The sequence below is a fragment of the Syzygium oleosum genome, unplaced genomic scaffold (assembly GCF_021117445.2).
Source record: "Syzygium oleosum isolate NSW1041296 unplaced genomic scaffold, Sole_v2.1 Sole_v2.39, whole genome shotgun sequence".
Lineage (NCBI taxonomy): Eukaryota > Viridiplantae > Streptophyta > Magnoliopsida > Myrtales > Myrtaceae > Syzygium > Syzygium oleosum.
In genome coordinates this window covers 2,456,990-2,528,531 of record NW_026607523.1, presented here as the reverse complement: position 1 = coordinate 2,528,531, position 71,542 = coordinate 2,456,990, and the positions used below count along the sequence as shown (strand labels likewise).

Genomic DNA, 71,542 nt, shown 5'->3' with positions numbered 1-71,542 from the left:
TGTCACGGGGAGGTTATAAAATAGTTTAAGAAGATGCTCAAGAAATCCTTCATCAGTGGTTGTGAATGACTGATTTTTTTTTCAATCTTTTCGACCCATGTTGCACGACCTCTTAACATTACACTACTAAATCCCCAATCCTTTGCTTGCTATGCACTGACAATACCAATATCCACTGATTGTTGTTTCCACATACAGTTGCCGATACCTAAAAAGGGGGCAATGGACGACACGGCAGCCGAACGGCGGCGACGGCGCGGCGGCGGTGGGAGGCGACCGACGGCAACGGGTGGGTGGGCTGCCGGCTAGTAGTGAGAAAGGTAAGTGAAGAGAAGAGTTTTTATTTCTTATTTCTGTTCCAAAAATAGAAAAGTAAAAAATTTTACTTCTAATTTCTGTTTCAAACCTATTTCGGGAGTAGAAATTTGTTCCAGAAATAGAAAAATGAAATTGCATTACCAAATGGATTTATGTTCCAAACCTGTTCCTGGGAACAGAAAAATAGAAAAATAGAATGGTTATCATGTACGCCTTAATTGTAGCTTCAATTTATCCATGTCAGAATGGAGCATTAGTATCTGAATATTCAAATAATAAAAAATAGAAGAAAAAATAACATTGAGACGGTTATAAATTCCATAGAATTTCCCTTATTTGCTCGAACAATCCAAAATTTAGTTATTTCAACTATATCATATTCGACCAAACAAAAAAAAAAACTACATCATATGATCTTTCAAATTAGTTAAGGCTCTCTAATTTATTAAATCCGGTCGCCTGACCACCTTTGCTGGTCGCGCTTAGGGAACGGAGGCTTTGGATTTAGATATTTCTCTTGATTCTAGTGTCTATTGCACATATTTTGATTGAATCAATTTATCAATTATCAAATCACATAATTTAAATATAAACGATGTGAATAAATTGATTATAATTCTCGACGAAATATAAAGTTTAATTGATTCCATGGTACATTGCGCCTGTTGTTGCAGGCTCTATAGTTCAATTATTATTCTTCCAATATGCCTTTTATTGTCATCTATCGACTGCACTTTGTAACATACATCATTGGCGAGGGACTTTCATTTTTTTACAAAAGAACATTGTAAATGATAACGAATGTGTAAAATTGTTATCATAATTAAAAAAAATTGAAAAATGGATCGATTACTAAAGTTCACAAATTCACTCCGACAATCCACATATTTCGGATCACCGGCAGTATACTTCACCCCTCCAGGTCTAGATCCATCCCTGGTCCAGTGACCTTGGCCCGCTGTCGGGTGGCCACCGTGACGCGGTTGGGCAACTCACAGTGGCTTGGCCGAGGTACTTCCATCGGGTTGTCTACGGATCTGAGATCCGGTACTGGACCCAACGACAGGGTCCGTACGACGATAGCATGATTGCTGCGATCTTGTAAGTAAGCTGTGAAAGAGCACTCGTTAGGGGAGAAACGCATTAAACTGAAGTCAAACATGGTTTATATTGAAGCTGGTCCTGAAGTTCAGATTCACTGTGTCTTGGCCAAACTCTAGGATCATTCGAAAAGTAGGTTTCGGTGGGTAGAGATTGATGCTGTGCGAATGGCGACGGAAAGGAAGCCACGCGGATCTCTTGAACTTCTCCCTCTTTTGTTTTCTTCTTGGGTCAAGATCGGGATTGGACTTTGACCCACCACAGAGAACTCCTTTTTGGGGAAGTGAGGGCGACTGGTAGTGGCGAAATGAACAGAACCAGTGCACGCGAACAATGCCCTTTTGCCACTTCATGGTGAGAAATGATGAGGTTCAGATGCATTTTCGAGGCTATGTTTCGAGTAAGGTTTTTCTGGCATTTTCCAGGACTCGTTTTCGGCCCCCCTTTAGATCCTTGCTCACTTTTCCCTGAAAACGTCTCGCAGCTTTTTTGTACTTTGTCAGTAACTCGTGAGTTGGAAGTAAATTATTGAGATGCCACGAGTTGGATTCATGGAATGTTGCAGTTGTTTTGGAAAGGTAAAAAGGACACTGACTATGCTATACTTTCCGTACGGAAATCATTTTGAAGTACAGCTGTTCGAGTGACCCATCAACTAAGTCGTAAATCGGGGATCTTCCTTGCCTAAAACTCCTGCATTGATTTAATTTGATAAAGTCATCCGATGTGGCTCACCGGAGAAACGATGTCATTAGAAAGCGTTGAGAATGATGAGGTTGGATTGCAATCGGAACCTGAGCACCCTATTCAGTTGCAAATACGAATTTTGCAGGTAATGGGAACTTGCTGCTGAAATTTGCAATGGAGAGTAGGAGCTAGAGAAGCAGCTCGTGATCGTCTCAACGAAGTCGGGTTCTTCCCCAAGACGAAAACATCAAAGTGATTAAGACGGAATTGAATCAGTGGAAAATCGTGAAGGGCCTTAGGACATATGAGTTGCCATTTTGAATCTCTCACCGATGGACGAATTGAGAGAGATGAAGTAAACAAAACCAAAGCACAGGTTAAGCTAGTGTTGTTCAAAGCCCGAGCTCCACAAAACTAGGTCGAAAGTCTCAATCGCGGAGCCAGTTGAAGTTAGAACAAATAGAGTTCAATCGAGGCTTTATCTCGTGGTTCAGGAGCTACCGCTAAAAGTAGGCGAAGCCAAGAAGGATTGCGGAGGTTAAAGGAAGAAGTGGATAAGGCCGCTGAGGAATTAGAAAGAGTACAACCGCTCTAGTAGAATTCATAGCTCAGGAGAAAAAAGTCTTCAAAATGGATTGAGCGAAGTAGAAGAAGGTCTGGGAGACGAGAACAGCACCAAGAGACCAATTTGGCTGGAAGAGTGCGACTTTTTTCTTCACTTTGCCACGTTAGACTTAACTATCTTTGAATAAAGTCGGGCAGGATATGTCTATTATTAAATCAATACAGCATAGGATTCTCATCTTGAATATGTTGCTGGAGTAACTTATTAAGTGATCGATTTTCTAAAGTTATGATATTTAAGTAATCGCTTGAAAGATCATGATATCAAAGTGAACGCCGTATGAAAGTTATGATATTATTAGTGTCCTTTTCTCGGCAATGATATGTTGAAATTTAATAGGATCACGAACAAGTGTCATGGGTTAGTGATGGTGAAATTGATATTGGGACCTAATCATGCCCTTTTTCTTTAATTTTGTGAAGGCCTTGGGCCCCCAGTCCATTAAAGCATACAAGGCCCTCTTGCTGGACTTCTTTCTTCCCAAAAGAGCAACAATTATGCAAGACTTAGCCCAAACTCAAGCTCTTTTACTTGGCCCATTTTACTTGCTCTCCCAATGATGATGATTTCGAACCACTGTTTGGCCGACAAGGGTCCTCGATCATGCTCGGTGTCTCCGTTGGTGTCTCAACACATCTCAATTGCTTATAAACCGTCCATGAACTTCACAACTATCCTTATTCTCACAGATTAGTCGTGGTGAAAACTATCCAAAAAGTCATAAATTCATTGTGTTTTTGCCAATTCAGTCATGAACATTTTAATTTTGCTAATTGAGTCTAAACATTTTCGCGTTTTACCAGTTGAGATCATCCGATCAATTTTGGCTGAAAATCGTTGACGTGAACGTCGGTAGTCCTGTGTGACATGGCTTGCGCTAATGTGAACAATTTTTTATATAATATTCTAATATTTTTTATTTTTTATTTATTTATTTATTTACTCCTCTGGCAGGTGAGGGCAGCGACACCCTCATTGGCCATAGGCGAGGGCAGCGACGCTTTCACTGGATCTAAGCGAGGGTGTCGCGCCCTTCGGCAACCTCACCAGGCCGAGATGTAAAATGAAAAAAATGAAAAATGAAAAATGAAAAGAAAAAATGAATAAATAATTTGAAAAAATATTTAAAATAACCCACGTCAGCGTCGGTCGTGCCACGTAAAACGGCCATTGTCCAAGTCAGCAATTTCCAACTAAATTTGGCCGGATGGACTCATTTGGCAAAACATGAAAAGGTTTAGAACTCAATTGATAAAGTTAAAAGATTTAAGATTGAATCAGCAAAAGTGCAACAAGTACAATTTTCCCATTAGTTGTTTAGATGAACGAGATAGATGGATACACGAGTTAATTATTTGGATGATGAGATATCAGATGATCGACAGAGGCAGAGGATCTCGGCCCTTTTGAACTTTTCTTTCATAAGCCTCCCCCACGTATACATAGCATGATATTCCGACAGTTACCATATGTCCTCATCCTAATGTTTTATCAAAATCATCCTCAAGTTTTGACCTAGCAATCCATATCAATATTATCTAAATAGCCCATCTAATGTGTCTTGGGTTCACTTAATGCTTTCTCCTATATATGGCCAACCGATACTATAGCTTTCGATGTTAACCCTAATTTGTAACTCGAGATCCATCCATGTAGATCGTTTCAACTAAAAGTGTCTAACCCATATCACAACATTCGAATCTTCACATATTTGCGCATTCTTTTAGGACCGCCTCCAGAATAACATATCCGCGCGTCTACGGTAACCGCCCCATACGTGCAGAACGGGGAGATTGCGTACCTTATGGGGATTAGTCGGACGTTGAAAATGCTCCGGACACGCGCCGAATTATATTGTAATCCACACGCCCGACCAGCAAATTTTTGCTCCCACATAGTACACAGTTATCTGATTTCGTCCATGCTGTTGTCATGTTGCTGTCGAAGGAGAAAGCGTTTACTTTCTAATGCGAGCCGAAGGCCCTTCTCGGCACATTCAATGACTTTTTCTTCAACCCCCGTCACTTGATAAACCTCGTCCGGCCGATTAGGTGGAGATGAAGAATATAAATTCGAAAGTTTGGAATCATGTGGGGGATATGACCAAACCATTTATCAATTTGCAAGTAAGATGATGATGATAGGAGACAAGTTGGAATGCAATTCTTGAGCTTGTTTTGCTTTGCTTAAAATCCAAAACTTATTAGGTGGTGACGAGCCTGCAGGCAATAGTATTGTTCTATTAGGTGCTCACTCGAATTCCTAGGTCATCGCATCATTTCCACTGAGGTTAGTTGAGAGTGTTGAAAAATGCATGGCATGCCTGATCAATTCAAAGATTTTTTTGCCCAACTTCATTTGATCTTCACTAGAAAAAAGAAATTCAAACGGTAAAGAATGCAAATAAGAAATCGTGCTCCGAAAGATTCAACCAACCCCGTTTTATGGTCAACGAGAGACAATCACTTTCATATAATAACTAATCATTTTTCTATTGTTATTTTTAATAGTGAATAAAGTTGGAGAAGAGAAAATGTGTGATCATGCTGAACCTAATCCCTGCATGATTCGTTAATTATTTTTCTTGTGTGTAGTAGGTGGTCAAAGATAACGTCGGCTTTCTGTCGAGGGGTTTCTAGTTTTGGTTTTACATTCTTGACGCGCAAGGACGGAGGGTTTGTCAAAGAAAGGCGTGAGTAGGTTTTGCTTAGCCCGGCGACATCGACCTTGCGTAAAGGATTCGAATTATACCTTCAATGGGGGAAGTACCTAATGATTGCTAAGAATGTTCGGGAGTCATGTTATGCGTGCTTTCAAATGCACAAAAGCTATCGATACTGGTTAGATGTAACGATTCGGTTTGACGAGAGCAAGGAATGGTCACCAGGGGCAGAAGGCCCGAAAAAGAAACAGTTCCTGACAAGTTTCTAGAATGGTGAAAAGGGCAGGAACGAACCGAATTATGCACAGATTATAGGAAAAGTGATCCTGGATATATATATGAAAACTGGAATTAACTCATTGAAACTCATTTTGACGTAAAGGTAATGCTTAGCTTTGGAACTTTAAAGTTAAGCGTGCTTTGGTAGGCCAGTAACAACCCAATGAGCGATTGCCAGGTCTAGAGAGCTCAGACAAGGAGCAGTTCTTAATAAGCTTTTAGGATGGCGAAGGAGGCAGAAATGAACCAAACAATAGGAGAGCGATTCTTGAATGTGTGTGTGTGTGTGAAAACTAAAATTAACTCATGAAGACCCCTTTTGACGATACAACAATGCTTAAATGCTTAGTTTTGGAACTTCAAAGTTAAACGTGCTCCTAGGATGAATGACCTCCTGGGAAAGTGCTCACCTATACACCAAAAGAAAAACCATGAGACGGGCCAAAGAGACGATACCTTAGTGAGTTAATTCGGGAATGTTCCATTAGAATTGAGTTTCAATGAAATTTTTGTTTTTGACATTGGACATACAAGTAATATTAACACCGAATGCGGTTAATTTTCTGATCGAGATCAACCATACACTTCATCCTGACTCAAAATTACATGGACGAATGAGAAATTTCACACGACAATACCGACGGATCAAATTCATTCACTGGATGGATTCACTCCTGATCAAATACCGAAACGGTAATGTACATACTTTCGGGTCACTTCAGTAAATACGGACGGCTTTCTCTGAATGATCTCGGTACATCTAGCATTTCTCTTTCTCGACTGCAGAAGAAGACATGGAGAGATGAAGAAGTAGGTGAATGATGATGATGAACACATGTGCAGAGTCTTCCTTTTTAGCTGGCGATCGACGTGGGGACGCTTATACTTCCATAAACAAAACCCATTGTGTCTCCTGTTGTTCTTGCCGAGCTGGTTGACTCGTATTTGGTGGAGCCATTACCCGACGAACTTGAACCATTCCATCTCTAAAGTCGAACACTTTTGAGAGAGAGAGAGAGAGAGAGAGAGTGTGTGTGTGTCTCTCAGGGTTAGGTAGACAAGACAGAAGAAAATTGGAGCTTCTACCTAAAAACTGGTTGCCCACTTCTGCTGTTAGAATTAACATATTTTTTCTAAAAGATTAAATGGGGTAACTTCTTCTTCTGATGATCAAATTAAGGAAAAAAAGGATAAGAAAATGGGACAGAGTTCATGTGTTTGAACAGTACCAGGTCCTGGTGCCTTATAAAATGCACAACATGCCTACGAGACCTTTTGCCTCTCTCTCTCTCTCGCTCCTCCCTCTCTCTCTCTCTCTCTCTCTCTCTCTCTCTCTCTCTCTCTCTCTCTCTCTCTCTCTCATTGCTCATCTCTCATCTCTCTTGAGTTTTAGAGACGACGTGGCAATGGCTTCTCTCATGCCGGCACTGCTCGTTCTGCTGCTGGCGATTCCGGCGAAGGTGCATGGAGCGACCCACACCGTGGGGGATTCCACTGGGTGGACCCAGGGTTATGACTACTCGACTTGGGCTGCTGGCCAGACTTTCAATGTCGGGGACACTCTTGGTATGCTAAGCTGACCAATCACTCTATAGACATAGATGTCTTTCAATATTTGCTTATGCTTGTAAGCCTTTGAATTGCCCCCTTAAAAATCGTTTATATCGCCCGATATCGTGTTACTTCAAGAAATGAAATGTTGATAACTTTTCTAAATGTGCATTGAGAAGACACTTTATTCGAGGAACGTTATCGATGCGTCGAACAATATAAAACTTTAATTTGCAATATGCTTTCTGCCATTCCTAACGGGGAAATGGTTACAAGTCTAACTAAGGGGTGTTTGAATCAAAATCATGCGCTCAGATTGAACCTGAAAAGGACATATATATGTGATTAAGTTTGTGTGCCTGAAATTTTATGTATGAGATTAGATTATTGGAAGTACAAAATTGTCAAAAGCTTGACATTACTGCGAAAGTAGATCTATATTTTCCAATGACATATATGGCTTTACTAATTTATTATATCACATCATGTCATAAACGATATTTAGATTCATTCATTTATCATCTAGGATTAAATTATATACACATGGACTGTATAATGTTCTTTTATACAACCCACGTTCAATCAAGCCAATCACTTGCAGCTAAATTGCTCAAATTCAGGCAATCATTGAATGTGGATGGACTGTGTGCGTGAACTGTCTGAATCGACTCCATATTATATTTTATGAGAGGTCTAGATGTCTACCTAGACTTAGGTACAACGAATCGTTGACCCCGTGACAGTTCTTTGTGATCTAGTTTCCATGCTAGCACGATTATGATCAGCAATAATGTCCCCTTTTTATCCTAATCTAATAAGCTCATTAACCTTTTTTTTTCTCATTAACCTTTTTTTTTTCTATTTTTTCGATACATCAATCTAGTGTTTTCGTATACCTCGCTCCACTCGGTTGACCAAGTGAGCAAAGACGACTACGACAACTGCAACTCCGGCAACGCCCTCCAATCCTACTCCGGTGGGTCCAACTCCATCACCCTCAGCTCGGCCGGCGCGATGTACTTCATCTGCCCCACGGCTGGCCACTGCAGCGGCGGCATGAAGCTGGCAGTCACCATCGCCTCGTCGAGCACCACCCCCGGCTCCCCGCCATCACCGCCCTCCACGAGCTCACCCGGGTCTCCGCCCTCCACCCCCACAGGAACAACCACTACACCATCACCTAAAGCCAACGGAGCCGCCAGTGTTTTCGGCGTGAGCAATGTGATGCTCGTACTCTCATCCGTGGTAGCGACCGTGATTGCACTAGCGTGCTAGGGAAGAGCCAGTGCAATTTGCTGTGGAATTTAGTTCTCTTTTGTTGGTTGTTGTATGTAACATTTGGCGTGTGGAAAGACATGGTCTCTCGGATTCAATTTGATTATCTATTGAGGTACTTCTGATTCTTGAGCTATGTTAAGTTGCATAAATTGCTATGTATTCAACATATATAACTAATTGGGATTTTCATGACCATTATGAATTGTGCTAATCTAAACTTATTCATATTTTTATAACTAATTATTAGAAGTATCATAATCTCATAAGCGCGACTCTACTTATTTGTAAAAATTTCTTTGTACATGTATACACGTATATTTGATATATACGTTATACGCTATAATAATCTGTATTTAATATATTGCTTGTAACATATGTTTTCTTGACAAATATAAACGAGACGGGGTGGGGCATTTTTCAGAGGGCGCAGACAAACACCCCGCTGTCATGTGGAAAATTTGCTAGATGACTGATTGGATTGCTTTGGGTTTTTTTAACTCTTTGAGTTTATTATTGTTAATAAAGCTAAAAAGAATTTAGAAAATAGTCTTGACCGGTCGAAAAAGAACCAATGTCAGCTCGGTTCCTGGGTAGAATGGGTGGATTCGACCCTCGGCCTAGGAATCAATTCTGATTTTCCCCCAGAGCCATGAACCTACCCAATACTCCCTAGAGCCGGCCTTGAAACAAACCAACTAGGCCAGCTCTTAAATTGAACCCGACCCGACCGTCTCTCACCCCTAACATGAATGGCCATGGAGGGCTGAGAAAAGGTCTCGGGAATGTCTGAACGCCAGGGACTTTTGTTTATCCAATTTAATCCTCGAATTATGTCGTGCGATTTAATTTTTGAACCCAAGGACAATACACGACAATTTCAAGTACTTCGAAGACTATTGTGCAATTAACTCTCATTCTATTATTGCACTAGACAAAAACCTCCATAAATCACCTCACTACTCTGCTCGTGTCCCTCCAAAAGGTATACATTCCACAGTGCCCTCAATTCAATTTGCAATGCCTCCATCAATCGATTCCTCGCAATTTCCTTGTTTTGTTCTTCCTTGTTTGTTCCTGTCAAGACAAGTTTATCTTTCCCATTCGTCGATGTTAGGGGTAGCCAAAATTTCGTCAACTACTTCCTCCTCAAATAAGTTCTGAAGCTGCTGTTCATCCCAAGCAGAAGCGGTATCGTCTATTAAATCAACAACCCATTTGAGGGTCATTTCGATTTACAGGTCCTCCAATCACCCCCAAACTTATTCCCTCGGATTCTAATGTACTCCCCATTGCCCACAGTCGATTGATCTGAGTTTGATATGGCCTCTCTACCCATCAATAAACTCTGACATCCCTATGGTGCTCCGTGTGTCCCTTTCCTGCTAGCCAGAAATTTGTGTTGGGGAAGTAGAGTCCCTTGAAAAGTTGGCTCCAAAGTGTGAATGGTGATTGTATCACCCTCCAGGCCTGTTTGCACAACATAACCCCGTTAAAAGCAATTAGGCCCTTGAAACCCATTCCGCCATTGCCCTTTCTCCTTTTGAGCAGCTCACATCTCTTCCAACGAATCCCAGATTTCGCTTCACTGTTTTTCCATCAGAATGAGGCAAGTTTCTGTTCTATGGCTCGACAAATTGATATTTGTATTTTGAAAATTGACATAGCATATTACGATAAAGCCTGAACTACTGCTTTTAGAAGAATTTCCTTCCCTGCTTTCGACATAAGCTTTTCTTTCCACCCCTCCAGTTTGATGTTCACTTTGGCCAAGCTCCACGCAAACATTTGTTTCTTGGAAGTCTTCCACCAATTTAAGCATATCCTCCTGAATATCTTCCCAATGATGTTGGTAAAACTGCCCATTAATTCCATCTCGCTCAGGTGTTTTCAAGGCTCCCAGTTGGAACAAAGCTTCTTTAACTTCCTGTAATGTAATTTTGCCAATTAAGGATTCATTCACCTACTCCATGGTCAGACAAGGGCATTGGTCAAGAATGGATTGAAAGTCCCGGGTGCGCACCGAGCTATACAATTCTTCGAAAAAGTCTCCGGTTGTCTTTTTGAGTCTACTAGGGTCTCGTCTCCCTCTTATACTTCCAGCATGACTCCCTTCTTTGGATCGTCGTATTATGAAAGTACTTAGCATTTTTGTCCCCTTATTTCAGCCATTTATACATTCCTCAGTGCCCTCAATTCAATTTGCAATGCCTCCATCAATCGATTCCTCGCAATTTCCTTGTTTTGTTCTTCCTTGTTTGTTCCTGTCAAGACAAGTTTATCTTTCCCATTCGTCGATGTTAGGGGTAGCCAAAATTTCGTCAACTACTTCCTCCTCAAATAAGTTCTGAAGCTGCTGTTCATCCCAAGCAGAAGCGGTATCGTCTATTAAATCAACAACCCATTTGAGGGTCATTTCGATTTACAGGTCCTCCAATCACCCCCAAACTTATTCCCTCGGATTCTAATGTACTCCCCATTGCCCACAGTCGATTGATCTGAGTTTGATATGGCCTCTCTACCCATCAATAAACTCTGACATCCCTATGGTGCTCCGTGTGTCCCTTTCCTGCTAGCCAGAAATTTGTGTTGGGGAAGTAGAGTCCCTTGAAAAGTTGGCTCCAAAGTGTGAATGGTGATTGTATCACCCTCCAGGCCTGTTTGCACAACATAACCCCGTTAAAAGCAATTAGGCCCTTGAAACCCATTCCGCCATTGCCCTTTCTCCTTTTGAGCAGCTCACATCTCTTCCAATGAATCCCAGATTTCGCTTCACTGTTTTTCCATCAGAATGAGGCAAGTTTCTGTTCTATGGCTCGACAAATTGATATTTGTATTTTGAAAATTGACATAGCATATTACGATAAAGCCTGAACTACTGCTTTTAGAAGAATTTCCTTCCCTGCTTTCGACATCAGCTTTTCTTTCCACCCCTCCAGTTTGATGTTCACTTTGGCCAAGCTCCACGCAAACATTTGTTTCTTGGAAGTCTTCCACCAATTTAAGCATATCCTCCTGAATATCTTCCCAATGATGTTGGTAAAACTGCCCATTAATTCCATCTCGCTCAGGTGTTTTCAAGGCTCCCAGTTGCAACAAAGCTTCTTTAACTTCCTGTAATGTAATTTTGGCAACTAAGGATTCATTCACCTACTCCATGGTCAGACAAGGGCATTGGTCAAGAATGGATTGAAAGTCCCGGGTGCGCACCGAGCTATACAAGTCTTCGAAAAAGTCTCCGGTTGTCTTTTTGAGTCTACTAGGGTCTCGTCTCCCTCTTATACTTCCAGCATGACTCCCTTCTTTGGATCGTCGTATTATGAAAATACTTAGCATTTTTGTCCCCTTATTTCAGCCATTTATACAAGACCTCATTCCCAATACATCTCTTCTTGTCGCCAAATTTTTTTTTATCTAGTTCTTCAATTGTTGGACCCTTTCTCTGTCATGCTGAAGATCTTGGCCAATCTTCAGAGAAGCAATCTATCGTTGGACATTGGAAAATTTCTTCTTGCTCCATGAAGACAACGCCATTGTAACATCATTCAACTTTTTCGTCAAATTCTTGTTTTCCCTATTGGAAGAATGCCATGTTGATTTTAAAATGCCTTCATATTCTTCATCGTCCATCCAAAATGCCTCGGATTTGAAATCCTTTCGTCTCTTCACAGCTTCTTCGGAGAGTGATAGTAAAATAGGACTATGATCTAAACCGATAGCAGGTAAGGCAAAGGCAACTGCATTAGGAAACATAACTCTCCATTCCACATTACTAAGAACTCGATCTAATCTTTCCTTCACAAAATCCTCCCCTTTTCGGTTGTTAGCCCAAGTAAACTTGCATCATTTGCATTCTAAATCCATCAGTGAACATTCTTCAAGGAATTCCTGAAAAGCCACTGGTCTATAGTGGTTTGCCATTCTTCTCCCCACTTTCTCCCAATGGTCTAGAATTTCATTAAAATCCCCAAGACAAATCCAGAGAATGTTGTTGACTGTATCAATCTTCTTGAACTCCTCTCATAACAGAATCCTCTTCTGGAATATATATATGGGGCATGTACAAAGGTAATGCGCATGAGTTGCTTGCTATCTTCATCCTCGTAGACCAGGTTAATGAACTCATCCGAGTAAGATTCCACTAAAATTAATACTCGTGTCTTCCATATCATAGTCAAACTCCTCGCAATCCCTATTGAGTTCACAACAAAGCTATGTTGAAAATTCAGCCTTCATTGCAACCTGAGTACTACTGGTTCTTTATGTTTTGGTTTCCATTAGGAACATTACACTGGGCCCTTCTTGAGCCACTAAGGCTCACAAAACTTGAATTGTCGGAGGTGTGCCTAACCCCTAATAATTCCAGCTACAAATCTTCATTGGTACCCTAGTGATTTATTAGGGCTAGCTACTAAAGCCCATTCGGTTTCTCCTTTCAATATTTGGATTCGAGTCTCAAGGAGTTGAGTCTCATCAAGACCTTCCTGATTTAGCTTCAAAGAGCCATAAGGGAAGACCTTCCTGGATAAACCCCGGAACCGGACCGAACAAACGGGTAGGTTCCAAGATTCAAAAACCAGGAAACAATCCTAACAATGTAAGTTTCCTGAAAATGACGACCCCTAGATAGTCAGACATGCCTACGCTCTTGGTGGACACGGCACCATGTGTCCATTGTCGCGTCATCCGTTCGCTCAAAATATGGTCCGCTAATGCGGCAACGTCGGATTTTGGACGGCTATCATGTGCAAAAGTCTAGTCTAAGATGTTTTTTTTTTCCTTCTGTCGAACCGAAAAGGATTTATGATGTCACAGAAAAAAGGTCTTTCAAAAGTATGTGCCCCTGATGAACCGACCCGGTAAAAAAAAAAAGGGTTAATACCTTAAACTGGTACATCTGTGATAATTTTAGCCCGAACTAATTTTTGGACTACGAAAAATCCTAAATTGATATACACCTATGATAATTTTACCCCGAACTAATTTTTTTACTACGAAAAACCCGTAACTAGTACAACTATGATAATTTTACCCCGAACTAATTTTTTTACCACAAAAAACTCCAAACTTGTACATTTGTAATAAATTTACCCTCCGTTAAATTGGATTAATATCTGAAAAATCATAAATTGTAAACTTGTGACAAACGAGAGGGTAAAACCCCAAACCCGGTACACCCATCAACTATCACATTTTATCAAACTCAATAATTTGACTGGAAAATTTAACGAAAACTAACGAAGGGTAAATTTATCACAAATGTACCAGTTTAGGGTTTTTGATGGTCAAAAAATTAATTCGGGGTAAAATTATCACAAGTGTACCAGTTTAAGGTTTTTCGTGGTCAAAAAATTAGTTCGGGGTAAACTTGTCACGAGTGTATCAGTTTGGGATTTTTCGTGATCAAAAAATTAGTTTAGAGTAAATTTATCATAGGTGTATCAGTTTGGGGTTTTTGGTGATATTAACCCAAAAAAAAAAAAAGGAGTGTCGGTTTTCCTGTTGATCCGGTCCGGTCCAGAACGACCCGGCCCGTTACGCTCTCGCAAACCGCCATCACGACGGGATGGGGTCACCATAGAAACCTAGCTCTTCATTTTCACGAACACCTGCCAGACCGAAAGGCCTTCTTCGAACCAGGGAGAGAGGGAGAGAGGAAGAGAGGGGGAGGGGGAGATGGCGCAGTACGAGGAGGAGAATACGGAGTTCTACGTACGGTACTACGTGGGACACAAGGGGAAGTTCGGGCACGAGTTCCTGGAGTTCGAGTTCAGGCCCGACGGGAAGCTGCGGTACGCCAACAACTCCAACTACAAGAACGACATCATGATCCGCAAGGAGGTCTGGCTCAACCCCGCCGTCCTCCGCGAGTGCCGCCGCATCATCGCCGAGAGCGAGGTTCTCTTCCTTTTCAACCCCCATCTCTCGCGCTCTGGTTTTGGGTTTTGTTTTTTTTTTTTGCTGTTGTTGTCTGGGTCCGTTGGTTTTTGCTTCGTTCTCGCGTGGTTTTTGCTAGGACTTGCTGTGGAATTGGAATTGGGGAGGTTGGGTTCTTCGTTTCGTCTCGTTTCGTTTGCTGTGTTTGGTTCTGTTCCGTCCCGTTTTTTTTGGCGTCTAGGGTTTTCATACGGCGTGGTAGGGCTTGGATTTAATGGAAAAAAAGATGGGATTTTTATGTATGATTTGGAGGAGCTGTTTCATGGGGTTTCCCCTTTCTTCTTTCTGGGTTACTCATTAGCCTGCCAATGCTAGAGGTTCTGTGCAGTATAGCTCACTGGATTGGACCTGTTTTTCCCTTTTAGTGTTGCTTATTGGAAACTGGGTATGTTAGTTCTTTAGCTGAGCATTTTTGGGAGAGAACAGCTTCGGCCTGTTCTTGCTAGGAACCTGTCCTTTGCACATTCTGTGATATCTTGGATGGTTCCTCGTGTTTTAGGACATTGTTGGGGAAGGATCTTGGTGTTCGAGTGTTGGACTATCCGTGCATTTTTGTGGCGTAGATTTGACTTTTGTTTTTCAATTCTGGGTGCATAGAACGCAAGAGATAAGAAGAGCCTTTGTGTTGATAAATCAGAATCGGTATGTTGGGATTATCTGAGGATTTAAATTATTTCTTCAATAAAGGTTCTGGTCAGTGGTAAATCTGTGGCGTGGCAGCTGGACACTGACTGGTGATGATTTTGGTTTGATTGCGGTCAGCAGCCATAAATTTCCATTAGATTCAGGGTAGTACTCATTGCTGGGTCACTGCCAATTTTCAAATTTTGTTTCTTATGCATTACCTTTTTTTCCAAATACTGGCTCTAATGGATCTGATGAGATCCATTGAAAACTTCTGTATCCTCAAATTTGGAGATTTGGCAATCGGAATCATATGTTTGATGTTACTGAATGTCAATTAATGACTGGAGCACTTGCCCTGTGTAAACATGATGCTTGCTTTTGTGTGATAGACACACACACACACACTGAGGGGATAAAAAGCATTGTAGAATTTGGCCTCATATTTATCCAATGAGGAATTTGTCTTTCAAGCAGAAAGTTGTCGCCTTTATCCTAAAGAACTTGTCACTTACAAGCTTATGAACATATTAGGAAAACAATTATTTAATGAAAGAAATATATGGCATTGTCGCTCTTCTCCTTTTTGTCTCCAAAGTTCTGTGTTGCACAGTATAAATACAAATGGAGAAGAGATGCTTAGAAGCTCATATAAGTTGGGACAATTCTGCCTATGTTCTCGGTTCCTCATCTGAAACTGGTAGTAGAGAATGGCAAAGAAAAAAGGCAGAAAGCTGGTAATAGCGTCTATAAGACATTGGCAATGATAGTTCTTGTTAGAATTTCTGAGATGATCTTTGCGCCATGGTAAAAGTTTCATTTGTGATACCAGTTCTTGAACTACTTGCCGTACATGTAGTGGGGAGGAAATGCATTTGTGTTCAAGCATATGTTCTCATGGACTTTTGCCACTTTATGAATTTATTATGTATGCTTGTTGTACCTGTCCATGCATAGGCCGGTTTTTTCTGTCACCGATCATCTTTGCGCCATGGTAACACTTGATTGGTTATACCATCATTTAAGGGCTTCACATGCTTCAACTTAATTTGCATTGTTTTTTCATCTTACTAGTGAGATAAAGTTGTTAGCCCATTGGTACTCCTTGAGGTTAAGTTTGGGGATTCATTTATAGTATTATGGGTTTTGTCCTCCTTTCAAAATGGATCAGTTACCTGGATATCTTTTTTTCTTTTAATTATTAGTTGTATCTTATTGCTTCTTGCTTTAGCATATTTATATCACATTTCTTCTCGGTGTATAATTGGGTAAAATCGACTGTATTTTAGATTATGAAGGAAGATGATAGTAACTGGCCAGAACCTGACCGTGTGGGACGGCAAGAACTTGAGATAGTGATGGGGAATGAGCACATTTCCTTCACCACCTCAAAGATTGGTTCCCTTGTTGATGTGCAGACAAGCAAGGACCCTGATGGGCTTCGGATATTCTACTATCTTGTTCAGGTTTCTCTTCATCAACTCTCATTTCTTTGGCACTCCTTATAACTGTGTGTGGTTGATATGTAATGCTTTGGCATGTTTCTCCTGTGATTTATATGTAGTTCCATTGTCTTTGGCACTCCTTATAACCGTGTGTGGTTGATATGTAATGCTTTGGTATGTTTCTCCTGTGATGCATATGTAGTTCCATTGCCTTTGCAGTGAATACGTTGTTTTGCTATTCTAGTTTTACGGTGGAATATACGTGTTTTCCTTGCCCTCATTTTTATTGGTGTGTCCATAGGAGTTCTTGGCCATGTACAGCTAACATATGTACACGATACTGTTTCGTGTTAGAATGCTATTCATTTGATCAGAGACCTGATTACCAAGAACATTTGCATTGCCATTTCTTTGTTGTTTCAGCGGCTCGTCTTACTTGAGACCTAACTGACAGTTCTAACATGCTTAATGCTTATACTGGGTTTACACTACTGTGGCTTTTTAAGTCCTATTCCAGTTATATGCAGATACTCTTTGGCATTTGGTTTCATTTGAATGTTCTTAAGGCTGGAATCTTTTGATTTGGTGTGAAGCTGTCTTCTTTCAGCTTATATCCTCACTCAGAGATTACCTTTCTTTAGATGTGCTATAGTATCTTGGGTTGCCATCATTGATATGAAAATAAAATCCATTAAAGTTTCCTGTTTCAAGTTCATGTGTTATCCAAGTGAGGAGTCAGATAATATATTCACATGCTGGAGGAAACAGGCTTGTCACCAGCATGTGTTATACACGTGGAATGTGAAATGGTTTGTATTGGGTGGAGTTATCCTGGATAAAAGGATGAGAACAAGGAACTTGCCACATGAAGCCCCTTCACCCTCTCCAATAATTTAATGCTGCTTAAAATACGATTAGCTTTAGTTAGTTAAAGTTACTTTAACAATGGCCCCACATCCATCTCTCTACTAGCAGTATACTCAAGAGTCTTGAAACTCCTTCAGCTAAGAGAAAAGACAGCTGAAGCCAGGGGCTTCACCTCTTGAATCTATTTATATCTGTTGATGTTTCCTTTTAAATTCATACATTCTATTATCCCATCAATTATGGTAAGGCAATAGGAGAAGTATGCTATGTCAACTCTTTGTCAAACACTTTGGGTTAACTCACAATCTTGAGTTCATGATAATAATAGAATCACTTGTGGTGCAGGACTTGAAATGCTTTGTGTTCTCTCTCATCTCCCTCCACTTCAAGATCAAGCCAATATAAGGAGGACGTCTCCCAAGCATGTGGCTTCCAATTGTTTGATCCTTTTGGCGGTAGCCTCGTGGTCTGTCTTCATTGATTGAGCAGCATGCATAGTTTGGTATTGTGCACTTTGAGTATGACTGGTGGAATCTCCTTGTTGAGTTTTGGGTTTGTAACTAAACGATGCTTTTAACTCGAAATACCAGAACTCTTGATGCTCTCTCTCTCTCTCTCTCTCTCAGCACATGCCCGCATGCGCATGTGCACAGTGCTGGCTTCTCTTTAACTCCTTGGAGGAGGAAAATGCCCGACCTCGCACCAATTCAGTTTCAAGATTATGTTTTTGGGTGATCAGTATGTGGCTAGTCTAGCTAATGTCTGTTTCTTTGTCTCAGTGTTGGGGCAAACCGCATGTATACATGATCCAATTTGCGCAGCTAATCTTATGCGTTCGTCGGAGAAGAAAGGATTGCTTGCTAAAGCTGCAGATACTGTCTTAATGTCTTTTAAGAATAGTGACTGCTCCTCCTGGTTCAAGTTGTGGAATCTATGATATAAGTACTAGAAAATGGTCGCATAATGCTGCGGGATTTGCTGAAATTTCAATATTATTTTATTTACTAAAAGAAATTTGTAAATATTTATCCACTTCATTTATATTGAAGAACGATATATGTTTGCGGGGGTATAGAATAATATTAATTAAGTTAACCTTTTTGTAATAGACATTAAAGTACGGTGAATCCAAATCCAATAGCTACAATAATTACATGAAAGTTAAAGTCTAATAGAAAGGGGAAAGAAGAAAGCAAGAAAGAAAGTCTGATAGAGGAAGATAAATGGGCCGCTGAAATTTTGATCATTTTGACGTTACGTTCGCCGTTTCTCTCGGTTTATCATGTGTGAAGACTAGTGATCGTGGGTGTCGAGCAATGTCGTGAAGACTCGGGAGCAACGGTCGCGAAATGAATGCTGCAGCGCTTTCAATGCTGGAAGGCCAGAAAAGTTGCAATGGAGTATCATATGTAGAAGGAAACATGTACTTCCAGGCACCTGAACTCACTCAACATTATATTCAGAGAACAAGAGATTCAATGCAGACATTAAGTGCCCAAAGCCTATTTTGTTTCCTAAGACTACTATTTTCGGGCTGCCTATTGGGTATGAACTCTGAAGAACACGATGAACGCCACCGTTTTCGATATGCTGAAAACACTCTGCACATCCACGTTAATCTTTCTAAATGGGATGATACTTCATGTAGAAAGTAACAAAGCGAAAGAAAAATCTTCGGTCCATATTTACATTGGTTTGGACCACCTCCTCTTTACCTCAGTTTTCCACCGTACTTCCCTCAGCTTCCCATCCAAACCATAGTCTCTCTCCATGACAAGATTAATGCCTTCATCGGAGTACCAGCCAACGCCAATGCAAAGAATCCCGTCCTTATTAATGTCGACGTAACTGGCAACACCACCGGGCAACCAAAGAACAGTTGCATCTTGCATGTCGAGCATCTCTTCCTCCCCAAAGTATACTAAGTTCTCGGGGAAGGACCTTTTCTTTAAGGTCTCGGTGCAGAGGTAGACATATGGGGTCTCATTGCCTTCTTCTGCGACCGTCTCCTCGCCATATATCGGTGTGGCACTCACCTCAAATACCTTCCAGGAACCAGTGAGATTCGATGGCTGGGTTCTTTTCCGCAGTGAAAATGGTTTCACATCAAAGTCCATATCGCTGTCACATGACAACAGGCAAAACTTAGGTTTATTCCACAGGAAAGATTGAAACCACAAGCATAATTTTGATAAACTCGAGAAAAACCAAAGACCCTTAACTCATCTCAGTTGGCCAAGAAGGATTTGGAAGGAAAATACTACAAGAAACAACAGATTTAGGCTCTTGAAGGAACATTCCTCTTCAGTAAAATTGGTTCATAAGCATGTAATCCAACCAAATAGGAGCCAATCCAGGGAACAGAATTCAGAAATGCAAACAGACCAACCGGTGTGGCATACTCTTTAAGAAGGGACAGTTTAGTCTATCACATATCTGATAATACTCCCAAATTACGAAAAGATTAAGACCTTCATTTGTCTAGGACAAGCATCACCGCTTTGGGTATCATGGCATCTAGTTCGTTAGGCATCCTCCATAACCCTTCAATCTTTTCTTTTACTTTCAGGAACTGTAATGAAGGCAGCACTATGATGGGGAATAACACCATAAACAAACCATCCATTAAACAGCGCCACTTACTGCAAAATGCAGGACATGAAGTACAGCAAAGTCGTCGCAGAAATAATTCACGCTTGTCATCTCAAAATTCATTCAGATGATTTTTTGCTGACTAACACTATAGGCCTGCAGATATAAAAGACTCTGCACGATCCTCCTTGTCCTCTCAATTGGTTCTTTATCAACGAAAAAGTCTGTAAAGTAAGCAGGGGACTTTTTCTGGACTCCATCCACTACTTAAACATGATATTGTGTCTGTCTACCAGACCAACAAAGTTAACTTTTCATTTTGACTACTGAGCAGGCTGCCTGAGACAACTTGAGAGTTGAACATCTCTAATAGGGCTCTCCAGTTCAATTCTAGTCTAGTCATATAAATTTTTGCTATATGCAGAGTGAATCACTGCAACTCCACTTTCATTTTAGTATAGTCAGGAACCTACTTGCGATTGGCAAGGTGCTTGAAGGATCAAATCATAAGATCCTGGAAAATCAGAAACTCATGTACAAAATTCAAGTACCTGTGCCAAGTAAAGTTTCAAAATATTGCTTCAAAGACCTATATCATCTCCATTACTTCAATTTAAGTAAAACTCGTTTTAGAAAACCTAAAATGTCATGATATAGAACTTTCCAGTCTGAATATAAATTTAATTTAACATAAAGTCAGTCAAATTGCACCTATCTCTAGGAGGATGAGTCTCTAATGATCCTACCACCTTAAGGTCTACTTAAGATCCGAATTTTTTTTCGGAATAGGAACAGATCATATTATTTGGACCAGGATTCTCGATAAGATGGAAACACAAGAAGTCGAAGGATGAAAACATATCCAATATTAATGCAACGTGAATTACATTACCTTTCATCACGAATATTTGCTGGACTAACCCACTCTTCTTCATAAACGGCAACTCTCATTATCTGAATGTCTGCACCCCCATTGTTGAATTCTATCGTGTGGACAATCCGGAGTCTTTTGTGACAACCTTTAACCAGACACTGAGAAAAGAAAAGGGCAGATTAAGAGTGCAAAAAAGAAAATTCACATGACTATTTTTATTCAGAGAACAAAACAAGGCATCTAAATTAAGCACTAAACAAAAGAAGTCCCTTCATTTTCGTGAGCGCTGAAGCAGAAGCTTAAGTCTGATCTGCCTAGGAAAGTTAGATAGAAGCATTCGTAAAGCACCAATTATGTACGATAATACAAAATTCTCCATGAAAAAGAAAATTACCCAAGAAAGAATACCACTGTCATCATAAGTCACAAATTATCCACAACCACTGTCATCTCCGTGCATTCTTAGAAAATAAAACGAGTCCATAGTAGTCCCTTTAGATGTGAGAATTTGACTGTAGCATTTTACGGATGATGCACCCTTGTTAAAAGAAATTACTAGACCATTTTCTTTTGGCCTTGTAGTACTTACTTAAACTAAAGAGAATTCTGGCAGAGCAGCATGTATTAGAAGGACTATTAGGGCAGCAGAATCAAAGAATGTTCAAACCCACTAAAGATGACATGACAACACCACAATCACATGAAAATGGAAATCAGTGACAATGAATCAGAGATCATGAGTCCAGCACTGAGCATTAAGTACTCTGTTTCCTATCATATTGAGTTTCAAACAAATCTGACGCTGAAGAGTATAATCAAGACAAAACATACTCTTTGACCAACAAACGCAATTGCCTTTTCTTCCCTGATTTTATCGTTCTCTTTGATCCAGGTATAAAGATGTGCTCTAAGTGTAGGATAACCAACCAATGACTACATATCTTCCATTATATCTGAAAATAAGAGCTGGCTCCATTAACTCTGACAAAAATCAAAGCTCACACGAGCTGCCTAGGTATTTGTACCAAAAATTCATATGATCTCAAAAAAGAAAAAATGAGAAACCCACTAACATTTAGAAAGAAATAACGTATCACAATGAGACCGCGAGCAACTTGGTTTGCGGAGAGCAATTTAAATTGCTGCAAATTCTTTGTTTTCGTAACGACACTGGGCAATAGATTTTTCTACACCTTCCATAAATTTATTGTCCACCAAAGTCCGCCTTAGTGGATGAAAGCTAAACAAAGATCACAACTTATGCTCTCTACCCATTGAAAAACAAACATTCATGCCTACATCAATGGATTAGAATATGGTCGACAAAGTTGTAGGTGGTGATTAACCTCTTTAGTTGTGGCTGTCACAGTGGAAAGAGGGATTATGCTAGTAAAGGAGAACCAAACACAATAGTCAGACAAGTGTTTATCAAATTTCCTAGCTGGGATCTGTACATATATGATGCGGTGAAGTCTCTTACACAACTGTAGCATGAGGGGCAGGTAGTCTTACAATCAGGAGGGAATTGTCGGATTAAGGGGAAAAAGAAACTACAATATAAACTATTCATACATGTGTACACATTGAATACTGATCAATTGTCACCATGTGCAGACCAAACAGTAACTTAATCTATGCTTCTTCTTGTTCAGGGATCCTTTCTGACCTTCTGGTTACAAAAGGAGTACAGACACATTGTTTTGTTGCCCTAAAGACAGACTGTTATTGGAGGATGTCCTCCAGTCTCAATTTCCTGATAAAAACTAAGCATGATGCTGCATTCTACTTAACTCAAAATAAGAATAAGAATTTGCAAAAAAAAAAACAACAATATTAACTTAACAAGTTGCATGTAACAGAAAACCCGCACCCACGTGTTAAATGTTCAAAATTTGGACTATTTACCTGCTCGAACTTGAAAGTGGGGTTCAAGTAATAATTAGAATCATCAACTTCACCGACAGGAATATCAACTGGGCCCCTGGAATAAGATCCATCCTGCAAAGAACCCCTCCAAGTAAAAATTTGATATTCGTATCCTGTCTGATATATTCAAAGTTGTTTTCTGCTACTTTCCGAATGCAACTTAGTACAACTAGATCATAAGTACCTTTTTACCATAAGTAAGATGAAAATAGCTTTAATGATCTGATCATACTAATTTAATCAAGGACACTATCCAAGATATTTGTGTAGATATTTTTTAGACAATTACATACATCGGAATATCCCATATGCCCACACTATAGGCTTTCCAGCTTCCATGAATCAATGAAGCATTGAGCGTCAACTTGGACAGCTTAGTTGTTCACGTATTAGCCAAACAATTTTCCAGTTGCATGCATGTACTTTCTCATTTTCTGAAAGTAATATGAAGCAGTTCATACCTCAAAGAATACCAGACCACGTTCATAGCCCATGACATCTTCTTCCATCAAATCACTGGCTCCAAAGTTGAAAGAATCAAATTTTGGCAGCATACGATCTGCTGCACTTTCATCAATTTGGTCCTTATTTCCATCTTCAGTCCCTTCTTTGCTTTTCGTATTGCCTCCATTGTTCAATGATATTTCACCATAGGGATTCAGAGTTACCCAGTTTATCTTTCTCTGAATTTGAGATGTTAATTCTCCATTCGATGCTGGAATTTCCTGAACACAGGAAAGTGTGTAACAGTCATAGAGGTTCTCGTTTTTATTACCAATCTCTATGGGTTCCATTTCAGCAGTGATAGGTGAAAATACAGCTCCCACTCCCTTCCATATCCCGCTCACACTACTAGCAAATGTATTCCATACTGGTCTTATTACTGGTTCCTGAAAGGAAAAAAATTCCATGAGTTCATTAAGTTCGAGAAGACCAAAAAAATAGTCATTTCATATCAAGCGGTCTGAGGATGGCATCTACTTTTGTTGTGTTTAGATCATATATCATTTTATACTCATTCAGATGAAAAATCAATTCTTTCAACAATTTTAGACTTGAGTCAGCACAAAAGTGCCCAACCCATCTCTAATCATTTTGGCCCCACAAATGTTTACCGAGCCTTTGCAGAGTAATACTTGCAAATGAGATTTTTATCTTCCTTCAAATATAAACTTGGAGATTATGCAGGACATAATCGGAAGTTTCAGCAACAAAATTATGAACAACAGCAACCGATGCCATTTCTTCTTCACTACTTCCGAAATCATTTTTTCTGTTATCGAGACGAGGCAATATAAAGCTCTTTCCCCTTCTAGAGAAAGATGAAATCGAGTCTTAATATCAAATCACTGCAACAATCTCAAATGTGATGGAGATCTAAAGAATATAGTTCATTACAGACAGATAGAGAGCCGAATAATGCTTGAAATCAGTCCATCAACAAGTATTTCCCAGGAAAACTGCACCAATTTCATCGCAAGCAATGACTAACCATACAACATGTATAGCTGACACTATACATATACAATGCAAAAATCAGGCGATTTCTCTCCTTTTCTATTTTGATTAAGCTTTAAGAAGAAGTTCACTATGATGCACCAAGGGGATGCCAACCCATTTACAGAAGAAACTCAAGGCCAATATCTATCCTTACTTCGTGAGTGCATACAGAACCTACAGATTGTACAGCAATCCTCATGAAACATTCTTGATGTCTGCTCAAATTAAATCATTATCTTTCCAGCAGCTGCATTAGTGAATGATCAATTATTTCAAGTGCAGATCACAAGTAACTCCAGATTCCATCAATCTCAGAAACTTTTTGTATCAATTTGGGAAATCCGTCAATGGCGCACAACCCCATTTAACCCCAAATAAGCGGGATATTCAACAACCTCAACGGAGAAGAAAGCATTGCCAGAAATTATAATTTGCTTAAGAATATCACACCAAACATATGCCAATACTCAAGACCAATAACTGGAGCTAAAATCAACTTTTAAAGGGCAGAGAGGTGCTAAGAAACTAAATGAACCATGCCGTAGCTTCCTGATAAACACTATCTGTCACGGTTCTAGTGAAACAGATTCAAAGAAGCCACAAACTTTAAGCAAGTAACACGTTGACATCGAAAGCACCTTCCTCGGGAGCACATACGGATAGTCCGATAACCTTCATCATTTACATCGAATTACAGAGCGACGACAACAATACCTAACCGAGAAAATGAATGAAAGCAACAGGAGTTTCCCCAGCCATCGCGCCGTCCAAGTTCGAATCCCGCACAAAAAAAAAGTAAAACAACAAAGCAATCAATACAAGAAGGTGATGGAGCGAACCAAACCTGAGTCTGAAGAACCGTCTCGGCCTCCATCAACATGGCGCCGGACACCATGACCTTCCCGTCCCTCCCTCGCTTCCCTCTCACCACTCTCCTCCCCCTCCCCCTCCCCCTCCTCGCCCTCTCCTTCTCCGCAGCGGCCCTCGCGACGTCGTTGTCGACGCTCCACACGTTCTCCTTCCTGTCGCCCCTGACGCTCACCCGCTGCTTGCTCCCCCCGCCGCCGCCGCCGCCTCCGCGGCGCCCGCGGTGGCCGCTCCGGGGCGCGAGACGGGCGGGGCCGGGTCTCGGGGCACCGACGCCGGGAGAAGACGGAGGGAGGCGGAGGCTGCGATTGTGAGCGGAGAGGGAGTGGCGGAACCCCAGCGGCGGCGGCTGCGGCGGAGGAGGAGGATTGAGGGCGGCGACGGCGGCGGAGGAGGTGGTCCTGCAGAGGTGGAGAAATGGAGATTGCATTGCTTGCTGCTGCCGACGAGCTTTGGAGAAGATTTGAGTGAGTGAGAGTTTGCAGGCAGTTTTTTGGTGTCGAGGTGGAGGTGGAGGTTGACCGTTGACTATTTAAGGTTTAATTTTCTGATTTTATTTGAATATATATATTAGTAAAAAAAAACTATAGAATTAATACCACAAAAAATCCCAAACTGGTACATCTGTATCAATTTTACCACAAACTAATCTTTTTACCACGAAAAACCCCAAACCGGTACACCCGAATGCCCTTGATATTATCCAAATTTCAATGATTTAGAGATAGATTTTTAGTTTTGTAAAATTTTGAAATATTCCGAAAGTTCTAGTTTTTTTGCCAAAAAACAAAAGCATTTGATATATGATATTACATCAAACTCAAGCAGTTGTATTATACATGTAGACAGCAATTGCTACAAATATGCGATTAGTAACCGAGGAAAATTTGAGAGAAACTGAAATTAGTACAAACTCGAAACAATCCCACCTTGCGCTTGAGAAAATAAAGGGATCAGAAATGAAACAAGGCCGAGATGACACGATCCTACCCGACTTCCAATTATAATTTCTTGACCTAAAATGTCTCGTACTCGTACCTGAATATGAACCCAAATCGAATTAAAACCGATTCAACCCGACCATTTGTCAAACTATTTCGCGATCTTATATAAAGTGATGTAGGCCAGTAGCCGAATTAATAATTCTGTCATACGTCGATATAATTGGAGAAATATTTTTTTCCTTTATTTAATGTTTATTTCTACGTTGGGTGTGCAAGGCAACGGAATTACGTTATGGAGTTGACAAACGACATGGAGAAATAAGCCCACTTCCATCTTAGTGCTGGTCCGATGTTAAGGGGCCCACAGGATGATTGGGCTTGGAGAAGTAAATTTCCAAAATCCGCAAGCTGGTCTTATCCGGCCCAATAGGCCCAATAGGCCCGGAAGATATTCTGTGTGGTGAGCTCTCTCTCTCTCTCTCTCTCTCTCTCTCTCTCTCTCTCTCTCTCTCTCTCTCTCTCTCTCTCTCTCTCTCTCTCTCTCTCTCTCTCTCTCTCTCTCTCTCTCTCTCTCAAAATCTTGAGTCTCACCGTCTTGGATTCCTTTTTCAAAATCCCGGCGAAGGCGAAACTCTCCCTGAGCATAGTTCCGGTAATCTCGAGCTCTCTTTTCAGATCAATGTTATAGGTCGTTACCATAAACTTACGTAAATACTTAAAAATACGTCCACATCTTTTGTCGAATCGGGAATAGAATTTTAATATCTAAATAGACCACCATCCTGTTAAAATAAAAGCACGAAATCGCGAATAAATGCCAATCGATTAATATAGAGACCCGAGGTTCCGTGCATGCTCATGTTTGTCAATAAAAATGCTTTAAAACCGTACTTTATTTTCCTAAAGAGCTATTTTCAACTCTTCAAACCCCAACATTATAGGAAAATAGCTGAAAGGGATCACTACGTCATCCTAGAAAATTTGCATGCCCGAATAAGAAAAATGGCTCCGTCGTTTCAAAACCTGCTTAGATAGAGAATCAAAGGACATAGGCGCCTGATTGACGACTCACGAACCCTATCCCTCCCAAATTCTCGTCTCGGCTGTGTAGACCCCGGCACGACGCACCGAATCAAACAGCGGCAACGCCATCCGGCAGTGACGAATCAGCCATGAGAGCTTCTTGTCGAGGTCGATCTCGACGTTGCTGACCCTGGTCTCGATCAACCGAGCATGACCTTGGTGTCCCAGACGACGTGGCAGGGCCATGGGTGAGCTTGGCGTGGCTCTAGGCGAGGGACTCCTGCTCGGAGAGCACGGATCTGAGCGAGGGAGAGCACAAAGCGAAGCGAATGAGCACTCGAGCGAGGGAGAGCGAAGCAAGAAGGAGCAGTTGAGCAATGGAGAGGGAAGCAAAAGAGGCAGAACGCTTCTGTACGGTTTTATAAAAGGGGCAAAATTGGACTTTCAATAAGTTTTTGAGGGCAAAACAGGAAACTGACAAAAATTTCATTAATTCATAGTTTCAGCATTCAATATGCTGAAAGCTCAACTTCTCGACCAACATTGACGACAAGTCATCACATGATGATGTTTCCCCCATTGGACTATCAAAATATAGTTAACCCTTAAAGTTCCAATAAATGTCATCGTTAGGGTCCACACATCATCGTTATCACACATTATGTGACAACATGTTGTCACACGATAAGTTATCACACGACACGTAGTCACATGACACGTCCTCATACGATACTTCATCACATGACATTATCGTTATGCGATGTATCATCACAAGACATAATATGTCAACTTCTCCCACGACGACAAGTCATCACATGATGATGTTTCCATTGGACTATCACATAGTTAACCCTTAAAGTTCCTTTGAAGGCTAAGCTCTCCATACGCTCAATATGTTGTCACAAGACACATCATTAGGAAATATTGAATCATAAGTCCTAAATCATAAGTCCTAGATCTTTTTTTAAAGTGCAAGCAAGTCCTTTTGATAAAGGATACATAAAATTACCTCTGTGGCACTTAAAATATTGTGTGTCCGGCATCCTCAATTGCAATATTAATTTAGGGTTTAATTGCATTTTCACTAAAATTTTAGGACTTAATTACATCGATTAAAATATTTAGAAGTTGATTGCACTTTCTGGTAAATGTTTGGAATTTAATCGAATCAATCGAAAGATTAAAGACTTGATTGCATTCCGTACATGAGGTTTTGGACTTATGGTAAAATAAATTTTCTCCACGTCATCACATTACACTATATTACATGACATAACACTACATTACACGTCACACATGCCATGTCATCATCATTCATACAGGCATGCATGTTCTCGAAACACACAAGCACACGTAGTACACGGAGTCATTCTCAGAGCGTCACAGGTTACGAATCATTCGCCTAATTTCGTCTTCAAATATATAAAGATTGCATCCATACTTTGCGAAATAAAATGATAAATGATTTTAAAGGACTCAATCGAAAATGTGGTACTGAGAAGGGTGTCATGAAGGTGGTAACCTTGCCCCGCACGTTATCGAAACCCCCAGGTAGTAGATCTCCGAGTTTGTGATAGACGAGTCACCTTCGCCCGCGCACCTAGATTGATAACACCATGAAAAGTTTAGGCAGTAAAACAGCCATTGCAGCACGTCCAGCCTCTGAAATCAGCACGCTGGGTACTTGGTTTCCTCAGTCCACAGCCCAATCATACCAAATGAACGCATTCTCTTAGCCAACATGGTTCTGTTAGAACGTACCAAGATGCTCGGTCGAAATGATCCGATGCTTGCCGCTCGAATCTGCATAAAACTCGGCTCGACCGACATCGTTTTCTCTCTCCAATTCCAAGTTCGGACGGACCATGGAGATAGCCTCTATAACCAACAACTGCATTTGGTAGCCAAAATTATGCAGAACCATTAACCGGCTGTCGATATTAGTCCCCAGTTTGTTGTCCTTTTCATGGATATAGAGCTTACAGAAATGTCATGGCTGTGATCAAAATGACTGTCATACCGAGCGGTTTCACGAGCCACAGGAACAGAACTTCTCTAAGCTTTACAGAACAAAGCTGGACATATATAGCAGTTACAGAACTAGACATATATCACATAATCATTCCATATACATCAGTTTGCAAGCTTTCGTGTATGACAAACATATAGTGGTGAATGTCTCTCTTTTCCAAAGCGTGCGAAACCTTTTTATTACAGGATGACTAAGAGAGACATACAGTTGATTCCACAAATTGAAAGCCAGGTTCATGCTAAAGTTATTGCTCAACTTAATAATAATGAAAAGCAAGTGCTCGACCTCACCGGTGTTGGAAAAATATTAGGTAACATGAAAAACAATAATCGTTGGAAATCTGTTGAAAAGGATGAAAAAAATAGGATTAATTGTCTGAGGCATGCAAGCATCGTCCTTAAGGATAATTTCGCTCCTCGGAGTACGAAACTCGATGTGATAGATACAACAGACTTTCCACACAGAATAATAAAAGAAATAAGAACAATATTATGTGTATAACCCGACAAAGAAATGAAAGATATGAGAAGGAAAGGAAAATGCTCTTTTTTTTAATCTAGTGTATCTTAAAAGATTGTGGTTTGAAGTTTAATTTTAAATTTGATAGAAAGAAAGAGCCGTTAAAAAATCACTATAAAACAATTGCTAATTATCAAAATAATGACCGTTGTAAAACCGTTATAAATGGAGGTTTCATAAAGAAATAAATCAAATGTTAAAAAGCCGTTACAAAGCCGTTATACAGCCGTTACAAAATGATGACTTTCATAGCGGTCATAAATTCCATCAAACTCGTTACTTTTAAATATTTCAAAACCATTGAAATATCCAACAACCGGCACACGCCGAGCGCATTGTTGGGCCGCACGTGTCTAGCGAGTCACCAAGTGGTTCCAAGGCCTCACGATCCCGGGCCGTTTCAAGGACCAAATGTTGCAGTCTAGCTCACCAATTTCGATTTTCAGTTTTGTATCATTTTTCGAGTGCTTTGCATCAGCAGCAATATGTTTTGAAACATTCCCTTTTGTATGCACAAAAGGCCTCTCCCCCTCCCATTTTGAGCAAGGTAAGTGGCATTCCCTCTTCTGTCAATTTGAATTTTGCTCTCTATTTGTATAATAGCTGTTGTCCATCATGATTAGTTTCTGCTTCTTTTACAGCCAAAAGGCATGCACGTTCGTCAGAAGACCCTTCATTAACCCTGGATTAATGCAAACATAATGAAGGTGGAATTCTGTCGATATGTTACATCTTCACATTCCCTCATATTGTATGAAAACTCAGCAATCACCTTTTCTTTTGTCATAATGAACCAAGTAAATGGGTCGGGTTGGGTTGGGTCGATGCCCCGTGGGCGGATTAAACCCATTTAAGATCTAACAGAAAATAAACTAACCTTTCAATGGAAATGAGAAACGCATTGGAGGTAAAGATTATTGTGAAAATTGAAACATTAACTGATTTATATTTAAATTTTATTAACTTTTTATGTGTACACATAAAATGAGCTTTTTCTCTGATTTTTAACGAACTTCCAATGTAATAAATCATAATCTTCCTATTGAAATGGTGGTTTAAAGATCTTCCTTAGCATAGATATGCTCAATCATATCAATCAATAATAATTTGGCATTGTTTATTCCATGGGAAAATGACACAAATGATCCTTAAAATTTGGCTCAGTATGTAATTTCGTTTCTGAACTTTATATTTGTTCAATTTGGTCTATCAACTTTAGTCTAATCTCCGAATTATTAATTGTTCAATGTGATATCTGAACTTTTTATACATGTTCATATCCATGCATTATATGAAAATGTTTAACGTTGTCCCTGAACTTGAGTCATAACATTAGATATTTTCATCTAGTCTATGGACTATATTGAACATTTATAAAAAATTCAGGGATCATATCAAATTAAAAGTTCAAGGACGATATTGCACATTAGGCTAAAATTTAGGGTCTGCATTGAATAAATTAAAAGTTCAGGAACAACATTATACATTATGCCAAAGTTCATGGACCATTTGTGTGATTATCCCTTGTTCGATCAACTCTCCAACGTTAATAGAATTTTTTACCATACATAATGAAATTGTCCTATAGCTTACTGCCCAGTATTCTGAAGACTTGTAATTATTTTAAAATTATTTTTGTTCATCACATTTGCTGAACTATCTTATATTGACATGAAAAGGCCAAGCCTCTCTTTCCTTACTTACATAGAGGCCCGAAGAGAGGATTCAAAGTGGCCCTCAACTCGCTCGACTCTCCCCTTTCTTAGTCATATGGAGGAACACACGGTTTTGGACTACTTGTAATTATTATTTTTTAGGCATAGAGACAAAAGGGGGAAAGTGGGCACAATTCAAAAAAAAAAAGTTTTTAAAAAAAGCAGATTAAAAAAACATATCCAAAGCACAAACTCGACAGCTCATAAAGGCAAGAGCAATCTAATGTGGGTGACATTGGCCCTTTCGTGGTGTAGAAAGCTGTTTGGTCACTTTGCCTAACAAGTCCCATCTCATCTTACCCAACTTGAATCGAGTGGAACAGAAGAAGAAAGGGAAAGAAGAAAAAGGAAGAAAGAGAAGGAAATGCTTGGCAAAAAGATATACTCACCCCCACCATTTTTCTGTGTACTCTCTCTTGAATTATGGATCGATTTCTGCTGTTGTCCCCATGGACGTCCATGTAAGAACTGATCATACTACGCAACTCAGCATGATAATGCGAGGGGACAAAGGGACATAGGGCAGTTACAGCATTGTGAGGGAACAAACTACACCAATACCAACTTACGGGGCCTCGTACCAAAAGATATAGCTTATAGTAGAGGGGGGGTCTCGAAGCTTATATTCAAGCCTATAATGACCTGTTCAGGCGATGCGGGACTCTTTCTCCAACACGCTCCACTGGTGTGATTGATGCCCAATCGTCATCACCAAGACCCTAGGGACTCGCCTAGCCACCGGGGATGGAGGGTTGAGAGAGTGACCCCGATAACGTCAACCGAACATCGGGCTCTGATACCGACTTACGAGGGTCTCGTACCAAAAGTTATAGCTGATAGTAGAGGGGGCTCGCGAAGCTTATATTCAAGCCCAGAACACGCTGCCTAGGCAATGTGCAACTCTTGCTCCACTCTAAACATGTGAGTTGTGTTAAAAAAAGCAACACGTCAGGATTTTGATGGGAAAATTAGGAAAAAAGTCATAAACCTATTGTACATATGTCATTGCGGTTCTAAACATTTCGATCTTGCCAATTTAGTCCTAACATTTTGACGAATTGTTAATATAGTCATTCTGACCAAATTTTGGCTAGAAATTGCTGATGTGGATGCCGGCGGTCCTACATGACATGGCCGGCATTAACGTGAATAAATTTTAAAATATTTTAAAATTTTCTGAATTTCATATAATTTTTATTTCAAACCAAATCCCCACATTTTATAGTTGCAGGTGGGATCCAAGATTCCGGAACAACAGTTGTGATTATCTATCATTACCCTATTCTTGGATCTAATTGATAATGGCTGACAAATTGCAGGGGCTTTCGAACTCGGGATTGTCGAAGTCAGATCGAGTTGATCCATCATGGGCGCCCTACAGATATTATTCAAATCCAACATTTGATATATATACATATAATTACTTCATGATTCATTGATTTAAACTTTAGAGTGAAAATAGATCTGATCAAACATGATGATCAATTTAGACTTAAGCTCTCAGTGGATGATTTATTCATGACGAGGTATCATATTTCTTTTGCGCAACCCCAAAAGCTAGTAGCAAAGCCGATGATTAATTTGATGGGTGCGATCCCCATTATGCGCATGATGACATTTGGTGAAGGAATCTCGTTCATCATCCAAGTTCTCGAGCAAAAGTTGTCGTCGTGGTTTTAGTCTAGCGGGAGAGACCATGTATCGGGTGGATGTCATGTTATAGTCACGCAGTCCCGAGTGCTTCCAAGGGTCTATGCATGACTGTAGATGTGGCAGGTGGAAATGATGAATGTTTCGGTCAATAGCAATGAAATGGAGATTCGAGTTGAGACATATGTCGGCGGTATAGAAGGATAATATCTAGATTAATATTTTGTAGGCACGTCCATGTCCATTTGACTCAACTTTTACATACATACTTCAGATAGAATGATATTTATGCTTGATAAAATTATCATATTTTTTAGTGACCTTAGATATTAAAGCCTTATCTTATGTTTAATTGCACCAAACATAAAATTGAATTTTTTACAATCCTGAGGATATTAAAAGGATTTCTTATCTCACCTTATTCTATCATATCCCAATCCGAATCCGGATGACCAAACGTAGTCTAAGATTACTCTAATCGAAATACACTATATTAATTCGAACGCACAAACTTTCGTGCCCAAATAAAGTATCGGGCGAGAAGTACAACTATAAGAAATCTAATCTGGCCAAGAAGAAAACTCTTTCTTTTTCTTTCTTAATCCCCAACTTCGACATTTGCGATTGTTTACTGTGAAGCTGCATTATCCCAGTGCGAACACGTAAGATTAGCCCTTGGAAGCATTAATTGAATCAATTTATCTTCATTTTAATAAAGAAGGATCAATTAAATTACAATAGGTCATCATCGATCTTCGCAAACCCACATTGACATGCAAATCCATGTTTTTAGAACTGAAATATCGGGACTAAGATCGCGACCTTAGAGGAAGGGTAATTAATAGAAAAATAATATCATATGATATAATGTACTAAACATGTAATTTAATTCATTATGTATTGGACCAAGTTCCTAGGAGGAATGGAATAAATTTCGTGCCAACCTAGGTTTAATTAAAAGTCCATGGATCGATGTAAGATGGGCGTGTGTGCTCATTTAATGGTGGATAGAGATCCGGACCATATTTAGCAATGCAGATTTTGACAAGATCTTGTCTAAATTTCATAGGATCTTTTCTAGGTCAAACCCCCACTCGGATTAGTTTGACTGCAATGATTATCTTGGTTGGTAGTCAAATGTCAATTTAACAATAATAATAATGATAATAATAGATAAATAAAGGGTTTATTCCTTAAAAAATCTCAAATCGGTCTATTTATGATAAATTTATCCTAAATTAATTTTTTAACTACCAAAAACCTTAAATTGGTATGATTGTGACAAATTTATTATCCGTTAAATTGGATTAATACCACAAAAAAATTACAAATTGATAAATCTGTGACAAACAGAGTGGTAAAACCCCAATTTAGAACACCCGTCAACTGTCACGTGTCATCTAATTCAGCAATTTGATGGTAAAACTTAAGGAAAACTAACAAAAAGTAAATTTATCACATGTATACCAATTTGGGCTGTTTGGTAGTTAAAAATTAGTTTGAGGTAAATTTATCACAGATATATCAGTTTTGAGTTTTTCGTGGTATTAACCATTCAATAAATCGTTCTCTTAGGAGTTCCTATGATTTTAATTGCCCTCAATGTGCGTCATGAAATGAAAACTACTTTTTCATAGGATGATTTTATATGATTAATTATTTTTCTTGGTTACTAGATGAAGCTTTGTCTCTTCAAATGCTTAAATTGTCAAGAAAGAAAGGAAAAAAAACAAATGGACGAGCTACGAGAAATTGCATTGCCTCTAATAACTTGAGACGTGCCTGTAATTACATCAAGTAGACAAAAAGATATATACAATAATAAGAGAAAATGCGATAATATGTGCTCTTTACTTTATTTTTTATGGATCTTGTTAATGAGGGGTAACTTTTTTAACTACACCCGGTAAAGAAATATATGCTTACATTTTCAATAGATTAATTTTACATAACATGAGAAAGATAATGTTTTGAAAATGAATGTTTAACAAGTACTCCAAAGATATTCGTTAACAAAATCCTTCTTTGATATAACCATCATACATGAAATTGGCATCAATAACAAGTAGACCTCATCACGAGCTTAACGACCCGACACTCCCACACGAGCAAGCCCTCCAATGGCGAGGCTAGCCCAAATCTTTTGCCACAAATGAATGGGCTCGAAAATTTTTCGAGTCTAAACTCAAGGTCTAGTCGGGACACGCTCTAAATCACCCGCCATCTTCATAAAACGAAACCTCGACTTTCAAAAATAAAGTTTTAAAATCTTTCTTTATATTGTCAAATTTCGTGCTTATTTATGTTATTTATCTTCTTTTTAATTAATACACATGTACTCTTCCCTTTCCTTTTTCTTTTCTGAGCATTTTTTTTTTGTTCATTTCTCTTTTGTCTTATTTCGAGCTGAAATACTGAGATATATAACTGTGGCGCAAGCATGTACTTCTCACATGCCGAAGCTTTCTATTAAATGGGGCGTCAGCACCTAGCCATGTTATCAAGTTTAGGCTTGGACTGGCCTGATAAGACTCATATGAAGTACGAGCCCCGCACAGGTCTAATCTAAACCCTAGATATGTTGGTCGAGCTGCTCATGAAAAAGGCCAAACCGGAAAAAGAAAGAATGCTGCTATGTTGGTTTAATCCTTTGACCTATGTTTGTCAAATTTTTTTTTTCCCTATTGTTGGTAAATCCTACGGGCTACGAATTACAATCATATAGTACATGCTTAGAAAAAGGGCAAGATTCACATGCATAGTGTTCTTTGGCCCTACCTTCTCGCATGACATCAAAAAGAATTTCTTGCCTCGTGTTACGAAAAATTTCCATTATAAAAGTAATATGCCCATGTTATACCTTCATGATAACTTGGGACGTAGCTAGGAAACTTGACTTCAACGCTTGGACGTGGAAACTCTCCATGGCTTAGCTGCTTTGTGACCTTCGATATGATGTGCATATTTAGTTATATTTTATGAAATACATTATGTGTCTAGCTAGTTCCCTAGACTAATGTGATGTGATGAGTGATTTGGTAGAGTCTTTATTAGATATTAAATGCAAGCAATACTGGGTTCGGTTGAAAAAAAAATCGTTGATTTGAAAAATATTTTCTTAAAAATAAATTTTTTTTTATTTAAAAAAATTTAGCAAATGGAAAATAGTTTAAAATGGGCTTATTTATGCTCATATACAGTCTCTCATAACACGTAATTTGTGACATCCCTAAATTAAATCATTCAAGGTATTATCCGCTTTGACCCACCTCATACCGAGCTTTACGGTTTTGTCCTTTGGTTAGGTGGGTACTTTCCCGGAACCCATGATGGCATGCTTAACATTTGAGTTCTAATGCTAAGCATTACCATTACATCAAAAGACACATATCGCGAGTTAATTCCAGCTTTACCTAAGAACACTTTCCTCATGTTTTGGTGCGCAATTCGATTTGTACCCACTTCATTTGCCATCTCAAATGTCTGTCAGGAGCTGCTCTTTATCTAAGCCTTTTGGCACTCACGAATACTCTCCACCCTTGTAGGACTAGGTTGTTATATTATAGGCCCATTGGCTTCCATGTGTTTTATTCTCAAACCACACACCTATAGGAGGGAGTTCCGCTCTAATACCATATCTAAACAATCCTGGATTAACTCGCTCGAGGTTTGTCCGCTTTGGCTCGTTCCATGTCAAGATTCATAGTTTTATTTTTTGGCGCACAGGCGGGCACTTTCCCAATAGGTCACCTATCCGATATTTGATTTCCATTAAGCATTGTCATTAAATCAAAAAATTTCGTTTGAGTTAATTTCAATTTCACACACACACACACACACACAGGTTTGTCTGTTTTGGCTCATTTTATATCGAGACTTGCAGTTTTGTCCTTTGGCGTACAAGTGCGCATTTTCCCAAGAGGTCACCCATCTAACATTGGATTTTCAATGCTAAGCATTAGCATTACGTCAAAAGGAGTTGATTCAAATTTCACACATACACACATATATCTCAAGAATACTTTTTTTTTTATAAGTAATTTGGCTCATCCCGGTCCCTTCGCCATGCTAAAAGCCTCTCAGAGTAGCTCTTTGTTCAGGCCTTTTGGCCTCGACGAACATTCATAACTCCCGTTGAATCTGATCGTTACATAATTCATCGGTTTATAATTAAACTAATAAGGTTAATATATCTATCATCTTTTTTCAATTATTTTATGCGATACTGTATATGCTTGCTTGAAATATAAATAATATAGTATCATGTGGGTTCAACCTGTACGTCACCATGTGGGTTCAACCTGTACGTCACCACTGAAACCTAAAGGAAAGGACCCCCGGTTGAAAAGATTGATGCGAACGAAAAGAAAAAAATTAGCAGCAAAAACAATGCCGCGTAGCTGTTGATGATTGGACCAATGCGCAACAAATCTCAAGTTGTCGAAACTGCGACACATGTTTAGCGACCAATTAATTACATAACAAAATTAATAATTAATTATACCCTCTACCATAGTTTAAAAAAATGAACACGAATATCGACCCACATGGGTAGGTCTAGGTTCCTGTACATCAGAGTTTTTCCTTGAATGAAGCCGTAGGTCCACCATAGTTAGGTCAAGTGCTGGTAAAATTCGCCATGGCCCATCGTGTCTAATCACTATTATTCTAAAGTTAATACCATGAAAAACTTCAATCGGTAAATTTGTGACAAATTTATCTCAAATTAATTTTTTAACTATCAAAAATCCTAAATCAGTATACTTATGACAAAGTTACCCTCCGTTAAATTGAATTTATACCATGAAAAACCACAAATTAATAAGAGCTGTAACAAACAGAAGGGTAAACTCCAAACTGGTACACCCGTCAATTGCCACGTGTCATTCAACTCAGAAATTTAACCGTAAAATTTAACGGAAATTAACAGAAGGTAAATTTGTTACGGGTGTACCAGTTTGAGGTTTTTTTGTGGTCAAAAAATTATTTTAGAGTAAATTTGACACTGATGATATGTTTGAAATTTTTCATGTTATTTAACCCTATATTCTAAGTTGTTCATTTTCTTTTCGTCATCTATAACAACTTTGGCTAGGATGAAAAATACAAAGAGAAGTGAAAACATTTTTTTTTTCCAAAAAGAGTCAAATTACCTTTTTCTTAGTTCTTTTAGTGGTAAGATGGAAATAGTTTGAAGGATTGCTAGGACGAGAAAGGAAAGAAATAAGTTTGTATAAGCATGGCCAAGTGCACTCATAATGAGAAGAAATATTTAGCATATGTTCGAAAAGTATGCATTTTCGTTTCCCTAAAGAGACGAGAGGGGGTGATTGTTATAATTATCTCCTCCGATGTTACCGTATGGACATCACACTTTTACGAAATGTTTGATTTGCAAAAGTCCATCTAGTTCGACATTGCATCGTCCTCATGGGACCACTGTGCACTAGAACCGCACATTGGTCTCTAGAGAGGTCTTCGTAGTGTGGGTTAGTCTGTCACTATAGCCTCGAGAAGTGACGATGCATGTGAGCCCAGTTAAGCGCGGGTTGGCTCAGAGCTCAGAGGATTCAAACCTTTTAACCACTCGAAAAGCAACCACCAGAAAAGCAAGCCCTCGTTCAGAACGCGATCCAATTTCAAGATATTTCAGCCTCGCTTCTTTGCGGTCCTTACTTATTTGATTACTCATTGCCCTCATTCGCTCGAATCAAAATTTTGTCAACATGCATCCCGCCCTGCCGGTAAATGAATTTGGGGGGGGCGGAGTGGGGTCGGAGAGCATCAGGTCGTGTGTTCAATATTCGTGGGCACTGCACATAGAAGAGAGTAGTGAGACCTCCCAAAAAAAATAAGAAAAAAACTACTCCCCATGTCTTCCCCTATTTAGAAGCGGCGGACATAGAGGAGGCTTTTCTTTTCCGCACTTTCTAATGCCGTGCTTAACAAAGCATCGACATTCCGATCGAACTCTCCGAGAAGGAAGGGAGGGAGAAAAAAGAGAAAGAAAAGAAAAGAAAGACGGGCCTTTACAAAAGGCGTGGGGCGGGTTCTCAATGGAAATGGGGACGCATGCTTTTGGCCTTGGCCTTGGCTTTTCCAAAGGTAGGCGAGCGAGGCGTGTGGGCAAATTGCACGAAAAGCGACCCCCAAACGCATGGGGGGAGGGGAGCCGGGGGGGCCGGGGACCGTCCGTTGGGTGGGCCCCCCCCCTGCCCCCGCGCGCGAGGTGGACCATCGGACGGTCCCTGTTCGGTGGGGGGGGGGGGGGTGAAACTCTTTAGGGAAAAAGCTCAGATGACGGCACCGTCAGTCTTACGGTAGCGACGGAGCCTCATCCCGCCTCTCTCGTTTTACGCTTTGAAAATCTGGGAGAACTTCTCCGTCCGGTTTCCAACGAATTCAATCCCCTTCCTTGGCTCCCACCGACTGTATCCGTACATCACGGCTGACCCTCTCCGGCCGGTGGCCCGCCTTCCCCCGGGAACGCAACGTGCGGCTACGGTCGCACCGTTACCGATAAAAAAAAGAAAGTAACGGCGCGGGGTTAGCCCAGCAATGCCCAGACTCTTTTACGTCAAGCGGGAGCCAAAGTACAGGACGACGACGACGATGATGATGGCTCATGCGCTGGTTGGGGGGGGGGGGGGGCCCACAACACACCAAAATTAAAGAGAAAAGAAAGTCTTAAATGAACTCAATCGCACGTCGCCGTTTCGGGCCCCACTCCCCCCCGGGGCGAACACCCCATGTGACCGCAACCCTATTCCCCCGCCCCTCTTTTTCCCCGAGCGAGGGCAATTCCGTCATTTCGTGGCTTGGGAATTTTTAATATATATATATTTTTTCCCTCCTTTCGTGGTCGGCTCCGGTTACGTCTTTTGCTATACACGGTGCGATGAATGAACGGGGGGATTTGATGACGTGGATTTTTCGATTTCGACATTCGACGTCCGTCCGTCCTAGGGGGGGTGTTTCGCTCTCTTCCTCTTTCGTTTTTCTTTTGGGTCCATTCGGTTTGGATTCTCGTGCGTTTTCGATAATCCGTCCCGCTGTCGATTTGAGACCCATTATGGCTGATGTGGGTCCGTCCGTCCGTCTCACGGTGCGGTAGCAAAATATGATTAGGCGATGAATTAGGTGGTAGAGGTCCGGAGCCGTCGATGTGACGGGCTCTTACGGAAAGGGATTCGGATCATGCGGATCGAAACCGACCCATGCCATTTACATACTTGAAGGAGAAGGCAAGGAAATGTTCCTTGACAATCACTCGGATTTGCCCCAGTGGCCACCCTTCTTACTTGGAAAGAGGGAGGTGGAGAGTTCGAATTCCCGCATTTTCAGGAGGGCTAGGAGTAGGGATGTGTAATTTTATATGTGAATTTCGACTCCTATATCCTGCAAGAGGTAGGACAAAAGTCTTAGTATGAGTTGAGAGTTAGAGTATGGCATATAAAAAAAAGAAAAGGAAAGGTTCCTCGACACTCATACCTAGTAAAACCGTTTTGCTGACTTTCGAAGTGATTTACTTTTGACCTCACGGTATAATCTACTAAATCCATGGACCTAACGAGAGAAGGGGCAAAGCATAGAGAGATGGCTACGTAAGAGTCTTTCCACCAAATGGGATGGCAATTAGGTACATGAAGATATATTTTGTGTGACCGGTCGATGCGTTTGAAATATACGTATCTTATTCTTTGGTCAATCGAATACACACTCATGTCACGCCCACTCGGTATGCCCGTCACGTGAATACCTCCTCCTAAACGACAGGCACGCGAGCCGATCGCGCAATCCCTAAACCGCGGCTCTTCAATTTCGATCCCCGAGCATCGATTAAGTTTCGGCGGTGAAGATCACGCATCCCGACCTCGAATTTTCGCGGAGAACATTTTATTCATAAAAATTCGTTAAGTAAACAAGTAAAGAAAATTGCCGTTCTCACTACCAGCACGCCGTTCTCAAACAAATGTCCCGGAGACACTCGAGAGAGAGATCGAGAAACGCGCTCGATCTTATCCGGTTCCCCGGTTAGAAGGGTTCCCTCCCGCCCAACCTCCCCGGCCCCTTCAGTTTCGGTTTCGGTTTCGGTTAGGCGAAAAGCTTTTCCCTCTTCCTCCCGATTTCCGTTATCGTTGCCCTCCCTCCACTCCACTCCACGCGGTCCACTCGATTTCAATTTCCAATTTCAACGCCAATTAAAACCCCAAATTTAAATCTAAATTTAATTCACTTTCCGCCCTTTAATTAAATTAAATTAAATTAAATATTGTTGTAATCTCCGCTCTCTAAAAACGCACAGAGCACGTACAAGAGCCATTTCTAGAGCGAGAAAGCCGTCGCCTTAGAGAGAGAAATCCCTCACCGCTCCCTCCCTCCCCCTCCCTCCCTCTCCCTCTCCATCTCTCTCTCTCTCTCTGTAACTGCTTCGATGGAGCTTCCCATGGCAGATCTCGAAACCCTAGCCTCGGGCATCCCTCGGTAGACGTCCGCCATTCCTCGCCGCCGGCCGGCCGGAGCTCCGTCTCCGGCGGTCCTCCGTTGAGCTCCGGCAGCGGGGCATTGGCGTTTCCAGATCGCTCGGGGACGTGTGTGTGTTGGTTTCCGCGCGAGCTTCGAGGCGGAGGGAGGGAGGGAGGTGTCCGATGGCGTCCGCTTGATCAGCTCTCCCTTCCTAGGTTTGTTCCCCCGCGCGCGCTCGCCGGTTGGCATTGCGGGAGGCGGAGCCGCGTCCCGCGTGGGGTTGGAGATTCCGCGGTGGTTTCCCCGGGGGGGCTGTTGCGGTCATGGTGCTGTAGTCGCTCGGTCGTTCGAAGGAGGTAATGAATATGGAGGATAGGGGAGGGTCGTTTGTAGCCGTCAGGAGGATTTCTCAAGGCATCGAGAGAGGCAATACCTGCCATTCAACTTCAGGTATTCACTGTTGCATAGTACATTCCTCTCTCTCTCGGAAAATAAATATCCAGAAAGTTTGCTTCGTCGGAAAGGTATTCTTCTTTGATGTCGTCTTCTCTAGCGAAGTCTCCTTTTAGCTTTTTGTCTTTAGATAGTCACTGTTACCGGTCGGCGTATTGGATTCGGATGGTGGATTTGAATCGAGACGTGTGTCTGCAGTTCTGCCTATTATTATAACTATGTACTGTTTGGATTGGCTTGATCGGGCGGGTGAGCCGCTTTGAGATGAGATGGCGGATCTCTAATTATGCTTACGAGTTTTTCGCGCGAATAATTCTCGAACTGTAATGCTTTTTCTGACATCACAATGCTAGAAAAATTACTGCGCCAGTCTGATGTTGGTTGTCTTTTTATCTCTCACTTTCTTTTTACTGTATGATAATTGGTCCTCCGCAGATCTCGAATGGCACGCCGATTTGACTGTAGAGCTACCTTAAAGTTTCTAAACTATGTGCATTGCTCAAATTTTGCTTTATCCTACTTTAAATTTATAATTCTTCGTTCCGAACAAGATAACGTGTTAGATTTTGCTCTACATCTGAATTTCCGGGGCTCAATTTTGATAATCAACCTTTTTCTCTTGGCTTCTGTATATATGTCTTTGAATTTGAATTTGAATAATCTACCTTAGTAGATTATGTGATAACCACTGGTAGATAGTGTAGTCCTTAGTTTGATGATTAGTGCTAGATGGATTGCTCTAATCTCAGGCCTCTTGTAAACAGTCAGCAGAATGTGGAATATTTACTTTCATCTGGAAACTGTTTATTCATCCCTCTTTGTTTTGCTGGACATCAACAGTGGATACTTGTGCAGAGTATTCTGACATGATCATATGTGAAGTCTTTAGATAAAAGAGCTGTTGTCAGATTGTGTGCGCCTACTTATAACTTGAGCCCTTTGATGCTTGGTATGGCAAATGATTTAAACACTAAGAGCTTTTATTGATGGGCGTGTCAGCATTTTCAGTTCGAAGATACAAATTTCAATTGTTAGGTGGTTTCATTTTGTTACAGCTGAAGTTGTGGCAGGCTCAGCAGCATGGCTTGGTCGAGGTCTTTCTTGCGTTTGTGCACAGAGACGAGAGAGCGATGCTCGTCCCTCATTTGATTTAACTCCTGCCCAGGTAATAATTTGCTAACTTTGTGACTAATTTTTCATATCATACTGCATTTTATTGTTTAACCTGATTAGTGTTCCTTCAATCAGTATCTTCTTTATCTCCTCGAACCTGAGATATTAAATGCACTGTCCAATGACCCATATTATCCAGGGATTACTGAGGCTGAAAGATAGCTTTTGTTCAAGCATCGTTTTTTCTCTTCTGCAGTTCTCCTTGCACCTTTTTTATGCACTCTGTTTAGTTTCTATGATGCTCTTTAGAGCTATTAACCGCATCAGTGTTTATATCTTCATTTTGTCCCTATATGCCTGTTAATGGTAATTCTATTGAAATTGAGCTGATTCTTCAATCAATTTATTATCTTGTAAGTCCTTCCGTTTATATGCCATCAGGAGGAAAGCTTGCAGAGGCTTCAAAGCCGCATAGATGTTGCTTATGATAGTTCTGTTCTGGAACACCAGGTAAATTTTATATCCATTTTCACATGTTTGTTTTTTTAACACTATTTATACAATACAGCAAATAAATCAAGTTATGCTTCTAACAAGTTAATCTTTTTTTGCATTACCTTCTTGCACTGTCTCAGGAAGCTCTAAGGGCATTGTGGCATGCTGCCTTTCCAGAAGAGGAACTTCGTGGTTTAATATCTGAACAATGGAAGGAAATGGGTTGGCAAGGGAAGGACCCATCCACTGATTTTAGGTAAATCGTCTTTTCTACCAGTTGTTGCTAAGATGCATAATGCATTGCTGACTGTTACTGGTGCATATGTTTTCAGGGGCGGTGGTTTCATTTCATTGGAAAACTTGCTGTTCTTTGCCAGGAATTTTCCGGTATCTCTTTATTTCAACTAGTCTTGTCCTAATTACTTGAATTCTGTTAAATTCAATAATTAGTTGGCACTGGAAGATGCAATTTATATTTGCATATTGTAGAACATGTTACTTTTGGGTTTCTTATTTGAGGATAGGACCTTCTGTGCTGACGTATTCTGTTAGCATGCCTCATGGTTGATGATGTGAGTATGTGGATTAGGATGTGGAAAATTTGCGTGCCTCATAGTAGAAAGCATGGCATGCGCGTAATGGAATCGTTTCATAATTTTGTCGAAAAGCTAAAGATGAAAAATTAAAAAAAGCTGATTGTGAGAAGTATACATATAGAGTATCAAAATGAAAAATGAAGAGAGAGAGCCAAAAACATTGAGCTAGTCGGGTTTCCATTCTTTTATGTTTATTTATTAAAAATGTTGGGTTGAATATGAGCTAGATGCTATTGCCTTCTCAGTTGTTAAATGTATCTTGCCCCTCTATTATATCTTTTTCTTCTTTTGGCCTAGATACTGATTTCGCTAGAGCTAGTCTGTTTTCTGTTCTTTTTATGTTTACAGCAATAATAATATTCGGTTGATCATGACCTAGATGCTATTGCCCTCTCAATGGTAAATGAATCCGGCCTTTCTTTTATGATCTTGTTCTCCTTTTGGTCCAGATATTGGTTTTGCTAGAGCTAACCTGTGCCTTGATAGATTTTGGAGTTTTTTAACATCATATTGTTAGCACTGCTTTGTCTGAACACATGAATGGGCTTCTCTCCTTATCATATCTCTGCAGCTATTTCCTTTTGTGAGGGGAGGGGGGAGACCGAGTGTGCAAATTTGTGTGAAGCATAGGCGAACAGTTTATTTTTGTTCTATATATGCTGTTATGTTGTTCATTTTTCAGGATGGAGCACAATTCTCTGTAGGAATTAATGTGGTTATGTGTGGGATTAAATTATTCTGTAATCTGAGTTTGTTTGGTTGATTTTTCAAGCACTTTCTTTTTTCTTCAAATCTTGTGTCCCATGCAATTTTACTTTGGGGAAGACATAAAACCTTTCCAAATATAAATCATTTAGGTTTTTATTTTATTTTATAATTTTTTAGAAAAAATATTATTTTTGGGCTTTCATTTGATGGAAGAATAGATTAGCGCTTTTCCTAAGTGAAAGCCAACAGGGTTGAATTTCAGGGATTTGTCTTTCACAACCAGTGTGCTTGAAGGACATTTCTTTTGATCACCTTTGTATCGAAGTGAAGGACTACTTAACACAATGACCATTGCCTTTTTATAACATATAAGCCTTTTAACCAGTTAAAAGTGAATTGGTGCTAGTCTCTCCAACAAGTTTGATGTTACTTGGTTGGTATTTGAATTCACTTTACATAATCTCCTTATGTAAAGTACCATATACCTGTCTGACAACTATTAATTAAAGCTGAATCACGACTGAAATAGTTAAATTTAGGGGGGCATAAGAGGAAGGTTGCTCATTTGGATAGTATATTAGCTTCTTATTTAGTGTCCATGATCCCATGTTGATGATGACATTAATGCTCTTTTTAGAGATAGCACTAGGTCTTTTCCATGCAGCAGATTATGAACTGGAAGGTTAAAGCCTCTCTCCCTTACGTTTAGATTTACCAACTCACAAGAGAGTTGGCTCTAAGTCTTTATTTCGGCGATTGTGATTGTAGATTAATAATCAAAATCTGGTTGATACATATTGACATTTGCAGCAACATGGTTTTCTTCTTGATGACATTTGCATGTTCTCAATGTATTAGTTTTCTTTTAAATAGTGCTAGTTCTTAGAAGGTCTTGGCTCGATCAATTTGTTTCCTGTATGAGGCTGTTTGTTTCCTTTTTGCTTTAGTTCTTTGCCTCTTTTGCTACTCATCTTTACTCGTTTCCATTTGTTATAGTTGGTTCCTAGCAAAAATTTCTAGTTTATATCGATCCTCATAAGAATTGCATCATTATCTGCCAATTGTTTTGACATGTATAGAGAGAGAGATCTGTTAACAAGCCCATGATGTTCTCTTTCGCTATCTGATGCATTGAGTTTTTTGAACCAGAAATCCTTTCAAGATCTTCTGAGGAAACGGGAAGGTGATCGGTCATTGTGGGAATACCCTTTTGCTGTAGCTGGCGTGAACATCACATTCATGCTTATCCAAATGCTCGATCTTGAAGCAGGTAAGATAGAACCTAATTTTCATTGTGAAATTTTTATATACATGATCATTTGCATGTAACGAATGCTGCAAGGATGGGAACCATTGTAGCGACATCAATAAACATGGAGCCTTTTAAGATACAGACAAATGTTAGCTCCTATAACATTTTTACATCTTTTTTAGAGGATGGGACCATGTCAGATGAATCTCAAACCGAGACTAAAGGTGTGTTTCACTAAAATGTTTATCTGGAAACTATTTTGGGTGATTTCTGGTGTTTGGCACACTTAAATCAATCCTCGAGAGCCATTTTCAGTCAAAGGAAATTCCACAGCATAAAAGTTGGAAAATGACTTCCCTGGTCCTGTTTGAAAAATAGGAAAACATTTTCCAAATGACAGAGCTCATCCTTGAGAGATAACTTAGTGCTCTTTGTGCTAATCTTTTAACTAAGGATTACTACTACTTTCTAAAGCTGAGTTCTCTGAAGACTTAAACTAGTGTTTCTTTTTTGATTTATTGGCATTTTGTTCTCACCAACTCATTGTTAGACAGATTCAGAAATTCTCTCTCTCTCTCTCTCGTATTAATTTCAACGTCTACAGATCTTTACAAAAAACCTTCAAGATTCATAGTAAAGAATTCGACATTACGATTCTTAAGAAATTTTTTATCAAAAAAACATCAGAAAATTATTTGCTTCTATTTTTTAGGTACACTGCTTAAAAACAGGAAAACTACTATTTTACTTACAGATTTCTGAAGAAAAATTTTCTTTTATCACGAAGTTTTATGAAAAATGAGAATGCAATCTAAGGATATTTTTTACACATTGTTCTTGAAATATTGTTGTGAATAAACCAAGTATCTGGGTGATAGAACTTTGGGAAAGTAAATGCTATTTATAATGATGTATTCGATTGTGCAGTGAAGCCACGGACGCTTGTTGGAGCTACTTTCTTGAAGTTCCTTTCTGGTAATGTTGGCTATCTATTGCTTCACTCAGTTCAGTAGTCTTATGTTGAAGTAGGTCCAGGAGAAGCATGAAGCTGACAAAAGGATTCTTTGTACTTGGAGTTAGAAATTTTTATTTTATAGGTTCTAGTTTATTTCTGTCTCAATCTAGTATATACCTGTCTTCTACTATTGGCAGTCTATTTCCTGTTACTTTTTTATAACAAAAATAGTTCACTTGACAGAAAATGAATCAGCCTTTGATCTTCTATACTGCATCACATTCAAGCTGATGGACGATCAGTGGCTTGCCATGCGTGCATCATATATGGATTTTAATGTGAGTTTTTTATTTAGAAACTATCTCGACAGTTCTTCTTTTCAATCTTCGAGAGTTGTGGATGTGGTTATGAAGCAAATTAGTTTAGTTGCTTGAACCTTTTGCCTTCCATTTCTGGCAAATGAAAGGCCCCTTTTCACAATTGAATGTTGGGGTTGCTCATGGCCTATTTGATGGCCAAAAGTATTGCTTCATGTGGGTTATTTGAAGGTCCTGCTCGAGGAAAATATCCCCTGGTGTCTGTAGCAGTTTGGTGATAAAAACAATAAAATTAGGACCTCGCCTGCTGCTCCAGTATAATTTTTTTCTTAATAGTCAGATAACTTATTGGACAAGGTATTCAAGGGGTCTCAACCTGTCTACAAGCAGAATATTCGGGCCCCTTACGATACCTTTCGAAGCCTCCTGTCAACCCTGTATCCAGAACCAAAATAACAAAGTGAATTGCCCTCTAACTTCTCGACTCTCTTATCAAATAAGAGAGAGAAACCAAAAACGACACTTATCATCTATTGACTGTTATACTCTACAGTTATCCGAAGAACTTTTTGGAGCTCCTTAGTGTACAACAATTTTCTCTTAGCCTCTGTTATGGATGCATACTATAGTTGCCAGTTCTAATGCATAAAGTTCGGGATAAAATGTTAACTTATTGTTGCTTTCTGTTGGTTGCTTGCTTTCCCTCCGTAGGCTGTGATGAAATCGACCCGCCGTCAAATGGAAAGAGAGCTGCTGCTTGAAGATGTGACACGTCTTGAGGACTTGCCCTCTTTTGGCCTTCTTGCTCACTAGTGCGGCTCAGTAAGTTCAAAAAGTGATCGATGTAGAAGCAGGTTTCGTAGAGTGAACAAGGAGGTTACCTTTTTTTTAGTGTCTCTCTCTCTCTCTAGATCATGTTTGTACGTCACGCTACGCTCATAAAATGGCTTTGCATTTACAGTTCTCGAGTCTTATCCTTGATTCTATTGGAAAATCAAAACCCAGTTTCCCAAGTCTGTAACTCTAGAGTGGCCCTTAACGTGTGATTCCGACCTTACACGACATGCCGATGTATCGTTTGAGGTTTTATACCGATTATTCATAGGGATGAAGAAACAGGCCAGAAGATCATCATCGTCACATGTCTCTGCATCCGCATGGGATTTCAACAGGAGGGAATGAAGCATAAGAAAGTCCTCTCGATTACGCTTTGGAGGCACATCAGGCTTTTTTGATTAAATTGGAGATCTGGCTTTTAGATTGTGAAGTTGAATAGCTGCGGTTGATGGATGTAGCTCAGCTTAACCCACTTATTCGACTTTTGCTTATCCTTTTCCCTTCTACACCACCCTATATGCCTGGCAATTCACTTTCTAGCTTGAAGTACCGTTATATTTTCGACAAGAAAGACACTTAAAAGAGCCGATCTTGCTACTGTTTCTGCAACATCGATAGTCGTACTAGATTACCGATCACGGATACATGGTTGATTAGATTATCATCGATCTGTTCAACACGACAGATTCACGGACACATTGGACGGATCACAGAAAAGAGAATGCCATGATTTTTCAATCTATAAAAGAAAGATGGGGCATTGGAGGCAAACAAGCACCGGCAAACTTTGATACCGAAGAAATTGATACCCTAATTAATGCATATTTTCCCGCTTCAAAAATGAAATTATGAGCACCTCCTAGGCTCCTATACATCCTGAGGATTGAAACTGTATTTGAGAACTTCTTCATTCGTTTTGAAAGTTAAACTGTCCCTGAACCTCTCACTTTAGAATGTGTAGCAAGTGGACAGTACACACATTTGCAACCTAAGCATGTATTTGAATATTCATTATTATTTGGTCAGTGGGAAAAAAAAGAGCAGATAATCAAGACTGTTGTGAACAAATTCTCTCTCATCCAAAGTTGGCAAAACACACTCTGAAGAGGTGTGCCACCTCCATAACTTCAGATGAATCTGCAATATCGGACAATGAATTTGCCCCGCGGGAAGATTCTCCTCGTAAGATCCCGATAAGGCCAATCTTACTAGGGATTCTCAAGGATAAAAGGGGTCGGAGCAAAACAAAGCAGCGCGAAAACGGACATCTGGGTCTCTCCCCCCAAAAGCATGTCTCCTAGTCCTCTCATTAGATCTTTGTAAGGAAAAGCACATGAGACTCAACTAGAATTACCACCAGACATCGACCAAAATTCTTATATCGTTCAAATCGCATCTGCAGTCGTAAACACAGGCAAGGACAATAGGACATCCACCAGACCAGACACTCATGACAAAGTGGATCAAAAGCTCAACAGTTGATAATACATTAAGTCAAATTAGACGAGCAGCAAACAGAATCACAGCACATGAAAATCTACTCGTAGATCCAGGGGTGAACGCTGCTTTGCCAGCTCACAATGCCTTCAGGAAACCACAGTGCAATTTCCTTGGTTGCGCTCTCGACCGAGTCGCTTCCGTGGATGACATTCCTGCAAGAGAAAAGTCAAATTTGATTATCATCGCATGTAACTTTATCAATCCCACTATGCAAAGATCATTTCCTATGCAACTCTAATCTCAAAAGTGAAACAGGATGTCCTAAAATCAAATGTAAAATCGAGACAAGACATCAAATAATCATGTATCCAAAACTATATGTATCCCTCTGATGTGCTGGAAAAGAATTTACAAATGCGAGTCTATTTGTTTTCTCTTTACTATCATTTGAACGAGTTTACAAGCGATACCCCATACTCTTGCATTAGAGAAACTAATGGGTCTAAATAACTAAACACAACCATTGCTTGATGCTGTTCTTAGTTTCATGTTGCATTGGTTTGGTACACAATGTCACACCACTTTAAAGGTCTATCTTCCCTAGTTCAGTGGCAACTCTGGAAGGGTAATCATGGGAAGAATTTGGTGATTCAATTATAGGACTATCGATATTTGGCTGCTTTGAACTATATATAATTGATTGATAAGAGACTTTTTCTGACTAAGGAGCAGAAGCAAAGGGGCTTTAGTCAATCTGACAATCACCGGCAGACCATCAACCGATTCCACTGTAATGTGTTCAATAACTTCAGCCGCATGAAAAAGGAAATCACCTGCCAATGTCAATGGCAAAATCACCACGGATGGTTCCAGGAGCAGATTCTGCAGGGTTGGTGGCTCCAATGATCTTCCTCCCGGTTGTCACAACACCTTTGCCCTCCCAAACCATGGCAACTACGGGGCCAGAGATGATATAATCGACCAGGCCACTGAAGAAAGGCTTCGCAGAGAGGTCTGCGTAATGCTTCTCGGCAAAAGGACGATCCACACTGACAAGCTTCAGACCTGATTCAAATTGCACATAACATGCTTTCATCAGAAAAATATGCAACTCAAGCTTACTCGAGTCCGACAGTAATTTCTTGACGATGCCCGCTCAAATGAGAATGGAAAATCTCCATAACGATTTTCAGACTAGTGTCATCATATTCAAACAACAAGTTACCGAAAATTAAGCAGCAAAAGCAACGACAATCTTTTTCCTCCCGTTAAACGGATGGATCGCTGCATTCAACAACTGTCAGCTGATAAAAAATAAAACGATTTACCTTTCAAGGAGAATCCTTTCTTCTCGAACCTGCCGATGATTTCACCGATCTGAAAACAAGAATAGCATTCATGTCAAACCCAACCCAAGTGTGTTCACACCAGTTAAACTTAAAACAGCAGACATAAACTCAAGCGAGAGAACAATCACCCAATCCCCTGAAATCACCATCTATTCCCAAATAGCAAGCTGATGAATTTACGCCTAATCCACGCTCATTTGGATTCGGGGAAATCCCAAATAACGAAAACAAATCTCAAATTTGATCTTTCTTGCATCGAATTGCCTCCACGAGAAGGAAAACAAGGAAAAGCCGACACCAAAACCCCCAAACACCAGAACCCATCTTCTAAATGCCCATCAAACGAAAAAGGGTATCTCACAAATCAAGAACCAAGAACCCAAATCCATCCCCACACGATTTCTCCCGTCAAGAAACGCCAGATCAAACACGCAAGAAAAGAGAAACCAGGCAACAACATGACCAAGATCGGGTTGCGCGGGATACTCACGAGGCCTCTCTGGACGCCATCGGGCTTGATCATGATGAACGTTAGCTCCATCTTCGTTGGTCGTGCTCGAGCGAAGGGACGCGAGGAGAGAGAAAGAGAGAGAGTGCGAGCTGAGATGGCGTGGGGAGGAGGGGGCTCGGGACTTGGTATTTATAGGTTGGACGGGACACAAACCCTAGCCCTGTCGAAATCTCCGAGGAATATTCGCTCGGATGCGGCCCCTAACGAAATTTCCGTTCGCAGGTTGTTCACAAAGCCAGCCATCATTACAAGATTTCATGGGCAAATTTGATCATTGATGTGTGAAGTCTTAACAAAGCTTGATTAAACCTTTCGAGTTGATATCTTCACGTAGTTATTGTTCAAAAAGACCAACTTGGCATAGGGTTTGTGCAATTTTCGACCAAAAAAAAAAAATAATACTCCAACGACGGGTACGAATCGACAAAAAAATAGGAATATCATGGAAAGATTAAAGAGACGGAATCATGGATAGTCTTATTTATTTATTGGCCTATTTAAAAAAAATGACAAATTTTAAGTCAAGCGACAATTCTGACCCTAACTATTTTTTTATCTTGTAAAAAATCACAAACTTTCATTTAAATCCTAAATCTAGCCCGAATAATTTGAAAATTTCACATCACGGTGGTCAGATTTGGGACTAGAGTAAATGTTGATACTTTTTATTGAGACGAAAAAAGTTCGGGTCCAAATTGTCACTCAATATAAAGTTGGTGCTTTTTCTTAGAATTAGCCCTTTATTTATTCGGCTAAATGACCCCACTAAAATTATAATTTTATGTATTAAATACGTATAAATTTTTTGTGGGAACGTTCCAACTAAAAATTTTAGAATTTATGTACGAATTTTATGGATTATCAAAAAATAACAAAAAAGAAAAAGCAATCTAAGATTAACTTGAAAATAATACTTAGTGCAACTTTTTATGGCACCCTAGTTTTGACATTTGGCACGATTAATTTTCAAGGAAGAAAAGTCACATGTATTGCCTCCTTTTATCCACAAGAGTTCTCTAATGTAGAGCTTCAAACAATGGAGAGCTAGCTCGATACCTAATGTCCTCAAAATCTGCTCTAATTTTGGGTTTTCGAACGGCCGCGCTTTTTTCACTCCTTTTTTTTCTAAAACATTCCTCAATACGGTGTTCTAACAATTATACTATTCATGGGTCCCACATTTTTTATGTATTTCCCCTTTTGTAGTTTCCTTCTCTTCTTTTCTTTGGGGTCCCACTTTCCTTCATCTTGTTCCCCATCTCTTTTTTTCTCTTCAGGCAATTATCTTCCTTCCGGATACCTTACGGCGGAATTGAGGAGGATGCGAAGCGCAAGAGGTAAAACACCACCTCGAAAAACAGGATGAAAAACCACGGCTTGAAACTCCAATTCAATTATAGACAAGCTTCTTCATCATGTTCAAGTAAGAAACTAGAAAACAACTTAGGCCGGAGCACCACCTCGAAAAACATACCGATATAGAGATACAAAAATTTCTCCTCCTCAGTATAGGAAGTTAGCAAGTGGGGTCAAAAAAATTTCTTTGAACTCAAGTCGGTCTTCAAGAAAGAGAAAATGAAGGTCGTAGCACAATGCTTTAACTCCTTGTCATGGCACTTGGCAATATCAATTACTTACGGGTAACAAGCAATTAGATCAAGATGTAAAGAAACCGTACTCCTTGATCCTCGCGGCTCCACACGGACTGTGCATCGACCTTCACCACTCACACCGTCAATGGTGGTAGATTCAGAGTGATGTGGAGGTCCTGAACTTCGATCACCGTCACATACAGGTACTACAGCTTTGGAGACCGGTAGACCTTATAGCGCATGTGAGCCACGTACAGTGCCTCCGAGTTCCATGCCTTAGATGCCAATCCACACAGAGAGCTGGATGTCGCAGGAGATGCGACTCTTCTCCGCTGCATCGCCGCCCTCAAAGTGGTACCATAGTGGATCGTGGATCGGCACGTCGGAGAGGTCGAAGCAGACACCGCCGAGGAAGGTCTCCGACGGCTTGTCTCGGACGGAGATCTCAAGTGTGGAGCCTTGTTGACTCAGGCTTGTTGTGGCCTCACAATTCCGATGATATCACCCTCTGCATCCTCATCAACTTTGTTCGAGAATACCATGTTTTACAAAAAGTGTGATATCCTACAAAAGAGATAAAAGGAAGAAGACGAAGGAAATTGGGGTTCACAAGAAAAGAAAAGAAAAAATCCAATGCATAGTAGTAGCTCTTGAATGCCGAAAGGTGGGATGAAGGGTAAAATTGTCAAAACACTACGTTGGGGAGTGTTTTAGCCAAGGATGGACTGGAAAAAAACTCGACCCTTTCGAAATACTAAGGGTTTGCTCAGGTGATGAGTTTTCCTCACTCGAGACTCGTGCTTGAATCACGACACTTGCACATCCTTGTGAGTCATCTCCAAGCGCAAACCCGCGTGCTTTTGATATTTATTTTTGTGCCTGTGGAATTTGGGAATTGTCATAACTAATAAAGAATCGGCCAATGTGCAAACTGCAAAGAGTCTGGGATGCTCCAACTGTTAGAAAAAGAAACTATGTATCATATGCCAAAGGAGGATTAATGGGGATTAGATTAAGAACATGTTCATAACCTTGATTTGCTTGTAAAGTAAGGAAACCCTGCCCATTGGTTTTTTTTTTTTTTTGCATTGCCCATTGTTTGGATAGTGAATACACTATATTTGTCGAGATGTATGCATTGGACCCCATGCATAATCAGACAATGATGAAACGCTTCCTCGATTTGACATGGCGCCGTGCACAGAGGTCTCTGCCATGGACTTGGAATTCTACGGTTTCCCCGGATTTTCCAAAAATTGAGCTTTAGGCTCCATTTGTTTTGCAAAAAACAATGATATTTTTGGAAAATATTTTTCGGGAAGTCAATTTTCAAGAAAATGACAATATTTTTCGGTATTTTGGCTGAAACCTAATAATGAATTGGAAAATATTTTCCTTTTTTTCAGTAAGGAAAATCTCATTTTATTTTCCTAAATAGACATATTATTTGGGCGCTAGTGACTTGCACATGGCTAGCCAAGGAACTCGGCACGCGCACTAGGGTCTCAAGCCAAGATCTGCGACTCCTGAGCATGAGCACGGGCATTGGTCTTGGTAGAGGTGAGCATGGTTCCAAAGTAAAACCTAAAACCTAAAACCTGAGAACTAGACCCATGAGAACCTGTCTAGTTCCAAGTTCCAAGATATGTAAGGTAGGTTGTAGGTTCCAAAAATTGGGGAACCTGTTTCGACGGGTATGTTCTAGTTTCGAAGGGAGATGGAACCTATAACGAGTTTTTGTGTTTTTCTTGGTTTATGTCTTCGTGTGATCCCGCGGTATTTCATTACGCCCGATGATAAGTATATAATATGGAACCACTAGTTTGATCTTCCATTTTATGACCAAGACTTTTACTTTGTTAATGTTTTATATTTTTCCCGTGTCTAAGATCAATGGATTGTAGCAGCAAGTGGTAGTCATTAAATGTGATGATTCACTGCAATCATTCAACTAATATTATAAGTAGAACCTGAGTAGACCCTGGAGTTGACCCTTTAACTTGTGGCATGGTAGGTTGCAGTTTTCAAGATATGCATGGTAGGTTCCAGGTTCCAAAAAATGAAAAACCTGTTCAACGGATAGGTTCCAGGTGGAATCCATATGGAACCTGGAACTGCTCACCCCTAGGTCTTGGGTCCACTGAAACAGAGCCCGAGAACTTGGTGCCCGTGTTCGGCTCCTTGACGCTTTGGTTCGGGTCTTCAAAGGTCGAACCTAGCTCCTCGGTGCTTGAGCCTGGGTCCATAATCCGAGCGCCGAACCCTAGCGCCTGGGACTGAGCTTGGGTCAATCGAGGCTGGGCCCCGAACCCGGTGCCCGAGACTTGATCCCCTGCGCTTAGACCTAGATCCATCGAGGGCAGGCTTAGGACCTTTGGTGCCCAAGCCTGAGTCTATCAAGGCCAACCTTGATCGCTAAAGCCTGGCCTGCACTTAGCATTGATGGATATGGCACGAACGCAAGGGACTTGGGCATGGGCACGGAAATCCTGGGCTCGAAAGTTGGGGACCTGAGCATGGGTGCCGGGGTCCAGAGGTTGGCCTTGATGGGCTTGGCACAAGCATCAAGGACCTGGGCTCGACTTCGATATTACCAAGCCCTACGTTCCCGGCATGGGCACCACTGTCTTGGGCTCGACATCGATGGACCCTAGGGCGGTGGCCGGGGTCTCAGGCTTGGCCTAGATGAACCCGGGCCGGGGCATTAGGGGTCCAACCCTGCTATCAAAAGCCTAGGAACAAGCCTTGGGGTTCCCATGCTTAAGAGCAAAGTTTTTGGTTCAAGTGTCGATACCTAACTATATTTTGGAAAATGAAATTCAATTTTTTAATAAGAAAAAAATTTCCTAAATATAAACTTTGGTAGGAAAACATTTTCCTAAGCGATTTAAACGCCAGAAATGAAGAAATTGTTTTCCTGGAAAATATTTTTCACGAAACAAACGGAGTTTAGCGGGATTTTATTTTCTGTTTTTACATGATGATTGCGACTAACCTGCGAGTTCTGAGCAATATGAAGGTTAAGAAAACTTTAAAGTCATATGGCCCTTTCAAAGTGGTTAATGGTTAACTAATTCTCTCCGTGCAATCAAGTCATTTCGCCTTTATTTATTATCTAAGCAATCTAATAAATTGCTAATAATATGTTATCAATATCGAAAACGAAATTCCTTTGTGGTGCCGACGTAGATAAAAGAAAGCAAAAGGGAAATAGAGCGTAGAATCTCTCGATGTATGTGCAATTTCAGTCCGAGATGTCCCAACTAAATGAATGTACCATCATCTTAGTTGAAACCACTAAGAGAACCCTAAAGCTTTATCCCTCGATGGAATAAGTACTTCACACATACTGTGTTTGTAATCATGCCAGAGAAATAATATGGAAATTGGAAAGAAATTCAGTCTTAGCCCAGATTGAGAGATTGGGCTAGGCCCACTCAGGCCGAATTAGGCTTTTAAGCTTCAAGCTACTGCTGAACATCCTATTTCAGAGCACTAGATTGACATTTTGGAAGAAAATTGGAACTTTTTTCCTCTCATGCTCACAAAAATTTCAAAAATTTCTCAACTTTCCATCCGAATTTTTATTCCCTCTCTTTTCCAAATCGAGCAGGATGGACGATAGAATAATTTGTCTTTCTTACTAGTGCTGCGACAATCTACAACAGCCTGACAATGTTTCGTAACTACTTTCCCATAACATTTCGTTTGTGCCTAAAGTTTTTGTGTTTGTTTGGGATACGGGGAAGATGAGCGAAACATTTGAGTAATAAAATGAGAAATAATTTAGAATTTGGGGTAATTACACAAAACGCCCATGAATTTTGTGGGTAGTACACGAGTGCCACTATCTTTTAAGTGTTATGTATTAAGCTCCCTCACTACAGTGTCACACCCGCTCTCTTCAGCTCCTTCTAGTTCATCTCCTTCACCGCTAGCTTCACCGCGTTAAAGGCGATTTAGACACCAGTGAAGATGAGCCTTGGGTTGCGAAGCAATAAGGGAGGTAGCGAGCACGGTCGATCTAGTAGACAAGGCAGCAGCTGCCGATGCAGAAGTGAAGGGTGATGACAAGGTGGTGGACGCTACGTGCGAAGCTTGGGCTCCACTTGATGTGAAAGCTTACGATCTTGGGGTAGTGAGGGACGAAGAGGAGGTGGATGGAGATCCACCGGTGGACAGCATTGAGGCAGCGAATAAGGAGGGCGAACACGCTTCAATTGTGGACAAAATGTTTGATATCGTAGGAGATTGCGTTGGGAAAGTGAGATTTTCAAAAAAAAAATTAATCCTATTTCTTAATTTGAATCCGGACGTCCAACTGCATCCTAAGTTGTTAGAACAGGTAGGAATTGAATTTAGGACCTCATGTTTGGCAAAATGCAAGGTTTGCAATTATTTTACTTGGGAAAATGGGAAAATGAAAATTTGGATATTTTTCAAGTTTTTGTGAGTATATAGAGGAGAGAAAATTTAAAATTGAATGAATTTTTCTCTCTCTTTCTTCACCTCCAACTCTTACAAAACATAGTATCACTTATTAAAGGCACATTAAGGCACATTGGGCACCTTTGGATCTTTGGTGTTTTGATAAGATTTACCGCATCAAAGGTGAGTGTTTCCACTTATCCAGGTTACAATGCTTTGTTTTATGACCCGGCGGCTGGTCAACCTGGACACCCCCTATCCCTCTCCAGTGTTGTTTTTCTTCAAGGGAAATGACTGAAATACCTTCTTACTTTAACATCTCGAAGTCCAGATGAAACCTTAGGTCCTAAAAAGGCACATTATTGAGAGCATATCTTTTATTGCAATTTTCTTCAATTTATTGTCATATTATATTCTATTAAACATTTTCCCTATGATTCTTCTAAAGAATTTCAGAGTCGCCTCAAGTGGAGATTGTGAGTTTTCCCGTTTATTCATATAATGCAAACTACACAGGGAAAGAAAAGGAAAAGATTCACAAGGCTATCTTGGATCAATTTTATAAAATGGCATTTTGCACATAATATGTTTTGTTGGAAGGGTACTAGGTCTTTTAATCTATGCAATTTTGTCAGAAGATGCATATTGAGGGTTTTACGGCGATGCAAACCGCCAAGTAGGATTGACAACTTATGCCGTGCCATCTTCTAAGGCTGCATTTGGTCGTCCGGATTTCAAAATAGGATAGACTGGATAGAATAGGATAAGAAATCCTGAAATTTCTTCATATCCCGTCCACTGTTTGGTGACTACTGATTTAAAGTCGGATAGGATAATTTTTATTTTTATTTTTGCTATTCATGGGTCCGGAGAGCCGTGGTGAAGGAAAAAAAGCCGAGAAATTTTTTTGGTGAAAGCGCACAAGGTGTGGGGATGAAGATGACTAAACGAGTGGAGTGTAGGCTTTTCGGAAAAATAGGAATTAGAAATCCTATCCGGGTCTATCCCACCCCCTCCCCCGGATTTTTTTTATCCGAGCCTATATCCGACCTTATCCTATCCCGTGCCATCTTCTAAGTTCATGTCGATATGTGTCTTTATCAAAATATTTCAACATGATTACAAACTGATTCTTTTTTATTAAATGTGGGTGAAAACGCAACAAATTCAAATTGACAAGTGTAACTGCGGGTCGGGTTTTGATTTTTTTTTTCCTAATAAATTCGTTACCCTATTCGAATGGTATCCTAATGTCGTTCAAGAGATTGTCACTTTTGATTCTAAGTGGTGAGGGAGTTTTCTTGAGCAGATAGGCCCAACTCCACTTCATGGGGCTTTGGAGATACTCAATTTCCTAAACTAACATGCATGTTTCCAGGCCCAAAATGAAATCAATATGTATGTTCAATTACAGAAAAAGTCTGACCGAGATTTTATGTCCCAATTTCCATGTCTCTCCTCTATGTTGGCCCAAGTTCCCAAGGAAATGTACAATGGGAACAATTTATTTGGAGTAAATCAAACAACAATGTCCAGGGAAAAATCCAGACTTAATCAAGCTTTTTGATAAGTAGTGAAGTTGATTCAATCCAATTGACATTGTAGATTAAGTAGTTAAGTTGTTCCCTTTTTTTAGCATACAATAAAAATGTGCATCCATCACATTATGCTGATCTTTTATGAATCCATTTTTTTTAAAAAAATTTACAGTCTCTTTTTTTCTTCGAATGTCGTCGATTAGTTATTTCATAGATATTTTATCAATAGAAAGATGCATAAATTATTAGTTCTATTTTTCTTTCACATATTTCAATTCTAAATTTGATAATTATCCATCTCATAAACAACCTTGTTAAAAAAAAATTAAAATCTTGAAAAATATTTTCCCTTTCGACATGTATTTGTCCAATTTAGTTATATCGTGTGAATGGTTTTTTCGATTTTTAATAATACGGTTACTCAATAAGTAAGCAATTATTGCAAAATCTTTTAAAAGTCAATTTTTATTCAATAAGTAAGCAATAACTAATTATTTTTATTCCATTTCTAAAAAAATGGATTTTGTTCCCGAAATAGAATTTTGTGTTGTTTATCAAACGGGTTTTTGTTTTAAATGTGGAATTTTGTCTTTTAAAACGGGTTTCATTCAAATAGAAATTTTTGGTCGTTATCAAACGGGTTTCTTTTCTGTGAAACTCATCCCTGGAACGGAAATGCATTGCATTTGAAAAATCTTTTAAAAGTCAATTTAGCATACACTCTATGCGCTTGCACTTTTGCTAGTTACTAACAAATACGAAATGCGTTCAATTATATAAAATTTAATAGTTGAGACAAGAAAGGCACATTAAATTTTACATCCTTGTTATTATTGCACACACCAGGCAAATTCCTATCTTTCTTCAATCTAGCTTTGCACTGCCAAATATCGGCATTTCCTATTCGAATTTCCGTAATTTATTGACGTCGAAGTTAAGTGAATAGAGTCGAGTGATCAACAATAGTATGAATTACGACTTACGACGCATTACATGCTTTACCAATCTATTAGACCAATCTTAGTAACTTTAATATTGATCATAATAGAAATAACCTCTGACGAAAAAGTAATAACATAACCCCACAATTCATAAAGCAATTATTTTGTCTGCCCAATAAATACATTTTTTATATCCCTAGTTTGGCCCATGGGTCCAGTATAAGTTGCTATGTTCAAGCTGGATTTTGATTTGTGTTTGCCCGTTGCTCACTCCCAATAATGAGAACGCGGTAATCAACGATTAAAGATGCAAGGCAGCCCCAGCGCCACTGCGATATTGTCCACTCTAGTCGCGGTTCATCCTTGCCGGCACGGCTTTGACGATGTATGGTGATAACTTAAGATTGCATGAGACTTATCTAACAACGCAATAACCACTATATCGAGGCAATCCCTAACATGAAAAGATTACCCAATGCATGTATGTAGGTAATCTTAAAAATCAGTCAGTATGTGAGTGTTTGTTGTAGAAGTCCTAATTGTCGGAGAATCACTTGATTTACGTTCTGGATCTTAAATTCTGCAGATGAACGAAGCAAGGGTAGGACCACGAGTTCGAATCATATGAATCCGAGACAGGTGAAAGAGAATAAGTAGAAACTCGTTGAAAAAGAAGGTAGACCCATAAAAGACCGAAAGGAGAGAAGAAGAAGAAAGCAAAGTCGAAATGTCAGGCTTTAATAAAAATCGTGCATGATGCCACAGTGCCACTAGCACCTGACTTTAGACGTGTTTAGTTAGGACTAGGCCGAAAACAAAACGTGAAGAAAATCCAAATGGGTGGCAAACGAGGGAGTTTCTATAGATTTGAACAAAACTGGGTTTTATTCGAAATCGTATACTATGATACTAAAACGAAAGACTACCGTCCACTTATCTAAACATATATCCGGAACACGTCGTTTAGTAACTGAAGATCTTATAGTATTTTCAGTAACGTGTTGGTAGAAATTTGACCTAAGATTAAAGTACGAAAACGGGCAATGCTCCGGCATCTTTCCTTTCAAATGTAGCGCACAATCAATCGCTCTACATTAACAAGTTAAGAAAACCCTAGCTACTCGCTCTACATTGATAAGTTAAGAAAACCCTAGCTTTCTTCCCTTTTTCTAATCCAAGACACTTTCCTTTAGCTCCATAATTGGCTAATCATGGTAGATAATTTTTTTCTCATTGATCTTTACAGGTGATGAGTACTTGAACATTCTCTTCCTGGGTTTCTCTATTGGCAAGTTGGTTGGAGATGGCTAAGTTTCACCTGCACATCCCCTCCTCCAGATTTCAAACCGGTTCGATTGTTGGGAAAAGACGATATAATAAAAGAGAATGGAATGTATGTAGAGAGGAGCGAGCCGGATCGAGACAGATCGGGCCCGCCAAATATCCGATGCCTCACTCCATCATCATGAGCCATTAGAAGGCTTCAGAACTTGATTGAAAAGCCATGATTGTTGCATGGAATTCAGCATATGCTGCTGCCCCTTTGCGCTCTCTCTCTCTCCTCTCTCTCTCTCTTATTGCTTCGAATTGCAATCTTTTTCTCATTTTTTTGTGCTTTTTCTTTTCTTGTGGTAAGAGAATAATACATTGCACTTTTGAACTCTTATCTTCGAAATCATGAAGATGTCGGATCCGTAGGTAAACTTCTTTCTTTCTTTCTTTTCTTTTCCCTCCTTTGCCAATTTGCTTAGGGAAATTGTTGGGTGGGTGGTTCGATTGTTGTTTCTCTTGGTTTGGGGGAAATTATTGGTTCTGTAATTATTCTTGCCCCCCCTGTGGCTAGAAATAAATGGGACCACTGTTTTGCTCCCCTCTTTCTGACACCACTCTTTTTTTTATTTGGGAATTTTGTATTTTTGATTTCGTTAGCGCGTGATTCATGACACTTGTTAAATACCTAATTAAGACGACTTTTTGATTTTCAAAGCATTGATTTTCTTATTTTATGCATGATCCATGTATTGAAAAATTGAATTATTCCAAATAAAATATGTTTAGCGAATACGATTTCTATGTATATAACGATTGATGGTAAATCTAGATTCCCACCATTTCCGGCAACGTTAAATAAATTGTTCCTCGTGTGCGCAAATGTCAGTCTTAAAACGTGACATGAGTTTTCATAAATCTGATAATGAAAAGTATGGTTAACATATGATCACGTTTGAAAACACAATTTTCAAAAGTTATGTACATAATGAAATTAGTGTACCCCGATGACATGTGTAAAACACAGTGCCATATACATCACTCTATAATTCTGCCTCCGTGAAATATTTCTAAACTTTTGTGATTTGCCTGCCGTGCTCTTGGACTTGGCCTTTTGTCCTTTTCTCTCACGTTAATGCTAAAAAAGAGATCGCTACTAAGCATTCTTTTTAAAAGTATTTGTTTGGTATAATGGGTCGAGTGGTGTTCAGGCCAGCTTTCGCACATCTTGACCGGTTTACTTCCTCGGACAATCTTAAAGATGCACTTCTCATATCGGCCTGGTGCATTCATAATTTTATTCTTGAAGTACTCCCGATAAGATTTGAACCCAAAAACATAAGGAAATGAGCAAACTCTCTTGCCACATAGGTTAACACCTCTGACACGAAAACATGTGCACGAGTCAAATGCTACTCCATCTTGATTCCACATTTGGAGAACTGTGTAGTTTTGTGAAGATGACAAGTTGAATTCTGTATATGTACTCCATTTGAGGAGACATAGAATATCTCTACTTATAGCTTCTACCGCCGACTTTCCCCCGAGAACTGGAAAAGGAAAAAAATAATGGAAGAATTCTGCCCAAGTCATGTTCCATGTAACCCTAATTTCATGTTCGTGAAATCTGTCTAGGGTTTTTGCAGATGACATGTGGGGCTAGGGTTTGGTTTTGATCTCTTTCCTTTCTCTTGTGTTAATTTAAGGCATTGGCTTCAGCGATTGTGCACAAGTCGAATGGCAATATTGCCATATGACCTTGGCAAAGATAGTAAAATATTGAGAATTTTAGGCGCTAACTTCACTTATGTAAGAAAATGTAATTAGTCGGAGTCGAAAATAATATCAAGTAGTCCAGTAATTACGCACAGAGGCATCAACATGTGTTGCACAAGTTAATTGATGGTGGCCGTGAATGGCGTGCCACAAAAGTTTCGTTCACATTGAGAGGGACGAGATACCTACCGATGTCTTGGTTCAGTGACTCTTTCGTCACGGCCATTAATTTACGAGGAAATAATGGTATATATGATTAACATATAAAATATTGGCATTATTTTATTATTAAGATGTCAATGGATCATTGTCCATGTAAAGATATGTTTGCTGTTAAGATGTGATTTTGTGTGTATGCTTCTGTGAAAATGTAAGAATTTATGTCAATCAAGTACCATAAATATATTCGACCAAAAAGAAAAAGTACCATATACATATTTCAACCAAAAAAAAGTACTATTTATATGACGAGTCTAAGAGCCTCGTGCATCGTTTTGATACATTATAATCGCATTGTATCTGATGAGAAATATTAAAAAATTATTTTAATGGGAACTCCCTCCAACCAATTTGGGAGCGATGAGCATAAGTAAAACTATATTCAAATAACTTTGGCCACAATTCAAGTAACTATATTCAAACTCAACGTAATCTCCAGTAGCCCATCAAAAGGTAGTGATTCCTTACAAACCCTATCTCAACATGGATGATCTTATCTTGTTGGACCTAAAGCGTTAGTTCAATGGAAAAAGAAAAACTCATCTATTATAATGAAGAATTGATGTGGTCTGATATAGTTAATATTTTGGATATGCATAATTTCTTGATCTAAACTTATAAGTGAAGGTAAATCCAACAAGATGGATTTTCTCTTTGTGATTTCCCTATAATGAAGGCATCACTCTTCTATTACAAATCCACATCAAATGGTAATTGAGTCAATTGTTGGCTAGATGGGTTGTGCCTCTTTACGGGTGTATCAATATTTGATTGACTATCTCAAGGAAGGTCCGATGTTAGCGATGATCGAGGTTTGTTGCAGGGCACAATCATAGTGCAGAACACCAATACGGAGATTTAAGCTGATATGTTGGTGGAGAAAGATACTTGATCAACTAAGGAAAAACAAGTATAGCACAACACACTTTAAGGTGGGGATTTGTTCATGTGCACCATAAGGTATTTGGAAAATTCAGTATAAAGAGGAATAATTAATGTATTTTAGTTGTACATAACTCATTGAGTTCATTTTTTGAGTAAATGTAAATTTAAATGAATTTATTAAGAGGATTAAACAATTAATCTATCATACTTGTCTCCTCGGTATCTCCCAAAATAAGGTATTATATATATTGCACTTTTTCAACACCGTAATGCTTCGACCAAAAAAAAAAAACACCATAAAAGCAACTTAGCAAGTCTTTCATTCTAGAATAAGTGTGACCGGCTAAATTGGGAGCAAGAAAGAAACTGGAAAAGACAGATAACTTTTCAAACTTCTACAGCAAGATTTTCTAGAATAATTCATGGATAACACCAGGTTAGCGTCGTTGACTGGGATGTCGGGAGATTTCTAATTCAGAAATTGTCACCCTTTCGAATCCTATCAATTACGTACAAACTGTTTTAGATCAGGGCTACCTAAATTAATCAAAAGCGCGAACTTAATGGATTCATGGGGGCTTGTCACACGATTCATGGACGTCCAAGGTGCTTCCGGATTATAGTTATAAAAAAGAAAAAGAAAACCAAGATCCGTGGACTTTAGCGAGGGACATAGGTTAGGCCGTCGGCTGGGGGAGATCGCTGTCCTGTAGAAAGTTAAGCCCACAACGTTATATCAGACAGATCTGAATATTCTCACCCCAACGCCATCGTCAGAAAGAGCTTGTTCATCTGTGTGTTTGTGTACGTGGGAGAGAGAGAGAGAGAGAGAGTAAGATTGTTAATACAGCTGGTTAATCTACGAACTTCTCTTTGCCTTGTTTTTCGTAGTTTTTCCCTTTCGATAGAGGCCCTGTATGAAGTTTTTGTCGAGAGAGAAAGAGAGAGAAAGGAAGAGGGAAAGGATTTGTTGTGACAGTGGGTGATGTGGAGGGGGTTGGGAGGGTCTTTTCAAGAGAGAGAGAGGGACTGTAGATGAAGTAACAGGTGATGGATGAGTGGATGGCTACGAGAAATGGTAAACAGAAGAAATGGAGGTGGAGGTTATTATGAGAGTAGTCTCCACTTTTTGCAGGGAAGATTGAAAGTGGATATTCGATAAAATAGAAATAATAATTAATCGATATGTTCCCCTTTTGTCTACTTCCCTTTTTCTTTATTAGCGATGCACTGGTTTCAATGTAAAGTTTAAAAATATCACGGACTTGAAATACAGAAGTGATCAATACGAAGACCCGACACATTAGACCCGAGCAAATTCTTAGAAAGCTCCGTATCGATTCATGTCTGGATGTCAGCATCATTGGGATATAAAATTTCTAGCTTGTATTCCCTATCATTTTGACAAGTGTATTCATTCCATTAACAAATAGATGTTTCTATTTCATGACTGCTTATATGAATATATTTCACACCGATGATGTTTCGAGTTATTAATGATTCACTTTCTTAGCTTGCACTTTTAAATTCGTGGTCCTATCATTTTTTTAAAAATACATTTAGCATTCTCATTATTTTATATGAACTTTTCGACTCAATTAATCTTTACAAATACACGTAAACAGTCTCGTTTACATGCATTACGTATAGTATCATCCACATAATAGTGGGGCGTTGTTTCCTAGGTTACCACTTATCTTAACCCAAACACTTTATCAGTCAACAAATCACTGGAAAAATATATAAAGTGTAATTCTAACACACATTGCTAGTGTAAAACTTTTTCCGCAAGCGGTCCTCACTATCCTCAATTTGATGGATTGTTAAAACCCTTAAACGAATGGTGGATAATGTTGCTTGTGCAGAGTTTTTTTTTTTTTCCCACACTAATGGTGCATGCTCTAATTTTTGGGATAATGACATGAAATTTGGCACAATATGTAATGTAATCTCAGAACTTTTAATTTGTTTAATATGGTTCCCAAACTTCAGCCTAATGTTCAATGTGGTCTCAAGACTTTTAATTCGTTCAATGTGATTTCTGGATTATTGGTATATGTTCAATGTAGTCATTGAACTATATGAAAATGTTTAATATAAAACATATACAAAAAATTCAGGAGTGATATTGAACAAATTAAAAGTTCAGGGACAACATTGCACATTGTGTTAAAGTTCAAGAACTGTTTGTGTCATTATCCCTTTAATTTTTTCAAACATAAAATTAATTGTAAATCTTAATATCTTTAAATATTAAAATAGATGGAAAGCAATTTGATTGGGCAGGATTTGAGAGGCCTATCATTTCTTTCCCCATCTTTAAGCAGCCATAGGAGCACATACTTTGACATTGATGGAAGTTTTGATGTACCCACCACTCATTGTCCTTGTGACTTTTATTCTCCTAGATGCCCATCCACACATCTTAATATGCACTATTTTCCGATAATATGCTTTCGTACTTTTACTTTAAAATAGATATAATGTTGTCCCTTCTGAATATTTGAATGATTATACAGATAGAGAGAAGTTTTGGCAAATTACTCAATAGTTGTTAGCTTGATGGAAGGAAATGGTAACCTAAACGAAGTACACGTTAGCACGTCACGTTAATCGTTATGCTACACATTTCAATTTTGTTACTTATACATACTTGAAATCTCACGAATATAAGCAAAATAATTGGTTCACTTGTCACATCGTCAATACTTACTAAACCATGACATCATATATTTTCTAAGTGGGTAGGCATCAAAAGAATTGGAGTATTCTATTAATATGAACTCCAGATAAGTCCATTGCTGTATATGATGATTAACATTTGATTCACCACTTAAATTGAAACTCCAGTCCTAATGTCAAATATCTGGGTGTCACTCATGTTGGATTCGAATCCAATGTTCTACAATTCAGCTTCCACAGAATATTGGGAGTTACATTATTATTATTATTATTATTATTATTTTGGTCGAAAAGTTACATTATATCCACTAATTGAAAACACACTCGGGTCACCATTAAACTCTGTATGTCAAAATGATCTTTTTCACATCTACGAAATAAAATTCCATAACAATATATTGGAATAATCACATGTTACCCAAGAAAATTGGAGAATAATGGTAGATTCATTTGACATAAAAGGATGATGACTATATACAAGAGAGAAAATTACCGCATCAGTCATAAACCTATTGTACGGATGCCGATTCAGTTATAAACTTTTTAATTTTCATGTACAAAATAAAATTGCTTCATTAAATATTGGAATAATCACATGTTAAACAAGAAAAATGGAGAATAATGGTAGATGCATTTGACATAAAAGGATGATGACTATAATTATCCAATCAATTCTAAACTTATTGTACGGATGCCAATTCAGTCCTAACTTTTCAATTTTGTCGATTTAGTCCTAAACTTTTGCAAAAAATTCCAATGTAGTCCTTCCGCCGATGTAGCAATTTAGTCATCACCGATCGTCTTATGTTGCACACCGCCACGTCAATAATTTCCAGCGAAAATTAACCCGAAGGACTATGTTGGAACTTTGCGCATAAATTTAAGACTAAATTGATAAAATTGAAAAATTTAGAATTGAATTGGCATTCGTATAATAGATTTAGGACCGATTGGACAATTTCTTTGCATACGAGACATCAAATCTTGAAACTTTCAAAATCCATATACAAAGAGGGTTTCCTCCACAATATAGACAATCATTAATTGACTTGTTTCTCTATGCAATCCGTGAAAGAGACTCCCAAGATATTTTTTCTCTAGTTTGGTCGTTCGTCCATGTCTTATCTTATTTGTGTTCAATTTCTTCTTCTTGATTGGGTGGGGAGAGAGAGAGAGAGAGAGAGAGAGAGAGAGAGAGAGAGAGAGAGAGAGAGAGAGAGAGAGAGAGAGAGAGAGAGAGAGAGAGAGAGAGAGAGAGAGAGAGAGAGAGAGAGAGAGACTTTAGGGTTTTCTACACACATCCAAGCTGGTTGCTCTGTATTCAAATTGAATTACAAGAATTTATTGTATTTATTGTTCTTGTACAAGGTTGTAACAAGCTTACAAGTAAGTTATGTCGACTCCTAGATAGAGTGGTTAGCACATGCTTTGAATTTAGAGTTAGTAGTATAGTAGCTTGTAGAAGGGGAGCTTGTGTGTTTGTAGTTATTGGTGTGTCTAGACCTCTTGTACTCTTAATTGAAGGTTTTTTTTTTTTGTCAAAGTACTCTTAATTGAAGTTGATTAGTGAATTATCCGCGATTTTTTCCACTTTCACATGAAAAAGATTTTCCATGTAGATTTTGATGTAGTTACTCTCTTTAAATCCTCCCTCATTACTTGCATTGTTTTATGATGGTTATCGTTGGTTATTTTGATTGATTCATTTCATATCTCACTTAGGAGTGGAAGCTTCTTTCTTCGTGATAAATAGATTCCATGTTCGAACCACAATGTATCCATGCTCATGCCTTTGAGAGTGGATCTTTACTCGACACAAGTGGACCGAATAGTTTACAATTTGTAGAGATAAGTTGAGCTGAAAGTATTTATACTTCATTTCATCCAGAAATAAATAATAGTTATTATCGAAAATTTAGTAAAGCACTGAGGGATTGAATGTTCAAATTCCATAATAGTATCTCGAAGTCACAGATCGATGACAGCTTTGCCTCTTGCCGAGGGAAGCTCTAAAAGTCTCACCCATGATTATAATGCCTTCATATGAAGAGAATGACATGCACAGTGCGTCCTAACTGCTGAAAATATGACTTTTTTCTTTCCTAGTCTTAAGCAAGCATCATGATTACTTGATTCTTGTTATAATTGCAGTTAGTTTTGCCGAATTAATTAATAAAAATCTCACTTTGTCCCTCTAACAATTTAATAACACGGTATAGATGTGCCATCTTGTCCTTTCATTTACGAAAAAAACCAATGTTTTTATATAATTTGTTGAATTCATTAACAAATGGCATAATCAGGGATTTGTTGCAGGTTTATTTGACGTGAGCATTGCTCAATGCAAGGATAACTTGGGATAGGTGGTGGGATTGGAGGTTATTCTTGTTCCTTTGGAATGTTTTAGAGAGTTTTGATTTGGTAGGCTTGGAGCGGGGCTCATTAGGATGACTCGGCCTATTTCCTAATCCTTTCTAGTGGGTTTGGTGTCGGTTGTGTCCTTTTGACACGTGATAAGCTAATGAGTTTGCCATGTTCCCCTGACACATGGCAGTCTATCTACCATTGATTTCCTATGCTAGAATTTACATATGGCATAATCCTGTAAACCAATCTTTTTTATCGTCTCACCATATACACCCCATAGTTTCCCTCATTGAAGGGACTTTTTGGTCTTCTGGACTTCAACACTTCTATTGACCTCGAAAGTGAATCACTGAGGAAATTCTCCACAACAAGTGACTTGATACACCGCCTGCACTGAACATTCGGGACCATTAGAATTGTCCGCTCTTCCTCTCACGCTCTCTCTACTTCATCCTACTTTTAATTTTATCATTGCGAGACGTTAACCCTTTCCCCAGACTCAAGGATCTCGTGAGAAAACCTAACCAATTATGGATATGTAAAACATCAAAATAACTGTAGCGAACAACTAGCTAGTCTGTTTTCGAAAGTTAAAGGGCAGCTTAGAGTGTAGAAAAGCTTGTGGAAATGCATACGTACCTGTGACTTGTACTGATGTTATCAATGGACAATATGAAGTATGGAGAATTTTTCTTCTACCAGTTCAAGTACACAAACAAAGTCTCGGGTCTAAGTTCCCATAGGACAACAATTGAAACCAAAATGGGCAACGATCCAGATTGGAGAAAACTTGTTTCGACCGAACAGATGCAGAGCTTTCATTAAAACTTTGATCACTCACATGTTACTCTTACTCATATAAGACCACTTAGTGTCCTACTATATATCTCTGGTCGATTTCATTTCAGACAGCAATTTCAAACACGTTCTTCTGCAAAAAGAAGAACACACCAAACGAAAGATGATGTAATAAGATATTCAAAGCAGGTACACTTATTTTTTACTTCCTTTGTTTGTTTCTCTTTCTTTATTCACATTTTCACTAAAGAGCGAGTGATAGATTAAGTTTATATCTATGCATTATAGTGTATACAAGTTTGTATCTTGAGTTCACTTCATCTCTCAGTGGTGTTTCATTTACCATATTACCTGAGTTAATGATATCTTTATTGAGAAAAAAAGTGTCAAGTTGGTTTTTATTTTGCCATTTATTTCAATTTGATTGTATTTATGACATGATGTTGCTTAGAAAAGTGTCAGGTTAATTTTTTTTCCATTTATTTCAACTTGATTGTATTTATGACATAATGTTGCTTAGACTACCATGGTGCCACTACAAGGAAATGGAGACCTGATGTTTGGGAAATGATTTATTATTCACATACACAATTCTTCAGAGATGTTTCAGACTTTTCGAACATGGAATTACAAAGAACATCAAAACAACAAATATGAATTTTATTTAGTGTGCAACAATTTATAGATAAAAGACGTATATTTCCAAGCAGGGTTGACTTCGATAAATGCAAGGTGATTTTGCTAAAAAAAAAAAAATTGTTGACTGAGCACCTAACTTATGACAATAACGTAGTAAAAGTTTGCATTGTGAAAACATCATGACATTGATGGCACATTTGACGGGAAACAAGTGCATAGGTTAATGCCACCGAGGGTGGTCGGAAGGAATGAACATGGCCCTTTCCAAAACCAAATGAACCAAATCTTTTTAGCAAAAAGTTGCAAATCGACCACTACAAAACCTGACTTGTGGAGAGAACAAAAGTCAAACCCAGAGAAATGCAACCGACGGGTGCGAAGCAGGACCTACAAACTCCACAGCTTGATTCAAACCCTGTCTGGGGAAGTTGCTGGTGGAGACAGCAAACCAATGCCGAACAATCTTCATCTATTGGCGAGATGGGTGAACACCACTGCGTTCAGGACCATCAGCAAGCAAAATTATGTACCCAAACGGAAGAATTAGGGCAAATCATAAAATCAAAGTTCCAAGTGAAACCTCCCAATGCCACTAAAGGCTAACTCCGCAAAATCTCAACCTGAATACCATTTGTATTCCCACGCATCTAAGACATTGCCCTTTGTGCCATTTTCTTTTCGTGATGGAGCAAAAGCATGATACCTCGATCTACGAAGATTGTTGAGAAGAGTTTAAGCCTGAACCCACAAATGTTATCATTTGAATTCACACTCACTCAAAATATTTGACCCATATTTTGAGTTACGAGCCAATTAGATATATCATCAACTTCACCCTTATCAATCGTAAAAAATGAAATTTCCTTTTGTCATGAATATGCTCGCACATTGACGATCAGTATA

General features: G+C 39.4%; 5 protein-coding genes across 6 annotated transcripts; 3 read left to right on the top strand and 2 right to left on the bottom strand.

Annotated features, from left to right (window-relative positions):
• Positions 1-6,916: 6,916 nt before the first annotated feature.
• LOC115691324 (uclacyanin-3-like) lies at positions 6,917-8,616 on the top strand. Its single transcript, XM_030617917.2, has 2 exons — positions 6,917-7,238; positions 8,107-8,616. Exons 1-2 carry the CDS (start codon positions 6,923-6,925, stop codon positions 8,496-8,498), a joined length of 708 nt encoding a protein of 235 aa, XP_030473777.2. The 5' UTR covers positions 6,917-6,922; the 3' UTR covers positions 8,499-8,616.
• Positions 8,617-14,115: 5,499 nt separating this feature from the next.
• Positions 14,116-17,975, top strand: LOC115691335 (protein mago nashi homolog). The gene is made up of 3 exons (XM_030617932.2): positions 14,116-14,396; positions 16,349-16,525; positions 17,717-17,975. The coding sequence occupies exons 1-3, from the start codon at positions 14,175-14,177 to the stop codon at positions 17,774-17,776; spliced, it is 459 nt and encodes a 152-aa protein (XP_030473792.1). The 5' UTR covers positions 14,116-14,174; the 3' UTR covers positions 17,777-17,975.
• An 823-nt stretch (positions 17,976-18,798) lies between these two features.
• Positions 18,799-27,343, bottom strand: LOC115691337 (uncharacterized). Its single transcript, XM_056305786.1, has 7 exons — positions 27,203-27,343; positions 26,666-26,741; positions 25,108-25,658; positions 23,225-23,653; positions 22,743-22,835; positions 20,856-20,995; positions 18,799-19,492 (listed from the first exon to the last, which is right to left on the bottom strand). Exons 1-7 carry the CDS (start codon positions 27,341-27,343, stop codon positions 19,057-19,059), a joined length of 1,866 nt encoding a protein of 621 aa, XP_056161761.1. The 3' UTR covers positions 18,799-19,056.
• Positions 27,344-41,579: 14,236 nt separating this feature from the next.
• LOC115691326 (uncharacterized) lies at positions 41,580-48,328 on the top strand. 2 transcript variants are annotated; one of them, XM_056305796.1, is made up of 9 exons: positions 41,580-41,929; positions 43,003-43,097; positions 43,487-43,555; positions 43,681-43,796; positions 43,873-43,927; positions 45,994-46,114; positions 47,024-47,071; positions 47,295-47,389; positions 48,080-48,328. In XM_056305796.1, exons 1-9 carry the CDS (start codon positions 41,839-41,841, stop codon positions 48,179-48,181), a joined length of 792 nt encoding a protein of 263 aa, XP_056161771.1. In that variant the 5' UTR covers positions 41,580-41,838; the 3' UTR covers positions 48,182-48,328. The 2 variants fall into 2 exon arrangements, with proteins under 2 accessions (XP_056161771.1, XP_030473784.2); XM_030617924.2 differs by having other exon boundaries at positions 42,988-43,097.
• A 1,227-nt stretch (positions 48,329-49,555) lies between these two features.
• LOC115691327 (nucleoside diphosphate kinase 1) lies at positions 49,556-51,623 on the bottom strand. Its single transcript, XM_030617925.2, has 4 exons — positions 51,485-51,623; positions 50,974-51,022; positions 50,479-50,710; positions 49,556-49,857 (listed from the first exon to the last, which is right to left on the bottom strand). The coding sequence occupies exons 1-4, from the start codon at positions 51,533-51,535 to the stop codon at positions 49,743-49,745; spliced, it is 447 nt and encodes a 148-aa protein (XP_030473785.2). The 5' UTR covers positions 51,536-51,623; the 3' UTR covers positions 49,556-49,742.
• Between the last annotated feature and the right edge of the window lie 19,919 nt (positions 51,624-71,542).

Excerpts from the sequence above, each read along its gene's own strand:
- LOC115691324 (XM_030617917.2), top strand. The coding sequence starts at position 6,923 with ATGCACAACATGCCTACGAGACCTTTTGCCTCTCTCTCTCTCTCGCTC. Across the intron at positions 7,239-8,106 it reads CAATGTCGGGGACACTCTTG|TGTTTTCGTATACCTCGCTC; the intron begins GTATGCTAAGCT and ends ACATCAATCTAG.
- LOC115691335 (XM_030617932.2), top strand. The coding sequence starts at position 14,175 with ATGGCGCAGTACGAGGAGGAGAATACGGAGTTCTACGTACGGTACTAC. Across the intron at positions 14,397-16,348 it reads GCATCATCGCCGAGAGCGAG|ATTATGAAGGAAGATGATAG; the intron begins GTTCTCTTCCTT and ends ACTGTATTTTAG. Across the intron at positions 16,526-17,716 it reads TATTCTACTATCTTGTTCAG|GACTTGAAATGCTTTGTGTT; the intron begins GTTTCTCTTCAT and ends CTTGTGGTGCAG.
- LOC115691337 (XM_056305786.1), bottom strand. The coding sequence starts at position 27,343 with ATGGCCCTGCCACGTCGTCTGGGACACCAAGGTCATGCTCGGTTGATC. Across the intron at positions 25,659-26,665 it reads TGAAAAAGGAATCCAAGACG|TCAACGGTCAACCTCCACCT; the intron begins GTGAGACTCAAG and ends AACCTTAAATAG. Across the intron at positions 23,654-25,107 it reads AGACGGTTCTTCAGACTCAG|GAACCAGTAATAAGACCAGT; the intron begins GTTTGGTTCGCT and ends TTTTCCTTTCAG.
- LOC115691326 (XM_030617924.2), top strand. The coding sequence starts at position 41,839 with ATGAATATGGAGGATAGGGGAGGGTCGTTTGTAGCCGTCAGGAGGATT. Across the intron at positions 41,930-42,987 it reads TACCTGCCATTCAACTTCAG|CTGAAGTTGTGGCAGGCTCA; the intron begins GTATTCACTGTT and ends ATTTTGTTACAG. Across the intron at positions 47,390-48,079 it reads CATCATATATGGATTTTAAT|GCTGTGATGAAATCGACCCG; the intron begins GTGAGTTTTTTA and ends TTCCCTCCGTAG.
- LOC115691327 (XM_030617925.2), bottom strand. The coding sequence starts at position 51,535 with ATGGAGCTAACGTTCATCATGATCAAGCCCGATGGCGTCCAGAGAGGC. Across the intron at positions 51,023-51,484 it reads ATGGCGTCCAGAGAGGCCTC|ATCGGTGAAATCATCGGCAG; the intron begins GTGAGTATCCCG and ends TCTTGTTTTCAG. Across the intron at positions 50,711-50,973 it reads GAAAGGATTCTCCTTGAAAG|GTCTGAAGCTTGTCAGTGTG; the intron begins GTAAATCGTTTT and ends AATTTGAATCAG.